Source organism: Armigeres subalbatus, chromosome 1 (assembly GCF_024139115.2).
Source record: "Armigeres subalbatus isolate Guangzhou_Male chromosome 1, GZ_Asu_2, whole genome shotgun sequence".
In the NCBI taxonomy this organism is placed as follows: domain Eukaryota; kingdom Metazoa; phylum Arthropoda; class Insecta; order Diptera; family Culicidae; genus Armigeres; species Armigeres subalbatus.
The window spans coordinates 98,798,669-98,870,757 of record NC_085139.1 but is presented as its reverse complement, the minus strand read 5'-3'; positions in this window follow the sequence as shown (position 1 = coordinate 98,870,757).

Genomic DNA, 72,089 nt, shown 5'->3' with positions numbered 1-72,089 from the left:
AAAAATCTTGAAGTTTGATACCCATATTGATAGGGTTCTGAACGTTTTTCAAATTGGCCACTTCCCCCGGGGCACCTGAAACCTACCACAGAGTGGTCAGGGCAACTGATCATCCCGAATATGCTTCCTGAAGCATCTTCATGAAAAATCTTAAAGTTTGATACCCATATTGATAGGGTTCTGAACGTTTTTCAAATTGGCCACTTCCCCCGGGGCACCTGGAACCTACTACAGAGTGGTCAGGGCAACTGATCGTCCTGAATATGCTTCCTGAAGCATCTCCATGAAAAATCTTGAAGTTTGATACCCATATTGATATGATTCTGAAGCTTTATCAAATTGGCCACTTCCCGCGGGGCACCTGGAACCTACCACAGAGTGGTCAGAGCAACTGATCATCTCGAATATGCTTCCTGAAGCATCTCCATGAAAAATCTTGAAGTTTGATACCCATATTGATAGGGTTCTGAACGTTTTTCAAATAGGCCACTTCCCCCGGGGCACCTGGAACCTACTACAGAGTGGTCAGGGCAATTGATCGTCCTGCATATGCTCCCTGAAGCATCTCCATGAGAAATCCTGAAGTTTGATACCCATATTGATAGGGTTCTGAACGTTTTTCAAATTCGCAACTTCCCCCGGGGAACCTACTACAGAAAGGTCAGGGCAACTGATCGTCCTGCATATGCTTCCTGAAGCATCTCCATGAAAAATCTTGAAATTTGATACCAATATTGATATGGTACCGGATAATATATACGTGATTGGAAGGATATACATAATTGACCATAGTATCCGGAACCATGTTTACTGAAATGGCCATATCTCGGATGTTTTTCAACGGATCTTAGCGCAACCACCCGCATTCAATTTTCAATAAGATCTAGTTTCTAGGAAAATAGTGTTTATCGATGTAACTTCAAACCACACAAAAATACGAGCGGCAGAAAAAATGTATTTTTGACATGGCCTTCGAAAATCCAGAACATCTCCGCTGTCCGGTGGCCAGTATTCGTGACCGTGTATGTTCCTAAATCTTGACTAAATTTGCCGTAGAATGCTTCCGGTTTTGTCCAATTTCATCAATTTTTCAAAAAGTCATGAGGATTTGAATTTGGGCCAAATTTTGCCTATCTCAATCATTTTGCCTAACCCCTGTATGTTCTGTAAACCGATACTTCAGAAACACGGTGATCCCTTCAATATCGAGTAAGGGGCAGTTTCCTGTATGTAGAAATGGTCCTCGAAAATGTCGTTTGACCGAAAGTCTCTAAACCGAACAGGTCATATGGCTGAAGACGCCGTTCAGTCTAAATTGTCGTCTGGATAAAAAGGCTACTGTGAAAAGTTATAAGTGATAAATGGAAAGAGAACCGTCCTTCATTTAACTTCGCACTTCTCAGGGTTCACAGTGAGTAGTGAGAAGTGACCAACGAGGAGTGAGAAAGGAGGCGTCTCAATTTTCATTCCGCACTTCTCATTATTCTCAGTGAAAATTGTGAATTTAGCCCTTAAAGGCTCACAGCGATTTTTTTAGAAATCGTCGGCAAAATTTTTGGACGTAAATAACCATTGAAATCATTAACATTAAACGTATATTCACATATTTATCACTCATTACTTCTCAATTCACACTTCCCACTTCGCACATCTCACTTTTTTCAGAGAGAAGTGAGACGTCTCGATTCTCACTTCTCACTGCGCATTTCTCACTTCTCATTGTGAAAAGTGAGTGGTGCAAATAAAAAGACATCTCATTCGCACTGCTAACTTTTCACAGTGAGGAGTGAGAAGTGAAAAGTGATACGTAACATTCTCAGTCATCATTTCTTACTTTTCACGTCTCACATCGCACTTCTCACATTTCATAGTGAGAAGTTAGAAATGAGGAGTGGAAAGTGAGAAATAAAACGTCTCACTTTTCATTCATCATATCTCACTTCTCAATGAGTGCGGGATGAAAAGTGAGTAATGATAAGTGGGAAATAAGAAAGGATGAGTGTTGAATTCGAAGTTTAACGTATCACTTTTCACCTCATTTCTAACTTCTCATTGTGAAAAAAGCGAGATAAAAAGTGAGACGCTTTCTTGCACTCCTTATTTCTTAATTCTCATCTCTCACCTTTCGCAGCAAAAAGTGAGAAATGAAACACGAAGAGTGAGAAGTGAGACGAATCAATTTTCACATCTCACTTCTCATTATTCACTTTTCACTTCTCACAGTTGAAAATGAGAAGAGCGATGTGAAGCGCCTTACTTCTCACTGTGAAACGTGAGAAAAGTGAAGTGTGCAGTGAAACGCCTCGCTTCTTGCTCCTCATTTCTTCCTTCTTGCTTTTCGCATTTAAGCCACATAGCGTTTTTGCCCCTTTCGGGGGGCCTTCTTTGGCCGTGTGGCAAGAAGCGCGGGTACAAAGGAAGACCATGCTTAAGGTGGCTGGGTTCGATTCCAATTCCGGTCTAGGACATTTTTGGGTAGGAAATCGACTTCCGACTTCCGAAATCTCGACTTCCCTGGGTATGAAAGTATCGTCGTGTTAGCCTCATGAGATCTTCTTCTTCTTATCTTCTTATTTGGCATTACATCCCCACACTGGGACAAAGCCGCCTCGCAGCTTAGTGTTCATTAAGCACTTCCACAGTTATTAACTGCGAGGTTTCTAAGCCAGTTTACCAGTTTTGCATTCGTATATCATGAGGCTAACACGATGATACTTTTATGCCCAGGGAAGTCGAAACAATTTCCAATCCGAAAATTGCCTAGACCGGCACCGGGAATCGAATCCAGCCACCCTCAGCATGGTCTTGCTTTGTAGCCGCGCGTCTTACCGCACGGCTAAGGAGGGCCCCTCATGAGATACGAATGAAAAAATAGTAACTTGGCTTAGGGACCTCGCAGCTAATAACCGTGGATGCCCTGAATGAGCACTACGCTATGAGTTACCACTGTTCGGCAAAACGGTGTTTTCAGAAATTTCGGCCACAAGACTTTTGGCCACATGGTTTTCGGCCTAAAGATCTGTTCAGCCAAGTGGCATTCGGCCATGTTGTCACAGTGCACAGAAGAGTAACTAGAACAAATTCGTGGACAAAACCCAAAAAAAATTTTTCAACGTTTATATATTCTTATATATTTTTTTAGATACTTAGAAATATTCAGCATACTATGGCTATTTCAGAAGTGACACAAAATTTTGTAAAAAAATATAATTAGGGCTCAAAAATGAGGTATTGAATTGGATTTTATTTACTTTATTTGTGGAGTATTTGGAAAATCTGATTTTTACACAACATAAATGTTATCAACAAGCTATTATTAGTACACAATGAGTAGATTATAGTGGTATGTCTCCATTTTGTTCATGTTTATGGTCAAATTATAAATTTTATGTTTCAGGTGACGACCACTTGAAAATCACTTTTTTTTCTATTTTTTATGTCTTTCATCAGAGGAAAAGTTAATCTATACGGCAAGATCCGGCAAAGATAAATCACTTGGGTGTAGCTTCAAGATATGGACTAAGCATTCCACGTGAAAACTCGTCCGCAAACGTCCGCAAAAAGGATTCTGAGCTATTTGAATAAAATGTGATTTTTCATCATTTTAAAACAAATTTTTACCATTTGCTCGTAAATTACCACATATAACGAATCCAGAAGAAAAAAATATTATTTTCATTACACCACCTTGTAGATCAACAAACAATGTGATGTAAGTTTGGGATATTCTGGGTCATCTAAACTGTTCTTGAGTTCAGAACTTGCGGAACTTTTGTGGTTACATCTTCTTCTTCTTCTTCTTCTTCTTATTGGCATTACATCCCCACACTGGGACAGAGCCGCCTCGCAGCTTAGTGTTCATTAAGCACTACCACAGTTATTAACTGCGAGGTTTCTAAGCCAAGTTACCATTTTTGCATTCGTATATCATGAGGCTAACACGATGATACTTTTATGCCCAGGGAAGTCGAGACAATTTCCAATCCGAAAATTGCCTAGACCGGCACCGGGAATCGAACCCAACCACCCTCAGCATGGTCTTGCTTTGTAGCCGCGTTTGTGGTTACATATATTTTATTTATATTCACAGCATCTCCTGGACCAACCAACCAACATGGACGAACCCAGACCAACTATCATTGTAAAATAGTTATGCGATATTTCAAATCAACCAAGCTGTCCTTGATTTCAGGACTTGAGTTCTACAGCTGCTAAAGTAACCTTTTCTGTCACACTCATTACATCTCTCGGAAGACCAACAAACACCGCAAGACAGCTTTGATATAATTTGAGTTATCCAAACTACTTTTGAGTTTAGAGCTTGCGATCTACAGTCATGACAGTAGCTTTTTTGTCACTTAAAGCTCCGATATATCCGATCTAGCGGCGTTTATTAATTGTAATGAATTTTCATATGTGTATTGACCTTCAAGGCGAATAAAGGAAGTTTAAACGAAAAAAAAACTTTATAGTAGCTGTACATCTAAAGTCCTGAACTCAAGTATAGTTTGGACACCCTAGGGCGTCCAAGGGATATTTAAAAGTAGATTGTTTACCGCAGTACCTCTATAGGTACGTTTGAATGATAATCTTATTTTGGATGTACTAATGTGCTAATGTACTGAATATTTTCTGTTTCCGAACTCTGCTATGTTCAGGACGTTCTAGGTTGTTGTAAGGCTTCAAACGCCCATACCTGATATTATTCCCTGATAGGGGAGCTAAGGAGAAAATAGTGTTCAAGCAAAAAACAGTTTTCATTTGGGATCTTGGGCATGGGTTAAAATAAGTTAGATGTTTTTTTCCTATGTAAATGTTGGAAAATCCATTTAAGGATAGATCTTTAACTACGGGTTTCTTGCTACTTTGTGAAATATAGCCATTTTAGAATCGTTCACGTAGCGGCAGCAAGAGATTTTGATTTTACATAAACGCGAGGTTTTATTTGAAAACATATGTATTTTAAGGTTTTTATCTGGTTTTACACTGTTAGGTGGATAGATTTAGCCAAAAAATTGCATTTTCCTGCATAATTGGCAATTATTACTTCATCCTAGGAATATCAGGCCCAAAAAAACGCAAAAAATAGTTTTGGCCAAGAATTGGCTAATTTACTCCTATGTGCAGTGTCTAGCTAGTTCGTCTAACGAAGTAAAATATTTTAAACTTTTTATTTTAAATTTTTTTTTCTGCTTTTTATTAATCGTCGCAGCACTTTCACATTTATCAACTGACACAATATCGACTGGCGTTTATTCCGTCTGCTATGAATACTCCGCATTTATTTAAGAAGATAGACACAGATGTAATGATCTGATTGCTGACAAAGAGTTCTCCGGAGACTTACGGCATCCTGTGAGCCATTTCATGGGTGAAAAACGAATGTTAACAACACTGTTACTGAAGCAAAAGCTTGTGTAAATTTAGTGTTGATTATCAATTGGTTCTGAATTCTTGGGTTATAATAATATTTTATTACTTCTTTATTCGCGTCCTTAGTTTTTAAGCTCCTAACTACGCCAATGCCACTAGAATGTAACCCGAACTCTGCGATCGAACACTTTACGAGTGAGAGATCAGGCCCCGGTAGTACTCTAAAAGTGCACAATTACTCTCTTACGGTCCGGCATTTTTAGTGCTATTATTCCGGATACCGCTAAAATTGCCATCTATCTGTAATCCCCCGCTTAGAATACAACCCCACGCCCCCTTCCCGATTAACCTCCTTAGCCCTTTAGTTTAGTTAGCATCATGATTGCGCTTAGAAGAGTGGGTCGCGGCATGTGGCGCCGGTCGGGTGCAGGTGGCGCAGGTGCCGGACGGGGGTGATTCAAATCAAATCAGGTTTCGACTGTGCCGCCAACCGCCGCGCGCCGCGCCGGTTGGTAAATTGTGTGAGCAAAATGGAAATTGTAGAAATAGTGAACCGCAAAATAAAAACTACATCGCGGCAGCAGGTAATGGAATAGACAATCACGCCAAGGTTAATTTCCATATTGTGCAACGATGACGACGAGCGGCGGTGGCGACCCGACTGGACGTTTGGATCAATCCGATGCGAAGGGGGAGATTAGGGATCGGGAAAGGAGGGGGATTGTTCGGGAATCGTTTTGAACTAGTAGTCCTTGGAATGGCTTGACGTTCATGGTTATTAAATAAGGGTGGCTGTACAAGTTATTACCAAGACAATTAGTATTAGTCACTCCTAAAATAATTGAAATACGTTTAGGGGAAGGGCACCGGTTTTGGCCAACTTAGTGCCTAATTTGGCCAACCCTGAAAAATACATATTTTTCCAAAATAATCGATCAGTTGAAAGCAGCGTTGTACCGTGAGGGATATATCTCTTGTTGGAACTAATAAAACCCTCCCGAATTGCTTTATTTTTGGAGTTATTCGTGAAATTGGCCAAATTAGGAACATGGCCAAAACCGGTACAGTTCCCCTATTGGATTTATTAGCTTCTACTGGAAAAAATTCGTTTGAAAAGAGCAAAAATAATGTTTGCAACTAAAATTTGATGTTTTTATCACTCGTAGAGAGTATTTATCCAACGTACAACTTGTGCCGAAAAAATCATCTTTCAACAACTAGTTGCACACATTACTATTAAAGATGTAACTTATACCAGAAACATTGCGAAATGTGAATATGGGTTTCGCATATTTTGGTTCGATCTGAGCTGTAGATCGATTGAGCATCAAACTTGATCAACTGCCCGACAAGCCTCATAACCGCACACCACCATCATCATCATTATCATTAGTCAAAAGCACAGCGACTTCCAAGCCCCACATTTGAATTGCAGAACCGTTCTTGAAGGAGCCAATGGCATGGTGTACTCCCGATGGTCATTATGCAAACAAGGTACAAGTCCGGTGCGTAAGAGCATCGGTAATCCTTCTGCAACCGACCAGCCAGCCAGCAGCAGCAGCGGCAGCATCATCACCGAGTGGGCAGCGACGCGCGGAAATGGATCCGCGCATAAAAATGAACGCAAATAGTTGCAACGAAAACGCATAAAAAATGGGCCCTCCGCGAAAAGATGTTGGAATGTGGTGTAAAAAGGGGAATTTATAATGAATTAATCCGATGGTGTCTTTCAGAGATGGTGAGTGTTCTCATTTTTTGTGCGGTTAATGTTGATGGAAGGTGTTGTTGGATGAAGAATGGAACTTGCAAGCGATGGTTAATGTGCAATGAATGAATGAGCCCGTACATCAAATGTGCAACAATGTTGATTGTAGATTTTTCGAAAGAAATTAATCGAGGGAGAACATAATAGATGTATTTAAATGCATCTAACAACATGTGGGTTATTATTGGGTTGGTAGTGAATCAGAATTAGAATGCATAAATGTTTAATAGTTGGTGGATTTGTTTTTAATGTTGACTATTCAAACTTCATGAACGCATGAGTCGCCAATAAGAAACTATAATGTAGCATGTCATGAAACACTTCAAATTGATCACAAATCGTAAATTGTATGTTCTTCAATCTAGTTATTAAAAACAAATTTTTGGCGTTTTCTTAAATATCTTTTTTTTTTAATTCAAAGCTATTGCTATAATATGCCAAATAAGTTTGTAGAATATTGTTGAGCTCAAAATATTGTCGATGCAAAGTTATTTACTGTATTTAAATTTTATAAGGTAAAATGACCAATTTTCTAAAAAATAATTTTATTTTATTCGTTTTAATAGATGAAGCCGTTGTGTCTTTTACAAAGTTTTTCTGACAACTTTCCCGAAGACCCAATTATAAAACAAAGTTTCTATTTCACTTTTAGGTGAATTCTCGCTTAACTTTTCAAAAGGACCTAAGTAACATTTTTTTCATGACTTAATTTGAATACTGCAATCAATAGCTTTCATGTTGTTCTATTGATTGCGCTATTCAATTCGTCTCTTTTCTTCTCACGAATATTTTACTCAGTTTCTGCCAAAAGCGGGACTACTCATAGCTATGAATAGTCCCGATTTTGATGGAAACTGAGTAAGATTTTCGTGGGAAAAAAAGAGACGGTAATACATTTTTACTCAGTCACTGTATAATTGAAAGAGCGTATGTCGAAATCTATTTTTCTAATTTCGCAATTATCAATTTTGACTATTAAGAAGCAAGTTTTATTGTCAATCTGAGTGCTTTTGACAGTTATAAAACCATAATTTAAGTGCAATCAACATTTGAATGGGACAATATCTTTAGGGCTGTTCCATCTGTGGAAAAATTAGTGGGACGCAATTTTGAGTAGGTTAGGCTTACATTGTGAGTGTTCGTAACATGGATCAGAACAATATGTATAACTTTGGCTAACAAGACATTAATGCTGTAAATCCAAATTGTAGCCGCGTATCTTACCGCACGGCTGAAGAGGGCCCTAAAGATTAAGCCTCGTTGATAGTTGTCAGAACCCCATAGAACGAATGTGTTTCTTAAGAAGTAATTACTTTCAATACCACAAATATCTTTATAAAACTATCCCACATAGGAATGCCAAGAAAACATCTAATAAAAAAAATCGAGCAATGAGTAATGTTTTAAATATAAACGCGAGTAGACGTAGGATTTGTATGAACGTAACATATTTACATTAACTTTTGAATATATGGAGTTTGATTATGGGTCTTGATATTGGAAACGACAACTTTCCTTTTGCATATAATTATTAGCAACGAACTTTATTTTGCCTAAAATTGATTTATTTTTTTTTTAGTTCTCGAGTTTAACGGAAATTTTTGCTTCACTTGTATGGGAGCTTCTCTTTTCCAGAAGAGGGAGCGGTTTCGAACCACCACAGAAACATATATTTCCTTCTAAAACCTCAACATGCAAGATTTGGTTCCATTTGCTTTATGAATTCTTGAGTTATGACGAAGTTGGTGTTTGTATGGGAGCCCCCCTTTCCAAAGGAGGGAGAGGTCTCGAACCATCTTAAGAACCTTACCCGGCCCCAAAAACTTCTACAAAGAAATTTTCACGCCGATCGGTTCAGTAGTTTTCGAGTCTATAAGGGTCAGACAGACAGAAATTTATTTTTATGTATGTAGAATAGTTTTTTCACATTTTCTAGAAATAAAACTAATAATTAAATACATATATATACATACAATATTGTCGGCGTAGAACCAACGTAGAATTCGGAAGTCGGGACGGAAGTTTTATCTGTCAAACTTATTGATGCGTTCTTTAACGCATGTTTAGGCGAATCTAGCGCACTACTTCCGAAATTGGGGAAGTTGCCTGTATCTGGAGAAAAATCCAACTTAGGTATAAAAAGCGTTCTAACTTTGTTCCGGATAGACAATAGAATTGCTTCGTTTCTAACTATTACGCCCTTATTTACTCAAGCAAATGTACACGGAGCCGCAAAACAACTCACTTTATGGTTTCTTTCACTCAAATCCGCCCTTGCGTGGAAAAAGCCAAAAATAGGTAAAATGCGAAAAAATCCAGTGAGTACTTTGCCTTTACTCTCGTGTTGAATTTTCACCCACTATGAAGTTTCACGAACTCATATTTATGTTATTTTTACTCACCCGAGACTATGGTGAAAACAACCCAAATTTGGTTTTCTTCGACGGAACAGCACACGTTGAGTCGATGCAGCTCTCTTTGTTTATAATAACATTCATGAGAGGGAGTGAAAAATCTATTTACTTTTGAGTTAAAAATTGGACTTCGTACTCAATGTTGAGTTCTTTAAACTTTTTTCAGGTTCTTTATTCTTTCAGTGTAGGGCTTGTTTGGAACGCGATTTTGTATGGGAATGACAGATAAATTTTGTTCCAATTCTGACAGTGTCGCCAGTCTTAATTACATACACTCTGCATGTGACAACATGTGCATGGGCCACAGCTGATTTTCACAGCACGCATGGTAAAATCAAACGGGTTTGTTATCTGCTGAAAATCGTCGTTGCGTATGCTTAAAATAACCCTCGGAATTGTAGTTTCGACTGCAATATTTTTTTGCGTGTAGGTTATGACTTCTGCTATCAGTTAATAGTAATGGAATATAAAAGGCTTAAAAGGAAAAAGGTCTGATTTCAACCTCCTTGCAAACACTTACAACACAATAGCAAAATGCCTCCAAAAAACTATGTCCAAAATGACAACCAATCAGAAATCGGAGGATATCAACATACATACCCAAATAACCATATGCATTATAAAATTGCTTTAATACAGCATTATATTCATTTATATTGCAAGCTTTTGAAGTTAACTAGCTCTTCATGCTGCGAAATGGTGAGTTGACATCCGGGAAGGGCGCCTAACATAGCTCTGGTCCTCACAAGTTCCAATACTCACGCTTCCACGGGTCTTCCGATGACAATTGACCGCCAGCTAAGGGTTTTGTACATATTGAAATTGTTTGATATACCAAGTACCAAGTAACAACATATTATATGGCGACCGTGACAGGACATCTTTGACATCTGATCAGATCACAGAGATGTGACAGATTGTAATATGTTGTTACTTGGTACTTGGTATATCAGGAAAGCAGTGAAGTGATATACAATAACTAGCCAGTTTGACTGTTGCTATTGAACTATATTTCAGATTTGAGATTTGTACAATTGAAACTTAAACTCTACACAATTGTCATATTTCTACACTACATTATAATTATGGAAGGTGCGTGTATGTACATAACGAATTCCATCTTAACCAATCACTTTCGAGTTGGCTATCCATGCGACATATGTTTTGAAAACAACATATGCCTTTTCTACTCGGGTGGCATATTGATGACTGCTCATAACATAGAATGTATGTCAAGAAAGAATGAGAACACGTAGCTTGTATTGGATGGTAATTTGAGCTTTTGTTTAATAGTGCCCAAAACATATTATGGTTTAAGTAAGGAAAACATGTGCATGTAATAAACTCAAAGGAGGTTTGCTAAGAAAGTAGGTCTGTTAATAAATTTGACTACGCATGCACTTGAGTGTAATGTTGCTAAGGCAGTTGGGTCCAATTGCAATTTATGACTTGTTAAATGAAATGTACATGTGAGGTCTGATCCAAACATGTTGAAATTGTTTCAGATGAATTTCGAGATGAATAAATTAATAAACAAGATTGAGTATGCTACAGTAGTGCAGCTTGGGTACTTTTGTCCTTCTGACATCAGCTAGAGTGAGAGGGTGCGTCCTGTGGGGTCTGCCTAGGATGTGGTGGGGTTCGACAGTGGGCTCTGTTGAACTTCTATAAAAAGCTGCATGTGTCCCCAAGAAGGCCCTATCAAAGCGACCGTGTGCCGCTCAAAGCGCACTAGCCTAGTCCTGGTGTTGCGTGGGACATTAAACAAATTTGACCCGACTGATCGAGGTGGCAGCGTGGAAGACCAATGGTCCGCCATCAAGAATGCCTTCATCGCCACCAGCGAGAACAATCTGGGTGAACTACGCACCCAGAGAAAACAATGGATCACCGATGAGACCTGGAGGAAGATAGAGGAGCCAAGAGAAGCCAAAGCTGCGATAGAGCGATCGAAAACCAGAGGAGCCAAAGTCCTAGCCCGCCAACGATACGCGGCTCTTGAGAAGAAAGTAAAACGCTGATGTCGACGGGAAAAGCGAGCGTGGGCAGACTCTCTGGCCGACGAAGGAGAGAGAGCCGCCGCAACCGGGGACATTCGCCTCCTCTACGATATCTCACGACGCTTAAGCGGGGCGAAGATGAATTCAACGATACCTGTGAAAGAGACGAATGATCAGTTATTGACCGACCCAACTGACCAGCTGAAACGCTGGCTCGAGCACTTCGAACAACTTTTTCAAGTGCCAGCCAGGTCATCACCAACTCGGCATGATCTGCTTAGGATCCGACGTATAACACGCGTCAATACCGAAGCTCCATCACTGCTAGAGATTCAAACAGCCATCCAAAGCATGAAATCGAATAAAGCCCCAGGGGTCGACCGCATATCAGCCGAGATGCTCAAAGCTGACCCCATGACATCCGCTTAACTACTGCATCGTTTATTTCGTAATATCTGGGACACCGCAACTTTCCCGGTCGACTGGATGCAAGGTATCTTACTGAAGGTGCCCAAAAAGGGTGACCGACTGTATGCGATAGCTGGCGAGGCATTATGTTGCTGTGTACCGTTCTCAAAGTTCTGTGCAAAATTATCCTAGCCCGGATTCAGGAGAAGATCGATGCGACTCTCCGGCGGCAGCAAGCCGGATTCCGTGTCGGAAGATCCTGTGTGGACCATATTGTCACGCTCCGCATCATTCTGGAGCAGGTCAACGAATTCCAAGAGTCCCTTTACTTGGTATTCATTGACTACGAAAAAGCTTTCGACCGTCTCAATCACGAGAATATGTGGGGCGCCCTGAGACGCAAGGGAGTTCCTGAGAAAATCATCGGCCTCATCGAAGCACAGTACGAGGCCTTTTCGTGTATAGTGCTGCACAACGGGGTCCTGTCCGACCCTATCCGGGTCGTAGCTGGTGTGAGACAAGGATGTATTCTATCACCGTTACTGTTCCTCATCGTAATCGATGAGATTCTGGTAGATGCGATTGACCGTGAACCAAACCGCGGGCTCTTATGGCAGCCTGTAACCATGGAGCACCTAAACGACTTAGAATTGGCGGATGATGTTGCACTCCTCGCGCAACGGCGCTCTGATATGCAGAGTAAGTTCAACGACCTTGCCGAGCGCTCCTCCTCGGCAGGTTTAGTCATCAACGTCAACAAAACCAAATCGTTGGATGTAAACACGGTGACTCCTTCCAGTTTCGCAGTAGCCGGGCAACCAGTGGAGAATGTTGAAAGTTTCCAATATCTTGGTAGCCAAATGGCGTCAGACGGCGGTACCAAGATCGACATAGGCGCACGGATCAAGAAAGCAAGGGCTGCCTTTGCGAGTTTAAGAAATATCCGGAAAACAGGCAGATAAGTGAACGCACCAAAATACGAATTTTCAACTCTAACGTGAAATCTGTGCTGTTATACGCTAGCGAAACATGGTGTGTATCAGTGGAGAACACTCAACGGCTGCAGGTGTTCATTGACAGATGCCTGCGGTATATAATTCGGGCCTGGTGGCCTCACAACTGGATCTCAAACAACGAGCTCCATCGTCGTTGTTACCAGAGGCCGATAGCAACAGAAATTCGGGATCGGAAGTGGGGCTGGGTCGGCCGCACTCTACGTAGGGGCGGAAACGAAATCTGTAAACAAGCATTAGACTGGATAAGAAAATTATTTTGAGCTTTTTAGTGGAATGTTTTCACCTGTCATAAGACGAGTTTAAACAATCCCATTGAATTCCACCACTTAATTGTATCCTGACAGATACGTATTTCGACCTCAACAGTAAGGCCGTCTTCAGTGTCTCGTACTTGACTCGACTACTTGACTACTCCCTACTTGACTCGACTACGAGACACTGAAGACGGCCTTACTGTTGAGGTCGAAATACGTATCTGTCAGGATACAATTAAGTGGTGGAATTCAATGGGATTGTTCAAACTCGTCTTATGACAGGTGATTAGACTGGAATCCAGCGGGACATCGCAGCAGAGGCAGACCCAGAGGCTCATGGCGGCGAAGCCTCAATAAAGAAATAAAAGAAGTCGACCGAAATCTAACCTGGCAACAGGTTAAAGCGATAGCCGGGCAACGCTCAGGATGGAGATCTTTCAAGTCGGTCCTTTGCACCACCGGAGGTGTACAGGATCCATAAGTAAGTAAAAAGCTCTTCATGCTAATATAATGCTAATTTAATGCCGCAAAAGGCAAAATAGTACGCCAATGTAATGGTGTAATGAAAAACTTGTATATGGCATAACTAATGCTATTGCAATGCAGCAATATATGCCCGTCAAATGTGACAGCCCATTTATAGCACTGCTAATGATGTAGAAAGCATATGTTAGGTACATTTCGATTTCAATCGCTATTTTCAGCATAAAAGGTTTTGATCCTTAGAACTGATATAAAAAAGCAATTCAAAATAATTTTCAATGTGAAATTGGTTTTTACCATTTTATTATTTATACTTAACGTCTGGCATGTGGTTAAGACTTAATCTATCTTAATGAAAATTTACTTTAATGGGTCTCGAACTGAGGTGTTTCGTTGAACATCGGTGGAGTGCGCCTTTGCGGATGTGTATGAATCCGGTGAGAAGTGACCAATTTAACTCAATTCATTTGAATACTCCCTTAGATCAACAATATTGCCAGAATGCAATGTGAAGTCTTATATAATTAATTACCGCCATCGGGGGTGACAATAGGTCTGGGGGTGAGAATGAGTCATCGCTCTCACCGGCAGCCTGGAGGTCGTAGAGCAAAACCATTCAAAAAGGTCTCTTATATTTTAGTCTTCTTGCCCTCAGATACATTCAATCCATTCTACAAGCATTCTAAGTAGTTGAAACAGTGACCCATTCTCACCCCCATTTGACCCATTATCACCCCGACGACGGTAAGTTCAAAAGGAAGGTTAAGTTTTTTCTATGGAATTCAAAATGTCCATGTATGTTTTTAAGGTGTAATTATGTAATAATGGAGCCTATACAATTATTAGTAACTTTAACCTACAAATCCTTCGATCAATTTATTCATGAATTTTAAACTCATTGTTTATAATCATTTTTCAAATCAAAAATTTACTGAGTTATTTTACTGCAAAACTGGCAACCTTGCACTAGAAACCGATAGGCAAAATTAGAGGCCTGAATAAGAGAAACGCGGATAGAAACTATGACTCTGCCAACACTGCATTCAATCTTCTTCATCAAAGAACAACACATGATAAGGAAGAAATGGTTTATGTAGATAAAGTATCACAATCCTCTATTTTATGTGTGCACATCACATAACAATAGAATCCAATGAACAATGGAATTTCATTTCATAATCTATAAATGACTTGCATATATTATTGTAAACTAATGTAAAATACATTCAATTTTGTTTATTTAGAAATGGCATAAAATCGGATTTGGCCATTTTCAGTATTTGAGCCAACATTTTGGCTGCTTGACAGCTCGATTGGCTGCTGTTTTTTGACGGTTCGATTGGCGGCACATACCTTTCCGCGTTTCTCTTATTCAGGCCTCTAGGCAAAATGTCATGAAATGTCAATGTCAAAACAAAACAAATAAGTTGTAATTTTGATAGCCGTCCAACCTCGATTTCAACTCGCATTCTGTTTTCGGCTATTTTTTGAATATTTGTGTATTATTTAAATCAATTCTATGTTTTTGGTAAGTATTTGCAAGCCAATCTTAATATTTGTAGTAAAAAAACATTTGTATTATAGGTGGAATTATGACCGGAAACAATTATTCGATTGTGCAGACAATCGAAAACGATGATATTCTGCTGTCTGTGCTACCTTCACTCTGGGTCAAGAAAAACGGATGGAAAACGGAGGCGATGGGAAGAGGCTACGATTTATGTTATTGGCCACAAGGTGTTTCTGGTTACCGGCTCTTGGGTCCAAAAATACCGGCAGGTACTAAAGTGCTAAGCGCCTACCGTTGCCGAGGTCATGCTACTTTTGTCGAAATGTTACGCTGATCCGTACGCTGCATTGTTGATACGTCGAAATGTTGCGTCAAGTTGAAACGTTTCTCCGCACATGCGACAAAAAAATTGCAACACTTACAACACGACAGAACAACATTTGCTGCAGAAAAATAACTTAAAATGTTTTTCTTAACGAAAATCAGAAACATGCTTAATTTTGAAATCAGTGGTGAAAAAGTACAAACAGACGCACGTTTTAAACTATTTTTTGTTCGAAAAAACTTTTTAAAGTGCATTTTCTGCTAAGCGGTGTAATGTGCAATATTTTCAACAATGATGTTACACCGTTTTGTAAAAAAATGATTTACATTTTAAATAACACATTTTCATGTAGTTTTGAAGATATTCACATTTTTAAATGAATTTGATGCCATATGCTGTTGAAAACGGGTTTGTTTTGAAGTTTCTGATGACGAGTCATATCTGAACATTTTTCCGAAACGCGAAGTTTACGCTGAGCCATTGAGGGAAATTGCAACGTCATCACATTCACAGCAGGGTGGAGCAACTTTTCATGGCATCGATTCGACAATAAACGAAACAAATTTGCATCAGCTTGTGTTATCGTTGCACAATAAAACAGACGAAAATGCCAAGCAGATTGAGAACATCAAGCAAAGTCAAAACAGGTACGCAGCATTGCTTTCACAAATGAACGCCTAACTTGATATAATTGCCACCCATAAAACACGCCAAGAGGTACCTGTTCAACAGGAAAGTTTCGATACAAAAGCCAATCCTTTGGCCCCTATTAAAAGTTTAGCTGACATGGAATCTCTCGAAAAACGGTCGGATAATGGATCTTTCATACAGTCCGTCGTACAGTCGTACAGTCCGTCGATTCATGGCAAGCAACGATTTGTTGGTGATGGTGCAACAGTATGCTTGCAGATCATCGACTATTTTTTCGATCGTGAATTCCTGTTGAGTTGTTCGTGGAGTGGAATTAGCCGCAATAAGAAGGGAAATGAAAACATCATCTCCAAGATACCGTTCCATAAGTATGACGGAATAATCACATTGTTCCACAAGGTTGTGCTTTTTTCGGATCCCTCGTTTTCCAAGGTGCAGTGCGAGCAGTTTCTACATCGGTGCCTGAGAAATACAAAACAACGCTTTGAAGAAATAAAGGGCACTAGGGCCTCTGTAGCAAGGAAACGAGGCAAGCAGTCTGAGCGTCATCGAGTGCAACATGTGGAAGAAGTCAACGGAGAAGTACTTGTCGAAGAATATCTGATGGACTCGGAGTCATTACAACACGCATCCCTAAATTATCAAACAGACCAAGCGAAGCGAAATTGAGGAAGCGGGAGTCATCGACGAATACATGTTTGATGCTAATAAGATCATTATTCGTTATGTTACATAAAAACAAATGTAAACAATTCCGGAAATCGTTGAATATATTTTTAATAAATTAGAAGCAGTACAGTTTATTTTTCTTTCATAGTTGATCGTTCTCTGGTTATGCAGTAGAGGTATATAAGCTGTTTCATTAAAAACAACGATTGCGACCATTTTACATAAAATTTGATCAAATGTATATGATTGTATTGGCATGAGCTTATATTCATTTGACGCTTTGAATGCGTTTATGCAAGGGGAATCTAATGGATATTCAAAGCGATTTTCAAAGCAATCTAGCTGTGATCCACGAATTTCTTCCTTGTTTGCACATTGCATAGCTACTATCGTTTTATCCCTGGTAGGAAACCATCTATCAGCAAATTTAGACAAAGACAAAGTGAATTCGCTTGACAACCGTACGCAGGAATACTGATTGGAATCATGCTTTAGTGGATTTTTGAATACTGGAAACTGTTCGGTAGCTTTGCTTGCAATGAGGTTGAATGAATGTTTTTCGGTAATGCGATTAATGATTTGTTGTAATGGTAGTTTTCCTGATCTAACTAATTTTTTGCCTTTCTCGTACAACTAAGTTGTACCGAAAGGCTATCATTTCACTCCGCAAACGAACTTTTTATAGAAGCCTCTGAGACTCATAGTATTATATACCAGTCGACTCAGCTCGACTCGACAGCGTTCGATAAAAGGATCGAGTTCGACCACAGAGCATGACCACCGGTATGACCCATGAAGCCGACTCCGATCCCTTGGACCACCTCTTATTTGCGCCTGAACTAGCCATCCTTGAGTCCACGCGCCACCTTCTGTGTAGCTCCGAGACGATTTGGGCGATAGCCGATAAAACGGCATTCCAGCCAACTTCATCTTTACACATCCTCCGAACTAGGTTGTCCGGGGTAGTGTCCAGACCACATGTGGCAAGCATGTGGTCACGCATTGCGCGAAAACGTGAGCACACGAACAACACGTGTTCCGCCGTTTCCTCTAAACCTGCGCACACCAAACACTCGGGCGAGGCCGAGCAAGTCAGCTGCGTTACCTGCACTTTGATTTTGCAGCACGCTTGAACGGCGGGCACACGGCGGGGTGCTTGCTGTTCACAGCTTTGCTGGAACAAATCAAACAATTGGGAGGGTTCGTGCAGCATTGTGCCTTAGTCCCTCCAATCCGCAGCGTCGGCAGAGATTGCTTCTGTCAGGGCCTTTGCAGTCCCATTGCTTGTGCCTCGGTTCCAGGCACTTGAAGCAAACTTCGGGTTGCTCGTATATGCCCACAGGGCATACCGACCATCCCACCTTGACGCTCCCTAACTTGACTACCTTGGAGGCGTCCGCTGCAGATAGCCGAACCAATGCTACCTGCGTCCCTGCCGAACGGCTGCGGTGGGCGTCTCCACTTCACACTGTCGCCGCAGTGCCGTGACGAGCTCTTCGACTTCGGTGATCTCGTCCAGGTCTTTAACCCTTAGATTCACCTCCGTAGTGAGTGCCCTCACCTTGACCGTCTCGCCTAAGACTTCCTCCGCCAACTTCTTGTAGGTGGCGCCTTTTTGCGAAACGCCCCGCTTCAGCTCGAGGATCATCTCGCCCATCCGGGTACGTCTTATTCGACGTACGTCGGCGCCGAGTTCACCGAGCTTGACGTCACTCCTCATCGCCTTCAAGACGTCCGAGTACTTAGCCTCGTCCGTTTTGATGACTAGGGCATCGCCTCTGGAGCGATTGGCGCCTACCCTAGACTTCTTACTACCCTCATTCGCCTGGGCCTTCTTTTCGGCCCTTGACGTCTTCGGTTTCCTCTTGTTCATGACCAGGGTCCAGGAGGCGTCATCCCCCTCTATTTCCTTGGTCTGGAGCGGCTGAGAGCTCTCAGCCTGCCGTAACTTCTTACCACCGGTTTTCTTGGGTGGACGGACCTTTCCAGGTCCTTCCTCCCCCGGTTTTGGAGGTACCTGGCCGGGGTACAGCTTCCCAGCCCCACTACCCTTGTTCGGGGTAGTAACCCTCCACGTTTTGGAGCGGCCCCCAGGGAGCTCATCCCCTGGAGACTGTCTCCCCCGTTTTTGTGTCTGCTCCGTTGGAGCAGTCACCCCCGACGTGCCCGCAAATACTTGAGCCTCAGTCTGGGTACGCCCTCGGTCGATTCGATCTTGCCCGAGTCCGCGAATCCTTGGGCCGCAACCTGGGTAGACCTCGACTCCACGGATTTCACGGGTTTACACTTGGTCGTCCCGACCGCCCTCTCCAGCTTGGCGTCCAGCATCGACTTTCGAAGTTTCAGCAAGCTCCTTTTGAGGTCCTTACTGATATTATGCTTCGATGACGCAAAGTCGATGATGGTGTCCAGCTGTTCCGTCGCCACCTCGAAGGCCGAAAGCCCATCGCGTTTGCGGTTCATCGCCTCCACAAGCCATGGGCTATCTATAACCTCTACCGGCGGAGCCTGGGAGATGGTTAAGTGACCCACGCTGGCGCTGCGCACTGAGCTGCCGACTATTGCCTTTGGCCTCCTAGGCGGAGACCTTGTTACCGAATGCGTCAACAATGAGACACCCATGCTTATAACCCTTAACTATTTATTAAAACTCAATATTTGTGAGACTATGCATAAAGTACCCAAACGGCGGAATACATGGCTAAATTGTCAACTACCGGTGTATTCCGTTTCAATCGTGTACGCACTAACGCTGCTGCCACCCCTACCTTCGAGGCGAGTGGAATATTGGAAGTACATCCGGGACGAATCCTTGTACACAGATAGAAAAATCCACTGAAATTTACGCTAAAGATGATGCACATAAATGGAACACCATTATTAGCTTAATTCCACGCGTGATATAGCCTAAATGTATACAATATTTGACGTGAATCGTCAATATTGCTTGCAAGTTGTAAGCAAACTTGTTAGGAAGAGGTCCATTTCCGCGTAGAATAGTGTAAATTACCGCATCTCAAGTTTTACACGCTGTTTACTTTTCATTATTTTATTCTGTGTAGCGGCCGTGCCTACGGCGGTTTAAGTGCATGGTCATAGTGTAGTGGACCCCTAGTGACGGTTCCGAGCCCAGCGCGGTACCTAGGCGGACAGACCTTTGTAGGGAGAGCACAACAATCTTTTAGAGTTTTTTTTAATCTTGTAGAGTTTTTTTTACCCTTGTGCATCAAAGGGCTGTTTTTTATATCACACAATAGTCATTCCTACTAGTGCGAAGTGCAGCTGCAAGGTGATCTTTCCAGCCGACTATCGGGAAGCGGGCTGTATTGACAAAGTCATTACAGTCCCGTTAATTAGTGCCATTTGCTGAAGCCAAAAGCTACTGTGACGACAACCAGCAGCAAGCGTCGTCATCAAAAGCTACCTACTCGGGAGAGTAGGCAGTAAACAGGCTAAGTGAAAAATTCCATTGTTCCGCTGTAGTCGATTCAACCACACTTCAGTGGTGCCGTTTTGTGCTCTGCCTATAGTTGGGCACGGTTGATATCGGTGGATAACAGTGGGACAAAAAGCAAAAAAGTTTGCCTGAAATATTATTATTGAATTTGTTTTTTTTTTGTGTTTGTGTCGTTATTGTTATTATTAGTTAATTATTGCCTTTCTCGTACAACTAAGTTGTACCGAAAGGCTATCATTTCACTCCAAAATCGAACTTTTGATAGAAGTCCCGGAGACCCATAGTGTTATATACCATTCGACTCAGCTCGATGAGCTGAACAAATGTCTGTCTGTCCGTGTGTGCGTGTGTGTGTGCACAAAATGCCATAAAAAACATTAGCCAAATTTTCACATAGAAACTCTTAATCGATTTTCTTGCAACAAGTTGCATCCGACAGAGACTAAAACGCTGTTGATCACTATTGAATTTCATAATAATTGCAAATTGCAAAAAATAGATAATATTAAAATAGTGATGAGACATAGTCACATAGAACAATAATGTGTTATGAAAAATGCCTTGCATCTATGAATATTTTATCCGTGGCTTCCCATTTCATCGTACTATAAAGATGCTCGTGTTGCACGCATTTAGGCGTAAGTATGCTCTTCGTTCAGTTTCATAGTACTATGTACATAGTACTAAATTGTCCGAAAGTCAAAATTCGAACATAGGAAATTCGAGAAACTTTTGGCAGCGCCATCTGTCGTCTACTAGTGTAATTTTTCTATCATAACATTAGACGGTGTAAAACTGTTTTGCCTTTCTTGTACATCATCGAGGTGTAAGCGTAAAGGCTACATTTATTACCTTTTTACGCGAGAAAGGCGCCATCACCGCTAGGTGGATTAATCTCGGTTTTATTAGTATTATTTGCTTACTTTTTTTTCTTTTTGCCTTTCTCGTACAACAAAGTTGTACCAGAAGGCTATAATTTCACTCCAAAAGCCAAATTTTGATAGAAGGCTCGGAGACCCATAGTGTTATATACCAATCGACTCAGCTCGAAAAACTGAGCACATGTCTGACTGTGTGTGTGTGTGTGTGTGTGTGTGTAGCCCCGGGAATTTTTTATTGTTAAACACGTTTCATATAGAAGGACTTGACCGATTCGAGTGCAACTAGTTTCATTCGACGGAGAAACTCTCCTAGTTGGACACTATTGTTTTTGTTTGCTAATAACTCATTCGATTTGAATAATATCTCTATTTTTCTTTTAACAAATACGCTGTTTACATGCACACTTAAGTCATTAATCAATTTAGCCATGACGCAATCCATTACTCTCATAATAATTGCTTAAAAATTACTCAATTATTGAGTAATTTATAAGCAGCGTGATAGAGTTGCATCAAATATTTTAACCGCCAAGATGTAGGCAATTAGCACAGCATTTACAACATTAATTCGAATCCAACATATCGAATCGAGAAAGGCATAATCACCACTTGGGGATAAATTTGGGTTTTTTAAATTATTTTGGGGATTTTGGGTTATATTACATGGACGAAGAAAACGGAGGCGAAACGCCTCCTAAAGACAATGTCGTTCGCACGCGATTCTACCAGGCTTCTTCGCCTGGGCCTTGGGTTGTTTACTTTCGGCAGAAAGTGAAAAGTATTGATTTTTTAGGAATCACTGATTTTCGTCTGATTAATAGGAACAAACTACGTGTAACCGCACCTACATATCAGGATGCAAATGCTATCGCAAAAGACCAACTGTATAATGTAGAATATTTGGTTTATGTGCCCTCGCGGGAGGTCGAAATTGAAGGCGTGATAAACGCAGCGAGCCTGACTTGCAAGGATGTACTTGCAGGAAAAGGTCGTTTAAAGAATGCCCTGCAATCTACTGTGGATATTCTGGATTGCAAGGAGTTGCATTCAGCTGCCATGATAGATGGTAAAAAGTGTATTCCAAGTCAGGTTCACTTCGGGTTACGTTCGCCGGTTCGATACTCCCAAAATATGTAGATATCGAAAATATGTTGTTTCCGGTGCGTCTTTTTGTACCCAGAGTTTTCAATTGTACCAACTGCAAACAGTTGGGGCACACTGCCGAGTTCTGCGACAACAAGCCCCGTTGTGGCAAATGTTTTGAGAAGCATAGGGAGGAGTCATGCTAACAACAAGCTACAAAATGTGCTTATTGTGGTCTGGACCCTCCCCATGGTTTGCAAGAATGCCCAGTGTACAGAAAGCGCAGCCACAAAGTGAAGCGTTCGTTGGTACAGCGCTCCAAGCAGTCGTATGCAGAAATGGTGAAGTCGCAAGACACATCCGCAACTGCCAACGCATCGGCTGCTATTTCAGCTGCCGTTCAAGTTAGTGATTTTTATGATGTCATTTCCATTGACAAATCGGACTCTGACGTAGCCGACATGGATGATTCTGCGGAGGTACACGTACCCGAAAAGAGGAAGAAACCGTCTTCCCCGGGATTGCGCCGTAAGAAAACAAAAATCATCCCTAGAAGCTTGCCGAAATCTGATGGTAATGGGGGATTATTTAAAATTCCGAAGCAGCTTGTCTATACTGCTCCTTTTGACCCATGTTGCAGTAAGACATTCCCGCCATTGCCTAAAACTGATGTTACAAAGAAACATCAGTCAAGGAATATCTCTGAGCAGAAAACTGCTACTCGCACTTCCAAGAAAAGAATCTCGTCCAAGCGAGGATTGATGTCCTTTAAGGACCTTGTGGATCGTATTTTGAACTTATTCAATATTCCGAATTCATTGAGGCCAATCATTGACCTCTTTATTCCAACAGTTGAAAGTTATCTGAAGCAATTGACTGTTTCATGGCCCCTTCTTGCAGGACTTGTATCTTTCAATGGATAATACGGCCATACAAGATACAATCACTGTGCTGCAGTGGAACTGTCATAGTCTGAAACATAAATTGGACGTGTTTAATTCGCAACTCCGATTGCGATATATTTGCACTCTGTGAAACATGGCTTTCTTCTGAAGATGAAATCAACTTCCACGATTTTAACATTATTCGCCAAGATCGGAATGATCATTATGGTGGCGTTCTTTTGGGAATCAAAAAATGTCACACTTTCTACAGAATTCCCATTCCGACTGTTAATGGTTTAGAAATCGTCGCTTGCCAAGTAAATGTAAAGAATAAAGACCTTTGCATAGCTTCAGTGTATATTCCCCCAAATGCCTCACTTAATCGTCGGCATCTTTGGAGTGCAGTCTCTCTTTTATCATCCCCAGTTTTAATACTGGGTGATATGAATGCACATGGTATTGCATGGGGCGAAACTAGAGACGATAACAGAGCGCCTATTTTCTATGATTTGTGCGACGATTTCAACTTGAATATTTTGAACACAGGTGAAGTAACTCGAATAGGACCTCAAGGTCAGGAAAGTCGAATAGATCTGTCTTTATGCTCTAATTCACTATCATTAGATTGCACGTGGAAGGTAATCCAAGATCCCCATGGTAGTGACCACATGCCGATAGTCACCACAATCAAAAATGGCTATCAACGATCAGAGCCAGTTCAGGTTCCTTTCGACCTCACGAAGAACATTGACTGGCAAAAATTTGCATCGGCGGTAAAAATTGGTATTGAATCAACTGATATTCTTCCGCCACTGGATGAGGATCGATTCCTTTTTGAGTTGATTCAAAAAAGCGCACTAGAAGCTCAGAAACGGCGCGTTCCAAGTACATCTGTCATAAGAAGCCCAGCCACTCCTGGATGGGATGATGAATGTACTAAGTCGTATTATGAGAAATCTGATGCCTTCAAGGCTTTTTGTAAACACGGAATGTCTGAGCTATTTGAAGAGTACTTGAGGCTTGAAAGAAAGCTGAAAAATCTTCTCAAGGCTAAAAAACGTAGCTACTGGCGACGTTTTGTCGAGGGACTATCACGAGAAACCTCAATGACAACACTTTGGAAAACGGCCCGCAACATGCGGAACCGCACTTCCACCAACGAGAGTGAAGAATACTCCAATCGATGGATATTCAACTTCGCAAAAAAGGTCTGTCCAGATTCCGTACCAGCAGAACCGCTATTTCGAGAATCAGTCATCGATCCCGGTTCTTTGGATGGGCCATTCTCAATGCTGGAACTTTCTATGTCTCTTCTTTCATCAAATAACTCTGCTCCGGGATGCGATAACATCAAATTCAATCTTCTTAAAAACCTCCCAGATATCGCAAAAGGACGATTACTTGACCTGTACAACTGTTTCATGGAGTACAACATTGTGCCACCAGAATGGAGACAGGTCAAAGTAATAGCTATTCAAAAGCCTGGGAAACCAGCGTCTAATCACAATTCATACCGACCGATTGCCATGCTATCGTGCATGAGGAAATTATTGGAGAAAATGATTCTTTCAAGAATTGATCATTGGGTCGAGCAAAATGCATTACTATCAAATACTCAGTTCGGTTTTCGAAAAGGTAAAGGAACAAATGATTGTCTAGCGTTGCTCTCTTCAGATATACAGCTGGCCTTTGCGCACAAGGAGCAATTGGCTTCAGTATTCTTGGATATTAAGGGCGCTTTTGATTCAGTTTCCATTGAAGTACTGTCAGACAATCTGCACAGTAGTGGATTACCCGTTATTTTGAATAATTTCTTGTACAATTTGTTGTCAGAAAAACAAATGAACTTTACACTCGGCACTCTGACAACTTCCAGAAATAGCTACATGGGCCTTCCTCAAGGGTCATGTTTAAGTCCCTTGCTTTATAATTTCTATGTTAAAGATATTGACAATTGTTTGGAAGGACAATGCATGCTCAGACAACTTGCAGATGATGCCGTGATCTCTTTAAGAGGTTCATGTGCAGAAGTCCTGCAAGGACCATTGCAAAGTTCCCTAAATAATCTGACTGTTTGGGCCAGCCATTTAGGGATCGAGTTCTCTCCGCAAAAAACTCAACTGGTTGTGTTTACTAAGAAGCGGTATCCTGCTCAACTGAAACTCAAGCTGTTGAATGATGACATCAATCAATCTTTATCTTATAAATACCTTGGAGTCTGATTTGATTCCAAATGTACCTGGAAAACCCATATTGATTATTTGATAGAGAAATGCCGGAAAAGGACTCATTTTCTACGTTCTATCTCCGGAACGTGGTGGGGCGCTCACCCGGAAGATCTCATCAAACTATATAGAACGACTATTCTCTCTGTTTTAGAGTATGGCTCTTTCTGCTTCCTCTCAGCAGCTGATTGCCACCTGATCAAATTGGAACGAATTCAATATCGTTGTTTGCGTATTGCTCTTGGCTGTATGCATTCAACGCATAACATGAGCCTGGAGGTGCTTGCTGGAGTCACTCCTTTAAAGCACCGCTACTGGGAGCTCTCACTTAGAATACTGATCAAATGTGGGACAAGTAACACACTTGTCTTAGAAAATTTCGATAATATGCTTGAACTGATTCGTCAGTCAAGATTCCTGAGGGTCTACCTCAACTACATATCGACAGATCTTTGTCTTCCATGTTATTATCCACCACGAGTTAACTTCATCAACGACAGTTCCTCCATTGAATACGATCTGTCCATGAAACATGCAATTCAAGGAATACCAGATCATCTTCGAAATCTTTCCATTCCCCTATTTTTCAGACAAATATGAACATGTCAATTGCAACAACAGATATTTCACTGATGGTTCTCGCATCAACGGATCCACTGGCTTCGGTGTCTTCAATGTGAATTCAACCACCTTCCGAAAACTTCAGGAACCGTGTTCGGTTTATGTTGCTGAGCTGGCAGCAATTAACTTCGCTTTGGGGATAATTTCCGATCAGCCCGTAGACCATTATGTCATCTTCTCGGATAGTCTTAGTTCTATCGAGGCACTCCGGTCGATGAAACCTGTTAAGCACGCATCTTACTTTCTTACAAACATAAGAGAGCAGATGCGTGATTTGGTCGAAAGATCATTCAAGATTACCTTTGTATGGGTCCCATCCCATTGCCTAATCTATGGCAATGAGAAGGCGGACTTGCTAGCAAAGGTGGGCGCACAGGAAGGTGAAGTTTATGACAGACAAATCTCGAACAACGAGTTTTTCCCATTAGTTCGTCAGAGTACTCTTCAAAATTGGCAAACGATTTGGTCACACAATGAACTTGGACGGTGGCTATTTTCCATAGTTCCTAAAGTTTCTGCGCGAGCGTGGTTCAGAGGTGAGGACTTGAGCCGAGGCTTCATTCGCACGATGTCGAGGCTTATGTCCAATCACTATTCACTAAACGCACATCTCTATAGAATAAACTTGGTCGATAGCAACCTATGTAGGTGTGGAGCCGGTTACGATGACATCGATCACGTAGTTTGGTATTGCTCGGAAAACGACGCCTCCAGAGAGCAACTATTGGATACCCTTGTGGCCCGAGGTAAACAACCCTACAGGGAAGTAAGAAGTGTTTTGGGGGATCGCGATGTGGTACATATGCAGGCTATCTATGCATTTCTTTGCTCGTCTGACATCAAAGACTAATATTTCTTTTTTTTTCGTTCCAATTTTTTTTCTTGTCTGTCTTATATCGTTCCGTGTACCATGAAGCTCTGGCCGTCCGGAAGATGCTCCCTGATAAACCACAACTCGAACACGACGCTACGATACAACGTTTTTGACGTCAAATACCCGGATGAGCAGCTGTAATACCCCAAACCAAAATCCCAACCCTGTCCATCCTGAAATTACGCAATCTAACCTTGAGTCGCCACGAGTATCTTGGTCAATGTCCCTTTCCCCTTACTAACTGTTAATAATAATGATATAGTTTGTAAATATCATAAAGAGTCTCGGCTCCGTTAAGTGTTATACACGCCTGAGCCTGTCAAATAAATGCAATAGATAAAAAAAAAAGAAACCCACCTCTTGGGAAGGGGTTGTCGCCTACACTACTACCACTAGTTGAAGAATTGACTTGGTTTTCCATTTTGGTCCCACGAGTTGCTCGGGAAAAGAGGCCCCTCACGCCAGAGCCCAGCATGACGCGGTAAGGGACAATTACTGTGGAGGGTGCCTAGGTACCCCACAGGCTCCGTTAAAGGCCTAGCTTATTATTTCACCCCCCTGGCCATGCATCCCCTCGGCACGGGTCGGTGGTTCCGTGTGTATGTTTGTGTGTGTATGTGAGTGCACAAAAGCTAATAAAAACATTAGACAACTTTTCGCTTAGTAATCTTTAACCGATTTTCTCGCAACAAGTTTTATTCGACGGGGGACAAATCCTTGTTGATCGACCTTTGCGTTTAAAAGTTATGAAGAAAATGGTACATCGAACCATATAAGCCCCATATAAGGTTGGTATCTTGACTAAATGCGAGAAAGGCAGTATCACTACTCGGTGAATTAAAATGGTTTTTTTTAAAGGTAGGGAATAGGCGTGATGAAGCTGTACTGTGCCACCGAAAAGTGAATCCTATAGCTGACCACGACCCATACAATTACAGTTATGCTACGCTTGCGTGTAAGCGTAAGGCTTTGAGACGATTAGACAACTTAGAGACCATTTCTTCACCTTCGCTTAACTCTTAGGCGGGGCTTACTTATACGATTAAACTAGGATACTCGTCTGAGAGGAGGTGACCTTTAGTAATAGAGACAATGAACTGACATTCAAATCGCAACATAATCTACAATGAGTATAGAATTGGAATGAATAACGTAGGAAACATTAGATAACTAAGACAGACAGAGTAATAAGCAAATTAAACGTGATAAGCGAAATTACATAGTGCGAAACATTCGACGTAACTATGACTAGATTGACAATAGATCCATAGACATAAATATCGACCATAAGACTTCCTAAGCCTATCAACAATTCGAAGCTTGAGAAATGTTTGAAAACTCATTACTTGTTGAATGTGATTTGGAGGCGATTTCGATGCTGTTAAGGACCAACAGGCCGATAGTGACAGTATTCGGCATTTTCCTGAAATGAGCTTTAAAACATGTAGTATATAAAAATTTAAGTTGAGAATTTTTGATGATGGCTGGGTGCACGATTCTGAACTGTGGCCCGGTAAATAGACTAAATAGATTCCAACATAAATTTTACACGAGTCATATTTATCAAAATCTAGTGCGTTATTATTGTACCTATCAAAATACATTTCTATTCGAGTAGTCTCTCCTTGTCATCATATCTACAATAAGACTGACTATCGCGAAAGATGTTGAACTAATTTATTTTTGAACCAACTTTTTAAGCTTCATTTGTTTGATGGAAACTGCAAATTTAGAAAAAAAAAAATGACTGGCTAGTTTGCATTAACATTGTACTACACTACTAAAAATCCACACATATTTATTGGCAAAAATCCATAGATTTAACTTATGATGTATATCAGCGCACACATAAACATTCTCCACGCGAACTACTAATAAAATATATATCCAAATAAACTTTATGTGTGGTCTCAAATTAGCAATTATTTAATTTATGTGTGGTTCTATATCGATTATATTAGGGTGGAGCTATTGCAAAAATCTATAACGGCGACACATATATCTTATACAGATATTTTTGGCAGTGTAGGGATAGTAGTGATGATTGCTCGATGAAATTATGAAAACGAAGATTGTTGATATGATAATGGTGATGCTGTATGGTTATGCAAGTGTTAGTGGCACGGTATTGGTAATGTTGACATAGTGACAGAAGAAGCTAGGAAGAAAATAGAGTTGATTTAAACGGGCTGAGAACATGTTCGCAGTGAGTATGAAGAAGGAAATGCAATATTGAGTTGAGAAGCTAAAAGTGGGTGTTCGCTCACGAACTCGAATAAGCAATGACTCCTTCAGGGTGAAGGCTGCTTTGTTGATGGCCGGATCCTTCCGTTGAAGAATCGCCGGGACACGAACGGTAGCTCGACTGGAACGGGGGGGGCAAATTAACTCATTAGCCTTGTAAAAGGCTGTTTGGCTTCGGCTGGTGGAGTGAAAGGCGTCGCTTCTTAAAACTAATGTTTATTCTCCTGTTGTGTCTGATACAATGATTGAAAACTGACTGAATGAACTCACAGAGGGACATGGTTTTTATAGGAGAAAAGTATGCAAAATTATGGCGTTCTTCGTCGTGCTTGCATGGTTGGCTGCCCTTTGGGCGTGGTCTAGCTGGATGGCTGGCATCTCGCAAACATGTTGTAACGTGTCTGCTGCTTGTAGGTTCGAATAACGATGTGGTGTGCAAGGAAGGGGTTTTTGTTAGTTGGAAAATGGGAGCCGGGATACTCGCGGTGGCTCGAGGTTATCGGAAGGGTAAATACAATCAAAACGCTTCGCGTTGGCGCGAACATACTCCCCGCCAGCAAAGGTGCCGGTAGTTCTAGGGCATGATAACATGGAAGCGAATAAAACCTGGTAAGAAATTTCGGAAGATTCACATTGCCATACCAGGGTCAAGTCTATCCATCGATGACCGAACAGCAAAGAAACTAGACCAAACTTAGACCTGGGCTAACACATTAGAAATGGCAAATTGTATGTATCTACTTGAATCAACCTAACTATGATAAAGCATCGAATACACTTGGTTAGTTGCACGAATCTTGCGACAGTACTCACAGTACTCACTCAAATCGGCACAAAGCTATTTTTCTATAATTTAAAACTTAGATAATATTGAAATATGCATTCTTGGGTGGACTGTATAGTTGTAGCGGTTCAATCAAACATTATTCATTTTGAGTTTTAAATGATATAAATTAATGCTTGCGTCACATTTCTCTAATAAGCACATGACTAGTAATACATCGGAGATTTAAGTTATTTAAGGGAAACAATATACTGTCAACTTGAATGATCATCGATCGCAGAAAAAATCCTTAACTTCAAAAAAGTCAATAATTTGATAGATTTAGAAATAAAATGAAATTTATTAAGGAATAACGCCAGAGCCATTTTTCGGAAAAATGAACAGTATGATCTTACGGCGCTAGCATAATTACAAAAGGGCTCATACCAAAAGTAGGGGTAAGAAAAAATCCAACCATATTATAGAAACTACACGGAAGTCAATGTAACAGAGATATCCAACATTAATCAAATGCAAATCACCAGGTGGACAGGGAAACTAATGAGCCGGGAAAGGAAATGCACACACCACAAATCGTTCTCGCTCACCTTTGGGTTCAGCTCGCGTTGTACGTCCTTCTTCGGATAGCACGATGTATGAACCTGTGGATGGTCTCGCTGGTTTGACATCAGGAATCTCGACTGCTCGTCAGGTGCTTTCTTTGGCCATAAAACTGTGATGTTCCAACCGATGACAGTTTGGATGGATGGCGGTGGATACGCTTGAAGTTGCACTGAACTTGAAATAAGCATGATTGTCCTTTGAGTAGGAACTGCTCTAATCTTCCGGTATACTCCGATGAAGGTCCAGATGAACAATCTTGTTGGATGAATTGGGGCCTTTCTCAGAAAATGCTTGATCGTTTGGTCGCCTGTTGATTGATGTGCAGAAGGTATCGGATTCGACTTCTTTGCTGGATGGATCCCTATCAGCAGGGAATGACTCTCTCTCGATAATGGTCGCTGTTCGAGTACTGGACACGAGAAGTTTTTTGTTGACTGATGCTTTTGTTCCGGAACCATTCTGGAAGCATTCTGAATCTTCTTCAACTTAGGATGGACTACGGATAGCAACCGCAGTATCTTCAAAACTGGGAGAGCAGCTGCGGTTGGGATGTGTTTAAGCACTGGGTGAAATGCTGTGACACAAGGTTTCAGTACTGAACTGTTTTCAGCTGATGTCAGCCGCAGCTTGATCGCTGGAGGAATTCCGGTTGACTTCTGGAGCTGCCTGACTGCTGGAGTGACTTTGGCCAGTGCCACTATTGGATCTTCTACGTTTAACTCCTTTTCGCTAGAACTGCAGCTTTGCAGACTCAGCTTCAAACACTTTGCAAACTCGGCTTCGAACACAAGGGATGGACTGGACTTGACTGAACTTGGCTTCACTTTCTCGATAACAGATGACTCTTTCCTGGAGATGGCGTCGGACGTTTCACTCGGTGGATCAATGGTTTGACAGTCGACACTTTTGGTTGGTTTCTCGTTGAAACGGGCGTTCTCATGGCTCACTTCACACGTTTGGCACGTATTAGATAGGTTCTTTTCGATGGTTACATTTGTTGCCTCATCACTTTTGGAATGTACTTTGACTTCGAGTGGCTTGGGTAAAACGGGCTTGATGATATTGACTCGACCATCTTCCGATTTGGCCTTGGATGGCACACACTTTTGAAACATTTTCGCATCCTTATCGCCTGATAGCTGTATGGCTCGGATGAGACTAGGGACTGGGAATAATAGATGCTCGGGTGCACTCTCTACCATCGACGGCGTGCGTGGGTTCTCCACGACGTCTGGAATTGGAACGGAATGTTCCATCACGACTGGACTTGGAACAGGATGCTTCAGTAGGATTCTATTTGCAACCGGATGTTCTAACTCACACGACTTTGCTACGGTTTCGTTCAACTGGTTAATGGGTCTCATCAACAGCGGACTGTTCCAATCCATTGAGTCTTCTGCAGCGAAATAGTCGAACGGTGGTATTCCGCTGCGAAATTTGCTACCGACAGGCAGTTTAGGGCAGGAAACCAATAACTATTCGACGAGGACACAGGTGTCGGTGTGGATATAATCAAAACGGAAATAGTCTACATCCAATGTATCGTATTTTTCCGGTGCGAAAACAGCGGAATGCAATCTGCTGTACTCATTGTAGAGGAACTGCAGCTCGTTCTCGAACATCTTGACTCTCGACCAATTTGGTTGTGTTGCGCCTTCTCGTCTTATTCGCATCTGTAGTTGAATCACTTTTTCCTCAATTTTGTCGCGTTGGAGAATTAGCCCTGGAAGGCCTGCCATTTTAAAAACAGGTTTTCACACGCGCGCGACTTACTTTCGTATTGAATAAACGGCTGCGTACTTTTTTCTTGTCACTTGTTCACTTTCGTCACTTTACAACGCTTCCTTTCCACCATGAAGCCACAGAAAACTATTTCAATTAACTCTGGGGTCGAGCTACCGGGGCGGAAACGATAGCAATCGTCCGGACGACGCAATTGCTGACTGCTATCGACTATAGCAGCGGGAACGGGTTTTCTCAATCGGCTGATTGAGGACACACCCAGCTGCGGGTGCAGCTCTCGGGGCACTGGATCCTCTGATCCGGTTCGGTTGGACCAATGTTCGCTCACGAACTCGTATAAGCAATGACTCCTTCAGGGTGAAGGCTGCTTTGTTGATGGCCGGATCCTTCCGTTGAAGAATCGCCGGGACACGAACGGTAGCTCGACTGGAACGGGGGGGGGGGGGGGGCAATTTAACTCATTAGCCTTGTAAAAGGCTGTTTGGCTTCAGCTGGTGGAGTGAAAGGCGTCGCTTTTTAAAACTAATGTTTATTCTCCTGTTGTGTCTGATACAATGATTAAAACTGACTGAATGAACTCACAGAGGGACATGGTTTTTATAGGAGAAAAGTATGCAAAATTATGGCGTTCTTCGTCGTGCTTGCATGGTTGGCTACCTTTTGGGCGTGGTCTAGCTGGATGGCTGGCATCTCGCAAACATGTTGTAACTTGTCTACTGCTTGTAGGTTCGAATAACGATGTGGTGTGCAAGGAAGGGGTTTTTGTTAGTTGGAAAATGGGAGCCGGGATACTCGCGGTGGCTCGAGGTTATCGGAAGGGTAAATACAATCAAAACGCTCCGCGTTGGCGCGAACAGTGGGATTTATTTTAAAATGATACTAGAAATAAAGTTAAATATTCGGTCCATGTCCAATTAATGCTAGTGGAAGTGTCGGTTATTATATGATATATATCAGCGCTGTTTTGTAGATCGATTCATTGTGTGTGTGTGTATTCATGACTGTAAATAAGATATTTTGATGACAATTGTGACAATAGTAATTATGATAGTAATGGTGGCGAAAACGATAATAAGTGATGCTACTTGAAGGGATTATTTTATAGTAAACTATTTGGATCAGGCCTTAACAGTGACCATTTGAGCAACGTAGCTTAGGAACGTCTAATTATTATTTATTTATTCAGACCAAGGCCGAAGTGGCCTGTGCGGTATCTAAGAGTCTTCTCCATTCGGCTCGGTCCATGGCTACACGTCGCCAACCACGCAGTCTACGGAGGGTCCGCAAGTCATCTTCCACCTGATCGATCCACCTGGCTCGCTACGCACCTCGCCTTCTTGTGCCCGTTGGATCGTTGTCGAGAACCATTTTCACCGGGTTACTGTCCGACATTCTGGCTACGTGCCCGGCCCACCGCAGTCGTCCGATTTTCGCAGAGTGAACGATGGATGGTTCTCCCAGCAGCTCATGCAACTCGTGGCTCATTCGCCTCCTCCACGTACCGTCCGTCATCTGCACCCCACCATAGATGGTACACAGTACTTTCCTATCGAAAACTCCAAGTGCACGTTGGTCCTCCACGAGCATCGTCCAGGTCTCGTGTCCGTAGGGAACTACCGGTCTAGTAAGCGTTTTGTAGATTGTCAGTTTGGTACGGCAGCGAAATCTATTCGATCGGAGCGTCTTGCGGAGTCCAAAGTACGTACGATTTCCAGCCACTACGCGTCTCCGAATTTCTCTGCTGGTATCATTTTCGGCAGTCACCAGTGAGTTCAAGTACACAAATTCTTCAACCACCTCAATTTCGTTACCACCGATGCAGGCTCGCGGTGGGTGGCTCACATTGTCTTCTCTTGAACCTCTTCCTATCATGTACTTCGTCTTCGACGTGTTGATGACTAGTTCGATCCGCTTAGCTTCCCTCTTCAGTCTGATATAGGGTTCCTCCATCTTCTCAAAGTTACGTGCCATAATATCTATGGCGTCGGCGAAGCCAAATAGCTGGACGGACTTGAAATTGTACCACTCGTGTTAATCCCTGCTCTTCGTATTACCCCTTCCAAAGAGATGTTGAATAGCAGACACGAAAGACCATCACCTTGCTGTAACCCTTTGCTCGTTTCGAAGGGACTCGAGAATGACCCTGAAACTCGAACTACGCACATCACCCGATCCATCGTCGCTTTGATCGACCGTGTCAGTTTATACGGAAATCCGTGTTTTTGCATCAGCTGCCATGGCTGGTCTCGATCGATTGTATCATATGCGGCTTTGAAGTCGACGAATAGATGATGCGTGGGAACGTTGTATTCGCGGAATTTCTACAGTACTTGGCGAATGGCGAACACCGGGTCCGTGGTGGAGCGTTCGCCCATAAAACCCGCCTGGTACTGCCCCACGAATTCGCTTACAATTGGTCCTAGTCGACGGCATAAAAATTGGGAGAGTACCCTGTAGGCGGCGTTCAGCAATGTGATTGCGCGGTAGTTGCTACAATCCAGCTTATCGCCTTTTTTGTAGATGGGACACACCATCCACTCCTGCGGCAAAACTTCCTCCTCCCAAATCTTGGAAATGACTCAATGCAGCTCTCTCTCAGTGCCTCACCACCGTGTTTAAATAGCTCTCCTGGTAGTTGGTCTACCCCTGAAACGTTCCGTTCTGTTTAGTTTAAGCTAACGGCTTAAGCGCCACCTTTAGAGAAAGGACCGTTATCTCTGTAGAAATATCCCGGCATGAGACTGCCTCCTCAGGGCAGGCCAACAGTATTTATTGCAGAACTAATATTCCACTTCGACCCAAACGTTTTTGTTGAAGCACACCGCGTTGAAAATTAATACGCTCCAAAACCAAATGGCAGTAAAACAATCCGAATAAAAATTCAAGCAACTTCGATTTAAATTTAAAACATCAACGACCGATATCGGGTAGAGCTTTCCCAAACTCGAAGTAATTTATTTATTCCATAATTTATTAAGTCGGTCTCTAAGCGATAGTCGTTGAATTTAAAAAGTTTTACAAAATTCTATTTCGATTCACTGTTTCGATTCTAATTTATTAGCCTAGGCAACCCTAGCGGCTATGTGACGTCACGTCTAATTAGCGAAGCTTTTTAATTAGTACAGAGTAACCTAAATTGATTCACTCGCCCTACATATACATCAAACCTGCATCCGTCTAGGCGATGCTCCAACGGCGGTTGGGTATAGGCGTCGTTCTAGCGTCGACAATTCTTCGACGAGCTTTTTCTTGCGTCCGACAATCCAAATCCGAAATACCCGCGTTCAAAATCTGCAACTCGTGTGTGAGCTTTTTCTTCGGGGTATATGCGTCCCCGGGCTTCGGTGGAGTGAGAGCTTTATGTAGCGTCGCTCTAGGCTCACAGCTTGACGGAACGAGTCACGTGGTGAATAAGTATGACCACCACCGTTGAACGGATTCCAATTGGACCAACGCACTATGGGGGATCCCCATACAAGCGAGCGGTCAAAAATAAAATTGGACTTTTAAAGTGATTTTCCACTTAGTTTTAGCTGTGTATGGTCGAAATAGCATGAATATACAATTTCCAACCCCCCCCCCCTTTGGGGATCGTCTATGAATTACGTAATTATTTTTTTCATAGGTTCGATTAACGTGACAAAGCAAACCTATTTGGGAAGTTGAAATTTCGTGCGTTTTCTTAAGGAGAAGGAAGGGGCTGTACAAAACTAAGTTCAGCAATTTATGGACATTATGGCGGCGATCATGTTAAATGACATTAATTTCATGACATTCCGTGATATTTTTTGTTCTCACTCTCATGCCTCACAATTTGTATTTAGAACAATTTGTTTGACAAAGTACTAGGATCTGAAGGATCATAAAGCATTAAATGTTAATCAAATAATCAGAATTGAAAATAACTTTTGAAAAAGGGTATTAGCAAATTAGAAATCGCAATCCCATGACATTTTACGTGTACAAGTTATTCAAAAATGAGATTAATATATTCTCAAAAAATGTGGACATTCATTGTGGAATGTAAGAATGCTCCATTCTTCCGAAAAGCAAAATTCTTTTAATTTAAATAACAACACTATTTGAATTACTTTTGATTTGTTTTCATGATTTCTACAAGTTATATACAGCATCATTCTTTTCTGTGTCAAGGTTTAAGTCTTCAATGATATTTTCTTCAATTCCATCAACGATGGAAGATGAGATAAATTCATCTAAAGTATTAGAAGATAAAGAACTTTTGAAAATCTTCAAATATTACAAAATTACGCATGGCATAAGAATAACTAAGTGAAAAATTTTTTTCCAACGTCTCCTCGTTATCCAAATCGAGCTTAAAATGGATCTGATTCATGTAAGGCACGAAGGAAAATGTCAACATTTGCCTCTCTTGATCATTTTCTTGCATTATGAGTTCTAAATTTCTTCAACTGTTTATATTGACTTTCCGCTGGTTGTTCAGCCAGTGAACCTCAAAGTGTAGATGAGTGAATAAATATTTCCCTACCATTAGCCAGACATTCATGAACACTAGCAGGAATTTCATACGCTCCGTTCTAACTAAGATATTGTTCGTCTTTACTTTTGCAATAAACATGTCGGGAATTATTGATTCCAGGAGATTTATAAATATTTACATATTATGAAATCTCATATTTAGTTCTCCATCAGTAGCTAATGAATAGCTCAGAAAATTAGGTTTAGAGAATGACTCAAACCACTCAAGCCCCAAACGCATTTCAGCGGAATGGCGACGGAAACGGTAAAATTTGACAGGAAATATATGAGCGAACTGTTAAATCCTTCCGTTACCGTTGTGCTGCATTGCATTGGGGGTTTTATTCATTTACTCCTTTGAAAAGTTAATTAAATGAGCTCAAATGGTTATAAATAAAGTCGAAGTTATTACCAATAAATGTATTTTGACCATACCCTTTGAGCGCATAGTTCAGTCTGACCCATTTTCAATAGGGAAACGATGGGACTAGATTTCCCGTCGAATGAAACTTGTTGCGAGAAAATCGGACACAAATAAGTGTCTAAATGGCGATTGCGTTCTTTGCGCACATACATACAGACGCGCATGCACACACATACAGACATCACCTCAATTCTTCGCGCTGAGTTAGTTGATATATACCACTAGGGGTCTCCGGGCCTTCTATCAAACATTCGTTTTGGAATGAGCATTAACCTTGGAGTACGAGAGAGGCAAAACACGGTAAAAAACAAATGAAAAAATCAGAGTGACTTAACTCTGTTAATTGCAAATACTGGCAAGAAATTCTTTCGGGACATTTTAGTCGAAGCTTTGTCCTTGATGTGTATCATAAAAGAACCTGGGGATTCCTGAGGAAAAAAAGTTCTTCACTATCAAAGTTGAAAATAGCGTCGTTTTTGGAAAAAATATTGCTTCCGCATTTTTCAATTTTTTCACAGTTTACCCATTAGTTTTTGCACACCATTTTAAAGCTTATACAATAACCTTTGTAATTATGTATTAACATTGAAGAAAAACATGTAAAAAATATTTTAAAAAATAGTTGAAAACAAAATATTTTTTCGGAAAATTTGCTGAATTTATTACCCATTTCTGACTTTGCCACCTTATATCTTTGGAACTAGTGCACCTAGAGACTTCAAATTCAGAATTTCTCTTAATTAGAGTATTGACAATGGAGAGAAAATATTTTAAAATAATTCGGAAGACATGACATTTTCGATTAATGACCGCCCGAAATCCTATAGTGCAACGAGTGTGGAAAATGCCACCCACAATTAGAACTTGTCCGTCGGAGAATAGACTGGTCCAAATCGCCACCGCGTGGCTCGTATGATGACGACTCAGCGCCAATTCACGCTTGGATTATCGGAAAAACCGGACCAACCCGGATAAACCGCCCACGTTGTTGGGCCTGACTATGCCTAAACAACGTATTATAAACTTTACTTCACTTTTATCCACCGAAAACACACTAAAGCTTACCTGACTAATATGTCCTTCCAATTTCCGATTAATTTATTTCAATTTTTATTCTAACGAACTTTTCAAATTCAGCTATTAAAAGATATTTATCATTATTTATGCTAAAGTTAATGAAAATCGCGGAAACTTACTTCGAATTTAGTTAAATCAAATCAAGAAACTTTTTTTCAAAATGGCGTTGAAGAATAAACTTTCACTTGGAAAATATAGTGTTTTCACTAGTACGAACTCCACCAGAAAGAAAACACGAACGCAAATCGAAATGGCTCGAACCTAAAATTTAGACGCAATTACTACCCAATGGTGTACAATGGGCTCTATACCTCTTTTACCATTGGTCAGTTCTGGAGAGTGAGAGATTTTCTAAATTTTCTTTTGATTTCCATTTTCAAATAGTTCGGCTAATCGAAGGTCAGTGGAAATTTACTACTGCGCAATTGACAAATTTCACTGCAGTCGCCTTTAATTAGGTGACTGATCAGGTTTTGAAAGTTTGCTTAAAAATTCATACCGAAATATTTCGTCATAGAGTACGTGACATTCAGAGGGCAGCACAAGTCTAATATAAATAAGCTTATGATCGGTTATTGATAAATCCGAAATCAATTACACTGCAAAATATGTTGTTGAATTTTAGTTACTTTAGTTTAGTATTGACGGAACCGATTGAAATCTTACATTCGCTTATACTGGTTTTAAAAATTTTGAAAATTAAAATTTTTCAAAATTTTTACTCAAAACAGAGAACAGTTAACACAATATAAATATTTAGCTACTTTTAACACAAACAAACTCAACATAAAGTCAATGACGACTATGTGGTTCTACTTCGAATTACATCATTCTGTGTTCATCCAACTTCATTTCCTATACACTTCTATACTCATTCAAACCTACTCTATTTCGAAATTACTCCAAAATTATTTGGACATATCCTTATGATTAATACCGAATTGTTATTGCCAATGAACGACAATTGATTTTCAAACTCCAAAAATATTTGGAAAGTAGTTTACTTAACGTAGTCCGAATTTAAACCATCCTAAATTTAACCGAATAACTCCAAAAATATTTGACAACATTTTTCCGATCGAAATTTACTCCAGAGATGTCTGAATGAATCGTATTTAAATTATCTAATCAAAAATCTAAACTACGCAATCATACTAACTCAAAAACGAAACTAACGCCAAACTTCCAATTTGAAATCCACATAGCTTTACAAAGCTCTAAGACAAATACAGATTTTCACGATCGGGTACGAAATGTGTTGTTCGAAGAGAACTGATAAAGATTTGATTAAAACGGATGAAACTAATCGGTTGTGATAGTGCCTATTATTCAGTAATGTTCAAATTAAAAGATATGATGGTATTGGGAGCTATTGTATTCTACACTTTTGATTCTATTGCGGAACGTGGAGTGGTGAACTTTATATCGCAGTTGAAGTGGTCTATTGCAGGTGAGTGGACATGCTTTATCATTTCCTCAGCCAAACTAAACGAATAATTTATATTTCCAGGAATACAATTACGACACAGACGACCGAGTTAAAACAATGCCGTATGCATAGATAAGCTATGCAATGTAACGATATGACCTATGAGTATGCGATTTGTCAGTGCTGAATGAGTGTATTTGTGGTCCAAGCTCTCAACAGTTCAGGCATTTCATCTGTTGAACTAATGCAATTACACATGAGCACTGATCATCAGTTGCCTCCGATATTCTTATTGGAATTTCGGTTTCATGTGCGAACTATTGCCTACGAATTTACTTTAGCTTGATCGATACCGAGCTGATGTGATCAACGATCGAGGAAACTTGCAGACGTCTCGAATCGTGATACGACCGTTGCACCGCTGACGTGTGTTTGAAGATTCCGTTTGGTCAAATGTTTATGTACTATCCCAGGAATAATACGTTCCTAGCTCAGTTTTTTTGTAACTGTTTTGTCAACAACGTGAGGAAATCAAAGAACATCTCGAACGTTGGACGGCCTTTAGCACCTCAATACGAGTCTTTTGATCGGCATCGATTTTTGTTTATGCGCACCAGGCATGTGCGCCGTCATAGCTGAAGTTTGTTGTTTTGCCTGGCGACGTATTAGGCTCGTTTTAAGAAAGAGCCATGAAATGTCCCAGATATTCGTCGACCGTTTATATCTTCCAATAAATACGTGTTTGTTCCGAGTGTTTCGCGAATACGTGCCTGTGAGAATTTTGTGCCAAATTTTCCAACAAAATCCTTTGATTTGTTCGACAAATTTACATGTTTCCGATAAACCATTTCACCTTTTTGGAATTGATGTCTGGTATTAGCACGAAGATTATAAGAACGAGAGTATTTTTCGTAAGCCGTTTGCAGGTTTTTGCGAACAATTTCGAACAGCTTTTTCATGTTTTCACTCATTTGTGGTGGCTGATAATCTCCTCCATCCCCAAGATCACGCATATGCTGATATTCATCTCCATGACTGATCATATTTCGTCCAAAATTCACAAAGTACGGTGAATAACCAGTACTATTGTGGACACTGCTTCTTATCGCCATTGCAATAATATGGATCGACTCGTCCCAGTCCCTATGGTTTGTTTGCTTGTGCAGAGCACATCTGATTGCAGTTACTATTACCCGATTTACGCGTTCTGTGGGGTTCGGACTCGGGTGATAAATAGCTAGGTTCCAATGTGAAACCCCATATTTCTCGAGTAACTTTTGAAATCCTCCGGACTTAAAAACTTGTGCATTATCCGATATACACACTGAGGGTGCTCCGAAGAGTGTAAATACGTTAGTCTCCAGAAACGCACAAACGGCAGGTGCAGTTGCATTACGAAGGCACTGTATCAGGACAAACTTCGAAAAGAAGTCACATACGACTAATATCCAGACGTTCCCTTTCTTGGATCGCGGATACGGTCCTAAGAAATCGAGTGATATCATTTCCCATGGTCGACTGCAGAGTTTGGGTTTCCCACAAACCGGTCGAACATTTACGTTCGGTGTTTTGGACTCCTTACAGATCTCACATGACGAACATAATCTTTTGATATCGGTTGACATCCTTGGCCAATAGAATCTTTCACGAACTTTCTGAAGTGTTTTCTGGTATCCTAAATGGGCCTGATCATGAATTTCTTGGGTAACCTTAATTCGATCGCATAGCGGTACTACACGCTTCCATTTAGATGCTGGATCTTCTGCCGTCGTAGAGTTGGTGACGTATTTATACACCTGATCGTCAGATACTTTAAAATCTGAATAGCGTTCAGGAAACTTTTCGACCTGAGATCTCAAACCGGCGATATAGGGATCCGGGAGATCAACAGTTACCTGATTTACACTCCTAGATAGACAGTCGGCAGGTATATTTTCCGTTCCCTTCTTATATTGCAGCTTGATGTCGTATTTCGACAGTTTAAGGGCCCACCTCGCGATACGAGGAGATTTTGACTCTATGGACATAGTTTGTAGGAAAGTCAAACTCATGGCGTCCGTCTGCACAACGAATTGGCTTCCTTCCACAAAGTGCTTAAAATTCTCGATGCTAAGAAGCACTGCCAAGCACTCCCTTTCTGTGGCGCTATATCTCTTTTGTGTGCTTGACAATTTCTTAGAGAAATATGCAATCGTCTTGCGTTCTCCTTCCTGTACTTGTACTAACACAGCCCCTATAGCAAGGTCTGAACTGTCAGTCTCGATCACGAACGGTAAATTGAAATCAGGATTCGCTAATATCGGTGCGGAAACCAGAGAGTTTTTCAGTTTTTCAAACGCTAAATTCGCTTCTTCCGTCCAATGAAATTTCTTCCTATCTTTCTTTAAAAGATTTGTTATTGGAGTCGTTATTTCAGAATAATTACTTATGAATTTCTGATAAAATCCGGCGAGACCTAACAGCCTTCTCACATCCTTAACTGTCTGAGGTTGTGCGTAGTCAAGGACAGGCTGTATTTTGGATGCATCCATTGATAAGCCGTGCTCCGAAAGAACATATCCGAGATACCGAATCCGTTTCTGACAAAATTTTGATTTTTGCAGGTTGATAGTTAATCCAGCTTGCTGTAAACGTCGTGCCACGATTTTAATGAGCTGACAGTGGTGCTCAAATGACATTGAAATGATAATGATGTCATCAAGATAAACATAAACGAATGGTTCTAAATCGTGACCTAAAACTTTCGACATCAATCTGGCCATAGTAGCAGGCGCGTTTGTGAGCCCGAACGGCATCACCCCGAACCGGTACAAACCTTTATTGGTTCGAAAAGCGGTCTTATTTTTGGAGGTTTCATCTAAACTAACCTGGTAGTACGACTCCGACAAATCTATAGCTGTAAAGTACTTGGATTTCTGGATTCGCTGTAATATCCCAAGCATGTTTGGAAACGGAAAATCATCGCGTTTTGTACAGGAATTTAGTCTCCTGGAATCTAAACAAATTCTCCACTTGCCATTAGCTTTCTTCACTGGAAGCAAGGGATTAATGAAGTCCACAGGTCCAGAACATTCTTCGATGACTCCCAGATTCAACATTCTCTGAATTTCGCCATCAATAATGCTTTCTACATTCGGTGACCATCGGTAATTTGGTATCTTCCGAGGCTGTGCTCCAGGAAGTAGCTCAATATTATGTTTGAGGACATTGGTTCTTCCTAGGTGCCCTTCCGCTGTGGCTGGTAGGACCCTAATGGCTTCAAATAGCTCTTGCCTTTCCTGCGTCGATAAATCATGTTCGGTAACTAAATCTGCTGGACTATGTATAGTTTGTTCTGGGAGTTCGATGGTTGGCATTTCTAAGCTGTCATCTACTTCTGGGGTTTGGGAAATGGAATCGGGAGCGGCTACAGGAAGTATTTCAAAGCAGACCTGTCTATAAACTTCCTCTACTAGTAATGCATCAATCGCTTCTTCTTCTCCATCGGAAGTCGGAAAGTCTTGTTCATCATCTTTTTCGGGAATCATGAGTCTAAAGCGGAAAGCATTCAGAAAGTCCATACCAAGTATCAAGACTTTTGACACTTCCGGCACGATTATAGTCGGAATCACTTGAGTTTGATCTTGATAAGTGAACGGCACATTAACATACCCAGAGCAATTATACTCGGTACTATCCGCGGTCCGAATCTTTACGTTACATTTCTGAATCAGAAGCCCCAATTTATCAATCAATGCCAGTGAGCTAATTATAGACACACCTGCTCCGGTATCTGCTAAACCTTCAATCTCCTCGCCTAAGATTCGTACTTGCAGATGCGGACATCTTTGGAACTTTGTGTTGATGCTGTAATTCTGATTGAAATATTTGAAGTTTGGATTGGGAACATCTACCTTATCTTCTAGAGAATCGTTCCCGGAATTCTCCGATCCTAATCGTTTTTTGGCTCGACTGGTTCTCTTGTTCGCAGATTGTGCTTCTGTGGGCACTGATACGCTGTAGTGTCCGGATTCCCACAAATGTGACAGAAAATCCTCTTCCGTTGTTCACAATCTCGCCACATATGTCCAACTTTGCGACAATTCCAACACAAACTGGCTTCCAATGAACCTTTTTCCGTTTCTTTAGTTGACTGCTGAGAATTAACCGTTGCTTTCCAAGTCTTGTTTCGTTGAATTGCCATCACATCTGCTTCTTCAAAATCGGTCGCATCTTCGAAGATCTCCTCATCCACCTTTATTTGATTCAGTGTATGTGGTCTGCTAGAGGCACGGGAATTGAATAAATTCCCCTCGAGAGCATCAAACCTATAGCATAGCTGGGCTAAATGCTCTATTGAGTAAACTGGTTCCAGTGCTAGTCTCCGTTTGTATGACATTTTCATGTTCTCCACAATGATGTCAAACTTTTCTTCATCGGACATCTTTCTTATCATTCGTTGAGACATCGCTTCAAGATCTGTTAAAAAGGCGCTAAACAATTCATTGGGCTTTTGTTTTCGATTGCGCATCTCTTCCTTGAGATAGCGATCTCTATTGGGGTTATCATAGCGCATTTTGAGGTATGTCAGAAGTGTTTCCCAGGTATCCATTTTACTGTCGTACGCCGTAAACCACACGTACGCATCATCTTTAAAAAGCAGATGAGCGTGCATGCGCAATTCACTGTTGGTAATCTGATATGAGCGGCTCAATATCTCCAACTGACGTAGGAAATCAACAACTGGTACTGGATTGGAGTCTCCAGAGAACTTCGGCCACTTTTCAATGATATTGCACGTCTGATGTGGAAGTCTCGTACGATGCTGATTGTTTGGATATGTACCAACGGCTTGGAGGTTGTAAGGCATCCTAGGAATAGGATATTCATCAGCATGTAACGGCTGAGAAGCCGGTGCCTTATGAAGATTTGGTAACTCTCCATACCTTAACGGCGTTCCTACCCTCGTTTGTCCCATAGGTCTGACGCAATCTCGTGGATCCCTCATCAGTTGTAAAGGAGGGTCCAAGCTAAGCCTAGGTAAACGATGGTGTGAATCCATTTGATTCACATGAGTCAATCTCGGATTATTTTCCTGTGGAATTTGAAGACTTCTGAATTGATCAGCGAGCGTTCGGACTACTGGCTGATTTACCACGGGAGCAAACGCAGCTCTACCAGGTGTCTGATTCAGGTACGTTTTAATAAACTCTTCTATTTGAGACTTATGCACGTAATCATTATCATTGCCTTTCATTTCAGCTGGATTCACTACAACAGCAGGTGCCAACGGCGAGATACTATAAGTCGGCATATTCAGTACTGATCCAGAAGAAACATTACGCGCTGGCCAACCTGGAATTTCGTTCCAAGGACTTATGCTTGTATGTTGACAAGCATCAAATTGTCGATACTGCTTGACTTCGGTCCCGATTGCTCCACATGACTGGTTCGGCTCCAAATTGACCTGTGGCTCCATATGTGGCACCTTATTTCCAGGATCACTAGGCTGATTTTCTTGTCCAGGTGGAATCTGCGATGGACGTCGAATCTGCATCTGTACTGAGGTTCGATATTGAGGAGTCTCCACCCCAACGTTTTCATTTATCATGATAGCTCCATCTGTCCTCGGTGGCGTGACTTCAAGCGTAGCTGCTCTTACTGGTTGTAGCGGATTAGCAAGGCTACCACACCATCCACTCATCGGTGGGAATGTTTGACGACGTTCTTCTTTCCTCTCAACATTCTTCGGTTCCGGGGAAAACCTTATCAAGCTGTTGCCAGCCGGCTGCTTCTTGGGAATGGCTCCAAGGCGATACGGATTTGGCACTACCTCATGTGCTGATTCAGTGAGCAACTGTGGTGTAACAATCGTCCTCCGGTCTTCTACGGGTGGCTCAATCTGCGACGCTCCTAGACCCAATCCTTCAGGAACCAGCGTCATTACAGGAACTTCCTTGCCGATATCATCCAAGTCAACATTAAAATAAGCCTTCGCCATACGTGTCACAGCATCTAGTAAAGCTGCTTTCCTGTTGAGTTGATCCTGACTGATCGTCCCGTACCGGCGCAGTCTCTTGTGCAAATGCACCAAGCGTGACCAACTTCCGGACTCAAAACCTGTTTGGAGCTGGCTCTCTATCTGTTGCAGCTTCAAAGGGACCACATCCAACTCATCTTCTAACGAATGCACTGATTCACGTACTTCCGGCACTTCAACCTCTCGGAAAACTTTTCTCAACGTTCTGCGACGAGTATCGAGGGTTCCTTCGACCGAGCAATTACGAATACAAAGTTCATAATTCAATTCCTCTTCATCAAGAGCATTCGCGTTAATATTATAATACGACATTGTGAAATTTTACGAAAGGACTTCAAATCGCGGAATCGTTTATAGCACGAGCTGCTATCGCCCACGATTGACAGTATTTTAATCAAGAAATGCAAAAAAAAAACAAATTGAAATTCAATTAGAATGAACACAGAATTAATGAAACCTTAACCAAATTAATCGAAAAAAAATAAAATTGTATTAAATTTAATTCACTTTAGATTTTTAAGCACTAAACGAGTCAGATTTTTCAATTCAAGCTAGACTGACTTAACCTTACACCTACCAAACTTAAGACTAAACCCAATTTATTCTAAGCCTATCTAATCAATTCAAAATTATAACTGAAATTCAAAAATCGTAATAAGTTTAGCGCTCAATTCAAAAAGCAAACAAAATTATGTGAAAAATCCTTATTTCTCTCGGGCTTAACCCAAGCATTAAATTCTCAATTCTTATACTCACAAATTTGAAATTCGAAACTAATTACTGTTCTCGGCCCCACGTTGGGCGCCAAATGAAACGTTCCGTTCTGTTTAGTTTAAGCTAACGGCTTAAGCGCCACCTTTAGAGAAAGGACCGTTATCTCTGTAGAAATATCCCGGCATGAGACTGCCTCCTCAGGGCAGGCCAACAGTATTTATTGCAGAACTAATATTCTTTTTTTTTTTTTTTTTTTTTTTTTTTTAGTTTGTTACATTTTCGCCAACGCTAATAAAAATAAAAATTTTGAAATAAAAATTTCAAAATTTTTATTGAGAGCTGAGTTTTTTTTTTATAATTTACAATTTAAAAACAAATTAAGTAATTTATTCTGCAAACGAACAAAATAACGAACATTAACAAACATTTTATTCGATGCTATACCAAATTGAGCTTTCCCATTCCTAATTATCCAAACGCAATCATACCTATTTAAACTATACCGAATTACCTCAAAAAGATTTGAGAAACTTATAGAGAACCGAAATCCGAATTTACCTCAGAAATGTCTGAGTATCTATTTTCAATTATTACATAAGAATCCAAATTTGCCTCAGAAATATCTGAGCATATTTTTCTCCTATTTACCAACATTCTTCAGAGCAATGGTCTGAAACTATACGATTTGAGTACTAACTACCTTATTCTAAGCGAAAAAAAAAACAAAAATCATACGTATCCATTCATTCCTCAAAATGCTATAGCAACAACACGAATTACAAACGGTTCGACAATTATCTATTAGTTTCAGTACCGGGAACATACACGAAAGTATTACCCGATTTGATGGACGAATACGAATTTCATTACCTACTCGATCAAACAAATCAACGACGAACGTGAACTGTGTTGTATTGGCATGTGGTAAGATTTGGGTTTTCATCAAAACTACGGATTTAAACTATGCTCAAATGACGGAATCTACTTTTAAGATGACTAGTTATGCAAAAGTGATGGTTTAAAAGTTCATGCGACTATTGATCAATGGTTAAAGTGCTAGAAATTTATTTTGATTACCCGGGCTTTTGTGCTAAGATGAACAATTGGGGGGTATGGTCAAGGTCAACGCGTATCATCGTTGGCCTGTTGCGGTTGCGAACTAAAAGCAACACAGCTCGACACACAATATAACAAAAATTCTAATTGGATTCTATTTTTAGGTTTGTTATGATTTGGCTATAATGAATTGGTCTACGATATGAGAAAACTGGATATCTCGAACATCGTATTGGAGTGTTTATTACCTCGAAGAGTATTTTGTTGGAGATTCTTGTTTATGTGCACATTAGAATGCACCGTCATAGCTTAGTGGTTTGAAACGTTCCGTTCTGTTTAGTTTAAGCTAACGGCTTAAGCGCCACCTTTAGAGAAAGGACCGTTATCTCTGTAGAAATATCCCGGCATGAGACTGCCTCCTCAGGGCAGGCCAACAGTATTTATTGCAGAACTAATATTCCACTTCGACCCAAACGTTTAACCGAACCCAATATTTTGTTGAAGCACACCGCGTTGAAAATTAATACGCTCCAAAACCAAATGGCAGTAAAACAATCCGAATAAAAAATTCAAGCAACTTCGATTTAAATTTAAAAACATCAACGACCGATATCGGGTAGAGCTTTCCCAAACTCGAAGTAATTTATTTATTCCATAATTTATTAAGTCGGTCTCTAAGCGATAGTCGTTGAATTTAAAAAGTTTTACAAAATTCTATTTCGATTCACTGTTTCGATTCTAATTTATTAGCCTAGGCAACCCTAGCGGCTATGTGACGTCACGTCTAATTAGCGAAGCTTTTAATTAGTACAGAGTAACCTAAATTGATTCACTCGCCCTACATATACATCAAACCTGCATCCGTCTAGGCGATGCTCCAACGGCGGTTGGGTATAGGCGTCGTTCTAGCGTCGACAATTCTTCGACGAGCTTTTTCTTGCGTCCGACAATCCAAATCCGAATTACCCGCGTTCAAAATCTGCAACTCGTGTGTGAGCTTTTTCTTCGGGGTATATGCGTCCCCGGGCTTCGGTGGAGTGAGAGCTTTATGTAGCGTCGCTCTAGGCTCACAGCTTGACGGAACGAGTCACGTGGTGAATAAGTATGACCACCACCGTTGAACGGATTCCAATTGGACCAACGAGTGTGGAAAATGTCTCCCACAATTAGAAATTGTCCGTTGGGGAATAGACTGGTCCAAATAGCAATCGCGTAGCTCGGATGATGACGAGTCAGCGCCAATTCACGCTCGAATAATCGGAAATACCGGACCAACCCGGATAAACCGCCCACGTTGTTGGGCCTGACTTTGCCTAAACAACGTATTATAAACTTTACTTCACTTTTATCCACCGAAAACACACTAAAGCTTACCTGACTAATATGTCCTTCCAATTTCCGATTAATTTATTTCAATTTTTATTCTAACGAACTTTTCAAATTCAGCTATTAAAAGATATTTATCATTATTTATGCTAAAGTTAATGAAAATCGCGGAAACTTACTTCGAATTTAGTTAAATCAAATCACGAAACTTTTTTTCAAAATGGCGTTGAAGAATAAACTTTCACTTGGAAAATATAGTGTTTTCACTAGCACGAACTCCACCAGAAAGAAAACACGAACGCGAATCGAAATGGCTCGAACCTAAAATTTAGACGCAATTACTACCCAATGGTGTACAATGGGCTCTATACCTCTTTTACCATTGGTCAGTTCTGGAGAGTGAGAGATTTTCTAAATTTTCTTTTGATTTCCATTTTCAAATAGTTCGGCTAATCGAAGGTCAGTGGAAATTTACTACTGCGCAATTGACAAATTTCACTGCAGTCGCCTTTAATTAGGTGACTGATCAGGTTTTTGAAAGTTTGCTTAAAAAATTCATACCGAAATATTTCGTCATAGAGTACGTGACATTCAGAGGGCAGCACAAGTCTAATATAAATAAGCTTATGATCGGTTATTGATAAATCCGAAATCAATTACACTGCAAAATATGTTGTTGAATTTTAGTTATTTTAGTTTAGTATTGACGGAACCGATTGAAATCTTACACCCCAGGGGCTTTGTTGTTCTTCAGCCGGCCAATCTCCTCCTGGATTTCTTGGAGATCCGGAGCCGGTAAAATTAAGTACCGCGCGCTTTGTCCCAGGTCCATCACCATACCGCCATCTTCGTCTGCCACATCGCCGTTCAGGTGTTCTTCGTAGTGCTGCCGCCACCTTTGGATCACCCCACGCTCGTTCGTAAGAAGGTTCCCATTTATATCCTTACACATATCAGGCTGTGGCCATTACCTTACGTTAACGGTTTAACTTCTCATAGTACTTTCGTGTGTTATTAGCGCGGTATATCTACTCCGTCTTTTCACGGTTTCGATCTTCCTGCTGGCGCTTTTTCCTTCTATTCTGCGCCCGTTTATATCGTGCCTCGTTCTCCCTCGTGCGGTGTTGCAGCAATCTCGCCCATGCTGCATTCTTCTCTTCCACTAACTGCTCACGTTCGCCGTTTTTTCGTCAATTTTCCGTCATCAGATTCAGTTTTCTTCTCTTCGCAACAATTCGCTTTCGGCTTGTCGGCAGACATGTGCGTATTTAGGAACGATCTTTCCTTCGGTCGATTTCTATCCTCCCTGACAATTCTTTGCGAAACGTTTGTAAACAATGTTACCCCGCTTGCAGCAGAAGAAATCCTTGCCATGTAGTCGCTGAACACATTTAGATCTACCACTGCAAATTGTTCTTGGTAGAGAGCCCAACTAAACTTCGTTTTTCGTTTCGACCTTCGTTTTTCGTTTCGACGTTTTTCGACCCCCTCTCCCACCATGTAAGATTTTTTTCATACAAATGAATTTTTATTTATATGGAGCGTAAGATATTGACCGACCCTTCCTTCCCCCATAAGTGCTTACGTAATATGTGTACGGCCCCTAAGTGCCTGTTCCGGACGGCCATACAGTTGCTGCAAAGTGGGCATGACTTGAGGCACTGTCGACGGGTGCAGCAAGAAACTGCTGACGGCTTCCTTAGCACTACCTCGCAGACTCCTTTGAAGGCGCAGAAGGTTTTCAGAGTTGGTGTACCCGCAGGTATCCGTAGAGTGCTGGTAGCTGCTTATAAACAGCGGCCAATCAATCGGATCTCCAGAGAAAGTCGGTAACTCCCTTGTGACAACCTGTCTAGCAGCTAACTGTTGAGATGATGGCCCAAGTTGGGTTGCCACAAGCGACTGAGCGAACTGATTCGGTTGAATTCCTGGTATAGAGCGTGATATATGTATTTGAAATAGGAGGAATGGTAGCTGACATGTTCCTTATTCCAACACCCTCAGGCACACCACATTGCGCCACGAAACCCTGTAGATCATGGTGCACACCATCATTAGCCGAAGTCAGTAGGAGGGGTGGAGGAAACGAAGAAACACTTTCTTTATTGAATGAATTAGAGGGTTCTAACCATGATGCCGGTGGAGGAGGTAATGGAGGAGAGATACCGCCATCTGTAGACCGATCTTGATTGCGGTTAATAAGCCGTTGCACCTCGTCGTGTAAGTCCCAATACTCTGTAACTGCTTCTTTCTGCAGACGTTCCGCCTCATACTCGCGCTGGCGACCCGTCGCTATCTGGGATTGTAGTTGCTTCTCTGTTCCACGCAGACACTGAATTTCGTTCTCCAATTCTGCCAGTTGAAGTTGAACCGATGTGAGTTCCATGTTAGTTCGGTTGAGTTGATCCCGCAAATCTTCCTCCGAAGTGCGTCTACGATTCTTCTCTTCCATGAGCAGTTTCTCTAGGGTTTCAACCTGGGCGTGCAGTGCTGCTCATTCACGCCCAAGTAACATTTTAAGTTTTATAATGCTCTTAACCATTATAACCTTAATTTACTCTACAAGAGTGTTATAAAACTAGTATAAAGCCAAAATGTTACTTGGGCGATCTCGTTGATTGAGTTCAGTACATAAACCTGTTTCCGAATCACATACTAGCTTCAACTCAGTGGTGTACTGCCGTTGTAAACTATTGATCCTGTTTACAAGCTCGATTTCGCGCTTCCTCCTGATGTTGATATCCACCTGGTGCTTTGCCACTAACTCCTGGATGGATCCATGTTCCGTTTCCGCTTGTTGTTGAAGGGAGTTCTGCTTACGGAGCTCGCTTGTCTCGATACTCCAACGTTTGTAGCAATGGGCTCCAATGCGATTAATTTTAGGCACTGCACCAACTCTTGGAGCGATTTCTTCAACCTTTAGAAGATCGGCGTAGGGCTGAAGATTAACGAATGGCAAATCATTTAAATCCTTGTTTTTAGCTTGCTTTTCCTCGTCTCCTCCGACGGCACCTTCAAGGGAATCTTCAGACTCGATGCTGATGCTTTCCAAGGTCATTGGGATAGACTTCACCTCTGATCCCGCAGCTACTCTACCATCATCTACGATTTGAAAAATGATGGATGGAACCCACAGAGGAGTTGAGGAAGTATGTACTACCTGCTGAATTGCGGAGAGCGCATTTTCTGACAGATCAGCATTCACAGATGACGACACAGGTATCTGTCCTACGATTACCTGACCGGAACTCTCGGTTGCCTTCGTCTGCCGTACCCAATCTTCAGTGCGTTTCGCACTCAGACCGCATCGTGCTTTCGTGCTGTGCGGTTCTTTCTCTCTTTGCGGAAGGAAGTTTTTAATACTACCCGAAGCTATTTTAATTTCAACGGTGCTTCTTAGCGCTATTTGTACCCACTGATCCCGTTACGATCTTTGCAAGGACCCGTGCCTTCGTTTTACGTTGGACCCGTTTGCGGAAGTAAAATTCCGACAGGCGGTGGTAATCCTGCAGGGACACCGTTCTGGGAAAAAACCTCTTAGAAGGTCACGTCTCCACCCTCAGCAATGAGTATTAACAAAAACAAGAGGAAGGGGGAGTCTCTGAATTCTCCACTTCCTTCAAAGAAACAAGGTTTCAAGACCGTCCTGCCCAAGCGCGGAAAAAATAGAAGGAAGCTGGAGAATTCAGATATTCCTTCTAACTCTAATATCGGAAATAATTCTTCTCCAATCGAACTGAGCAATCAGTTCGATTTGATTAATGATGATATTGAGCAAATCGAATCTACCTCTAGCCCAGGTGATTCGATTCATGCGAAGAAACAAAGGATTCCGCCAATTGTGGTATCTGTTGCCGAGTTTTCTGGCTTTCGGAATGAAATCTTGAGTAACCTTCAGGGGATCAAGGTTTCATTTCAGATTGCTAGGAAGGGTGACTGCCGCGTTTTGCCGGGATCCTTTGACGATCGCAAACGTCTTCTTCACTATTTTACTGAGAAGCGCCATAAATTCTTCACATACGACGACAAAACTGAGCGATTGTTCAAAGTCGTCTTGAAAGGTCTCCCCAGTGATGACAAATCACTGGATGAGATTAAAATTGAAATTTCTCAATTACTTGGATTTTCACCAGTCCAAGTAATTAAGATGAAAAAGAAATCCCATTCTGGTACTTCCCAGAGGGGCATTTCTCAAGAATTTTATTTAGTTCATTTTAACAAAAGGGAACTAAATAATATGAAAAGTTTGGAAAAGGCCTGTATTATGTCTCATGTCCGTGTTACATGGGAACATTTCCGGAGGCCTGGGGAAATTTCCAAAACCCAACCCAGTGCCGTAAGTGACAAAAGTGGGGTCATGGAACCAAACATTGTCACATGGATGCTAAATGCATGATTTGTGGTGGAACCTCTCACGCCAAGGACGCATGTCCTGTGAGAGAAGATTCCAATAAATTTAAATGAGCAAATTGTGGGGCAATCATTAATCCAATTTCTGGGAATGCCCTTCACGCAAAAAGTTTTGAATTCCCGTGCAAAATTGATGACGGAAATTCCAATCGGATCCCAGATTCGACGGGTAGAAATTTTCAAACGCTCAAATTTCGAAACCGGTTACCGGTCGAGCAATTCATACCCACCACAATTCACAAACAAATTTTGCCGCTCGTCAACGGGTAGCAAGCACTTCAGTAAATTCCAATTTTCGAATGTACCTACGTATGCAAACATCGCTGCTGGTAGACAAAATTTCTCTTCTCAAAATGAGGTTTATACCCATGTCCAAACGGAAAATAACGGTCATGTTGCCGATTCAGGTAGCATGACTGCTTCCTGATTTTGATTTTTAACTGAACAATTGCATCACATGATTGATGCAATGTTCAAAGCAAATACCATTCCTGAAGCTGTTCAGGTTGGTATAAAGTACACACAAAAATTGTTATCGGACTCCGTTTCAATGGATCCAAATAATTGTGTGAAAGTTCTAAATTGGAATGCCCGCTCTCTAAAGGGTAAGGAAGATGAATTATTCAACTTCCTTTCAGTTCATAATGTGCATATTGCCATTATAACTGAAACGTATTTAAAACCAGGACTCTCCATTAAAAGAGATCCAAACTATTTTATCTACAGAAATGATCGTCTTGACAGCGCCTGTGGTGGGGTCGCCATCGTCATTAATAGACGTATCAAACATAAATTATTTTCTTCGTTTGAAACCAAAGTTTTTGAAACCTTGGGAGTTTCTGTTGAAACAAATTTTGGACAATTTTCCTTCATTGCAGCCACTTGCCTTTTCAATGCAATGGGCAGCAAAAGAATTTGTTGAAAGCTGATCTTCAAATTCTGACTCGCAACAAATCAAAATTCTTCGTAATTGGTGACTTCAATGCCAAACACCGTTCATGGAATAATGCTCAAAGCAATTCCAACGGCAAAATTATTTGAAGATTGTTCTGCGGGATATTATACTATTCAATATCCCAATGGCCCTACTTGTTTTTCTTCCAGTCGAAATCCTTCTACAATTGATTTAGTTTTAACGGATTCAAGTCAGCTGTGTGGCCAATTGGTAACTCATGCTGACTTTGACTCTGATCACCTTCCTGTGACATTTGAAATCTCACAAGAAGCCATTTATAATCCAATCAGCTCTACTTTTAATTATCATAGAGCTGATTGGGAATTATAAAACGTATATCGATAGGAATTTTGATGTTGATTTTCCTCTCGATACCAAAAGTGATATTTATAATGGTCTCGTATCTGTATCAAATTTAATTGTCGAAGCCAGAGGCATTGCAATTCCTAAATGTGAAATTAAATTCAACTAGGTACATCATTATTGACGATCTTCAGCTACTGATCCGTCTTAAAAATGTAAGAAGAAGGCAATACCAAAGAACTCGCGATCCCGCGTTGAAAGTTATTTGGCGAGATTTGCAAAATGAAATTAAAAACGTTTCGCTATTCTGAGAAATACCAACTTTGAGAATAATGTCTCGAAGTTGGATCCCAGTTCGAAACCCTTTTGAAATTAACAAAATTCTTAAAAACCTCAAAAGCCAATTCCAGCGCTTAAAGAGGGAAATAAAATTTTATTAACAAATGGCGAAAAGGCTCAAAAACTTGCTCAGCAGTTCGAGAGTGCCCATAATTTTAGTCTAGGTCTCACTAGTCCAATTGAGGATCAGGTTACACGGAGCTTCGAAGACATTCTCAATCAAGAGAATGTTTTGACCCTTCGTTGGGAACCAATTTGGATGAAGTGAGATCTATTACTAGAAAATTTAAAAATATGAAAGCCCTGGGTGATGATGGTATTTTCTACATACTTATCAAAAAACTTCCTGAGAGCTCTTTATCCTTTTTGGTTAATTTATTTAACAAATGTTTTCAATTGGCATACTTTCCAGATAAATGGAAAAACGCCAAAGTTGTTCCAATTTTGAAGCCGGACAAAAATCCAGCTGAGGCTTCTAGTTATCGCCCAATCAGTTTGCTTTCTTCAATAAGCAAACTGTTTGAAAAGATTATTTTAAATAGAATGATGGTTCATATTAATGACAATTCTATTTTTGCTGATGAGCAATTTGGTTTTCGCCATGGGCATTCAACCACTCATCAGTTATTAAGAGTTACGAACTTAATTCGGCTCAACAAATCTGAAGGATATTCGACTGGAGTTGCTCTTCTTGATATAGAGAAAGCATTTGACAGTGTTTGGCATGAAGGTTTGATTGTAAAATTGATGAATTTTAGTTTTCCTCTGTACATTATTAAACTGATCCAAAATTATTTATCAGATCGCTCACTGCAGGTAAACTATCAGAATTCTAAATCTGATAGATTACCTGTAAGAGCTGGTGTTCCCCAAGGCAGCATACTGGGGCCCATTTTGTATAACATTTTTACTTCTGACTTACCTGATTTACCACCAGGGTGTCAAAAATCTTTGTTTGCAGATGACACAGGTCTATCAGCCAAAGGTCGAAGTCTTCGTGTCATTTGTAGTAGATTGCAAAAAGTTTGGATATTTTCTCCACTTACTTGCAAAATGGAAAATTTCCGAATGCTTCCAAAACTCAGCTTATAATTTTCCCACATAAGCCGAGAGCTTCTTATTTGAAACCTTCTAGCAGACATATTGTCACTATGAATGGGGTTCCAATTAATTGGTCTAGCGAAGCTAAATATTTAGGACTTCTGCTAGATCAAAAATTAACTTTAAAAATCACATTGAAGGCCTTCAAGCCAAATGTAACAAATATATTAAGTGTCTATATCCACTTATAAACAGAAAATCAAAACTTTGTCTTAAGAACAAACTTTTGATTTACAAACAAATTTTAGACCTGCCATGTTGTATGCTGTGCCAATATGGACTTGTTGCTGCAATACCCAGAAGAAAGCACTTCAGAGGATTCAAAATAAAATTCTGAAAAAAAAACTGAAGTTACCTCCATGGAATAGAACCAATGAAATTCATAGAATAACTAATATTGAGACATTGCAACAAATGTCCAACAAAATAATTTCAATTTTAGATAAAAATCGTTGCAATCTTCTATTGCAACGGTTAACTCCTTGTACCCTTAGTATAAAATAGGTTAAGATTAGTTTAAGTTGAAAACATTGTAATTCCTACATGGTTCAATTCAACCAGAGGAAAAATTCTAACTGCCAGAGGCAATTGAAATGTATTAATAATAACTAAAAATATAACATAGCAAATAAGGATGATAGTGTTAAGAAAACACGGAACACCTAGTCTAAGAGATGAATGCATGTATTAGATAATTAGCAAATAGAATTAGTTAAAAAAAAAAAAAAAAAAAAAAAAAAAAAAAAAAAGTGTGTTTCGCACTCCTCTGACTATTTCGCATACTGTTCCCTTCATCACTGTCCTTCTGATTTAGCGTGCGATAAACTGCTTACCTTGTTCCAGCTTCTCCCGAAGTTCCTTCTCATTTAAAGCTCGTTCCCTTGCTATCCGCTCTCGATTCAGGTCTTCAAGTAACTTCTGCTCCTCTTCTAGACGTTGCAATTCATGTTCTACTCTGGATCTACGAGCACTCGACGAATTTGAAGCCCCATTAATCTGACTACGTGCTGGTTTAGATACACCGGGCAATACAGATACATACCGCGCAAACGTAGCTAACCGAGCGTACCGTGGACGTGTTCACGTTTGCACACGTAATATGGTACCAATGCTCACAATTTTGGCACTGAATCATATATCGCTCCGCGTTATTCGGCTGATCGCAGCCAGCACAGTCGTACAACTCACCTCCGTCTTCATCCACCCTAGATGGGATGAACGAATCCTCCGATGATTTAGTAGATGCCTTGTCGTCATCACCCGGATTGAGGTTAGCATTCACCTGCTGAGCCTAACCCCATGAAACAAGCACTAGTTCTTGAAGCCACCGTTTGTTGGTGTGGCGCTAGTGCTGTTCTTGATGTTTAAAGCTCCGTTCATATTGTACCGTACATTTCGCGCGGGTATTTAATTATGTATCGCAAAATGATTTTCGATCTGAAAATTTTAAATTTCAATAACTTAAGTTATATTGTTCTGTTTTCGTCATTTATCCAGCATTTTACATGTGGTAATAGCTGCCACAATATAATTATCATCAAAATCAGCCGAAATTATCACCGAAAAAAAACAAAACAATTTCGATAGCCGCCACAATTTAACATGTTCTGGTAAGGTGCAATCTATTTGACGTTTATCTTGTATCGTTTGTCATCGCAGCGATCATTATCATCCTAATGAATTTATCATTATTGGCGAATAAAGGTTGCACGAAGAAGAAGAAGTCGAAGGATAATATTTGATTTTTACGGGGAAAACATACGGAAAGTTTTTTTTTAAACTTTTCTCAAAATTTTTAGTAGCAATTTAATTAAAAACGGTTAGCAGTACATGGCTAGACATTCCTTCTAGTGTATAATAAACGCAATTTATATTTCAAATTTTATTTTGTGATATCACACTTGATACACAGTATGAGAAAAGTCCAACCCCGTACTGGTTTCCATTTTTAATCAAATTACTTCTAGACATTCCACTAAAAGAGCTTAAAATAAGCGGGCATTAGCGCTCGTAAGATGCTGTACATGACCACATTAAGGCCACTCCTGACGGAGTCCAATTTTCAAAGTACTCGCGTTTTCAAGGGCACACCATTCGATACGGAAGCAACGCACAACTGTCATTTTTATTTTTTCAGCTTTGCTGCGTCGCAGCATGCGTGAAAAAATAAAAATGACAGTTGTGCGTTGCTTCCGTATCGAATGGTGTGCCCTTGCAAACGCGAGTACTTTCAAAATTGGATTCCGTCAGGAGTGACCTTAACTGGGTTAAGCAAATTTTGAGAGGAATTAAATAAATACATTGTAATTCTGTCAATTATCATCCGATTTTGACAATTGCCCTGAACAATGCCTGAACCGGAAATTTTATATTGTTTCACAGTATGTTTACAAGGTCCTAAGGTCCTTCGAGAAATAAGTTTATCAGAATCCGAAAGAAAATAAACATCAAGGTCCATCTCATTTACCGAAAAATTAGGGTAACCAACTTGATTTGGAGTCCTACATATTTTGGACCCTCCTGTCGACATTTTCTTGATATCTGAACTAAACTCAATGCCGCTGCTGAATCCCGCATGGTCTTTATGCAAATAAGATTGCTGCAAATGTGTTTTGAAATTTGAATTAAATGTTAATGAAATCAATTTTTTCGAGAATGCAAGCGTTACAATGCGTTACGCTTCAAAGCATACATCATTTAATATCTCAGAACAAACACAATCAGTTCATGTTGACATTGCAAATTTAAATCGCAGCAATCTTCTCATTGATGCATGTCAATCGAAAGATAAAACTTTGGATTAGCTCAAATGACCTGTGCAAATTGAAAATTCATTTTTGAACAGTCTAAAAGGAGGTGTCCAAAATGTGTACATTTGGGGGTCCAAAATATGTTGCACTGTCCAAAACGAAGAATATTTTCATTTCAGATAGGTGAAAATCTCAGCGATTTATAAACATCCAATGCCCATTTCAAACTTCCTTTCCATAAATAAGACTTTCATATATGAAATTATGTGATTTCGGCTTGTATCACACGTCTCATTTGAAAGATATAAGCGGATATTGGGTAGCACTTCCTTTAGGGGTCCAAAATGGAACTTTTACCCTAAACTTGAAAGTGCCAGTTCGAAGATTAAAAAAATACCCAGTCTTAAAAAAGGCTGGTGCACCAAAACCATTAAAACGTAAATCTATCAAAAGTAATCTTGGTCTGCAAGCAGGGTTATTCGATAAATTGTTGAGAGATATCCAAAGTAATATTTTAAATTTAGGAACGTTCTTGAAGACCAAAGTTTACTCTACAAGAGTATTATAAAACCAGTATAAAACCAAAATGTTACAAGGGATGAGACAACACACCCACTTTTTAGTGACGAACTCAATTCATCTATTGGATCTACTCTTGGATTAACTCTTTGGTTACAAACTCTAGCTCACTATAATGTGGGCGTCGAAACTAAGGTAAATTAATCTACTTAGTCATTGTACGACAGGTGTTTTATGAAACACTATTGAAACCTTTTTTCTTTACATTTGATTTGATCCAACTGGAACTGGATGTCGCATTGTGGATAAAAATTTGCATTAAACTGAACCATTTTAGCTGACGAGTAGTAGTGATTCACATTGCTCTGCTGCATTTAATTTTAATATGAATCTGAAACATGCATTCTCCCAGCAGCTGACCTAGATTAATTTAAGTTCAGATTCAAAAGCTCAAAACTGTTGCACAGCTTTGTTCTATTTTCTGCAAATTGAATCACGAGATTCAAATTTTGTATGTGTTGGCGATTGAACGCGTAATTTTAAATACGGAATTCGGATCAATGTACTTTGCAATTACGCCGCATTTCTGAGCAGCAAAATAAATAATTATTTTATTTATTCATACAAACTCCTGGAGATACACGCGTTTTTGTTTTATTTTGCTTCAGATTCCAACGAGAATAGTGTTCTATTGTTTGGAGGAAAAATAAATCACTGCTGATCAATCAGTTAACTGGTTTGCAGTCTTATTTTTTTCTACTAGAAAAAAATTGGTTTTTTAACAATGCATTAACGATGCATTAGAAATTAAATGCCCACTCTTTATCACAATGCCAAATATTTGTCAAATTCCCTCAGACATATATCAAACTGTTTAGATATCGACATGGGTATCAGGCAGACTTGACAAATTTGTTATTATTAATAATTTGGTATTTGTTATTGTGACAAATACAGTGCTGATATTATCAATTTCCCACCTTATCGGCCGCGACGATTTGAAATCGTCGCAAAACAAATTGACGCCAAAATCGTCGCCAGCAGAAATGGCCATAAGATCTGTCAAATCAACTGTGAACAAAATTTTATATGTACTTAAAAATCACATTATTTCCCAAAATTGAGCCCTGTTTTTGATGCAGATTGACATTATTTACTAATAAAACTAACATAATTTTAGAATAAAGATTTTTTTTAAAGATTTTTTTTTCGTCGCTAACGATTTTGATAGTGCCTAAAAAATGGTCGGCGCGTTTTGTTACCAAGGAAACAGACAATAACTTTTGCGCTATAGCTAAACATGTGTATCTGAAATGAACGAATCAGCTATAGAGATAATTGCAATAAATTTATGAAACATATTTTAGATGGTGCGCTTTTTCTTTTAAAAACAGCCTAAAATCGAGCCCAAAATAAAAAAATACTTTTTATTTATTTTTTATTCGAATTAAATCTTTCCTCGAGCGATTTTGTCGCATGCGTCACTGTGTTCCGTGCTTAAAGCTACACCTTGACAGCTAGCACCAAGTTTAGCACCAAGTTTTCGGCTTCAATCATATTGTATGCAGATGACAGCCTTTTCAGGGGGCTGGCTGAGCCCTCGTTTGCGACCGGGTTTGCCGCACATTCGACAGATAATTCATCGTATCTGGGATGAAATCTTTAAGGATGTTGCGATATGCTTAGTGGGAGTTCTCTTAGCAAATCAACCAACTTTAACTTAGTTGTGATCAGCTTAAAGCTAAAAAGTAATTTTATTCTAAAACAGGTTCAGTAAATCAATTTAGCAAGTTCACTTACATTTCAGTCTCCTCATAAAGTTTCAATACCTAATTCACAACAATATCTCTTATTTGATTTCTTCAACTGTAAATAGTTTCAAGTTCAGTCTAACTCAATCTTATAAAATTATACAAATTCTCCTTTATTATACATACAATAAATTTACTAAAACTTTTGATGCAGCTCACTTTACTTATATCTGTTATCACTGTCTATTTATATTTTCATTTTTGCTCGATGATAATAGTTTGACGGTCACACTTCTCGGATCGTCCATTCTCAGATCGTTTCGCTCGGTCGCTACCAACTTTGGTAACTGATAACTGGTACAAGGGGCTCCTTCAACTACTTATTGATGGCGTTGGCTTGCGTGGGAGAGCTATCAGATTTGTCAAATTGTTGTTTGAATCTTTGTTTACAAAAGCAGATAAGTCTTTTTGAAAATTTTCAATCACACAAATCTACAGAGATTACTATTGGTATGTAAAAATCTTGCAATTCTGTATATGGGAATGTTTTATACTCGTTATAATTGGTTATTATAGAAAGTTGTAGAGGGAAAGACGGCTTTGGCAGGTTTTGTTCTATTATTGTCAGGGGGGTTTTTGTCGACCAAATTTTATGAAATTTGGCCACAATATTCTTTGATATGCAAAGAATATTTAGGCCAAATTTGAGCATAGTCAGTCATAAAAAACCATCTGCCAATAATAGAACAAAACCTGCCAAAGCCGTCATTCCCCCTACCTAAGAAAATTAAAAGTTTTTTTTTTTCAAAACTAGCTCGGAAATCAGCACACTTTCCAACAACAGAAATACAACAATCAATCAATGTATAGGACTTGCATGATCTATCAGTATGAAACATTACTTAACTGTCTCAAACAGATAGTAATTGATTCGAATAGGGGACACCATTTCTGAAGAAGCAGCATTTGTCTGCGAATAATCCACCGGTCAAGTTGCCTTTCGGGCTTGAAACAATACAACAAACACAATTCAACATCAGATCAAGAGTTGGACAGATTTGCTTGTCATCAGCCATTGAGACTGTTTCCTCCTGTTAAACGAATTAAACCGGTGAGCGATTCGGAGGAAGCTTCAAGATAAGATAAGATGATGCATTCCTTCAAATTCAATGGAAAGGATAACACTCTGCTCACCTTCATCACATCACACGGGGCAGCATACGTTCCACTTTGAAAACTGGAAGTGGCAACATCCGGACGGGATGGGATGGTGATGGCACCATCGACATGCTGACACTGAAAGCCGTCAAGTCAGCAGCAACCTACATGTGTGCGATAGGGTGCCATAATGAAATTAAAGTACACATGAAATTAATTTAGGATACTGCTAATGCTTGCCGAACCGATGAAAGGAATCACGGCAACGGACGGGCAACGTGGAAATCGAGTTATGGCAATTACAAAGTTCGTCACCCTCTCCGAAGAAGTTTCGATCGTCAAACGCAAGGGACCTGACCAGGAACAATACGTTGCTCGGTGAGGGGTAGCAGAGTCAACCGTCGTCGTCGTCCTTGTCACCGAAAGATGGGCAGCTTAGCCTAGAGAGCCTTTTGAATGACATTAACCTTTATTAAGCGACACCCTTTTGCTCAGCTGGCTCTGCTGCTACCGTCACCACCCCGTCATGCCATCGACCACTTTAATGCTTTCATTAGTGAACCTTGAGGCGATTGGCGTAAGGAAGCTTGTTTTACGGTTAAGGGTGGTTACGGTGTGGTCCTACTGGATCGTTTCTTCAAACAAGCACCAACACGCACTCGATGGTGCATAGTGTCAGAAAGAAGGATGAAATATTAAATAAAATAAAATGAAGAAGAAATCAATAATGATGAAGGGGAGCAGAGCCTCAGATCGGGTCATTTTAGTAGGAAAACCATTCTTCATTCGATTGCAGATTTCAATTTACAATGATCCAAGTTTCAGCACTTTTTGGCCACTGTGCGTCATCAGGATCGACCCACCGAGTCCACTTCGCCAATGCAACAGCAGACCAGCAATGCAACGAACGCACTTATCGCTAATGGGGGAAGATATATCTACGCAATATTTTTTCCCAGTGCGGCAACAAACTACGCACCCTTTTCCGAGTCCCTGCTTGGAAGTCATAATACGGACTTCCTGTGCGAAGCGCGGTGCAATGCGTTGCGATGTGGTGCGTTCCGGCTGCTCCGAGAAGGCTATTCATTACATGAACTTCCCGTGGCCCATAACGCACCTTCACACATACGCACGGGCCCATATGCAGGCACTGACTGGTGAAGGTTGCGAAAAAAAAAATGCGCCATTCTCGATGAACAGTGCGAGGCATTACTTTTACTGCGATGTCAATGACCCTTGCAATGGAAAGCGTCAGTGAAGTAACGAGGAGTCACTAAAAATCAGTAATTTGTCAGCGGTTCCTATCAGCACTTCCTACATTTTTAACCCCTTTGGAACCATATGGATTCATGGAGAAATCTTCAGATTTATGTCTCCTACGGAACGGTTCGTAGTTTTGGCTTAAAATCGCTAAGGACCTCTTGGCTTTGTAATAATTCGTAACGAACTTTTTATTCGATATATAGCCCCTTTTCAAAACCACTTCCTAGTTACAGCCTATAGTTATTACGTTCGTTCCTTAGTGACGGCATTGTAAAGACATATCGATTCAGTATAAACGTGATTAACGAAAAAATAAAATAAAATTCTCCCCATCCCGCCAAGCAATCCAAGTAGGCATATCGTCATAATAGCTTCAACGACGGTCCCAGCTTTCTATCGTTGGCTCTGCAAGATCGTTCCATAATTGCGTAACTGTTGCATGGCATCTCCTCTCGGCCTCAACCCTTCATCCAGCATCGCAAAAAAAGCTGCAGATTTCTCCTCGACGACGACGGAACGGTTCGGTCTCATCACATCCGGCGCACCGGCAGCGCAAGATTCTCATTAAACTGCGACACCTCCTGAATGTATGCAATGGCGGGCAGGTTTGGATCGGTTTCAATGCCAAATTGAGCGCGCGTTGCTGGCTGCTGGTGGTTTGGATTGGATGCAAATTAATGGCGCAAATTCCTCATTAAAAGTGTGTTCCCTGCCGCTACTCTCTCGGGCTGTTGCTGTTTTAAATTCGGAGCAAAGAAATGGTAGTCTACGAATTGGAACATGTAGCCATTTGACACTGTTTTTGAAAGGCACGTTTTGAATGAAGTGAAACAAGCTCTTATTCATTTTTTGAATGCTGCCTTTCATTTAACAACTTGTCGACAACCAAAGGCTGGGTTGTTTCTCCTTCATTAGTTAATGTGATATGTTTGAATTGGAAACCTACCAAACAAAAAGCCAAACAAATAAGTTTCCCAATTTCGGTTTCTTATTCTGTTGTTATGTTTTTATTTTCGGATCTCTGTCTTTTGACTTTTGTTTTTTAGCTATGGACTTTGTCTTCTAACCTCTGAGACTTCTGATTTATGAGACTTCTGGCTTCTAACTTATGAGACTTCTGACCTCTGAGGCTTTAGGCTTCTAAGTTTTAAAACTTCTGACTCCTGAGTTTTCTGATTTCTTATTTCTGACTTCTGAGATTTCTTATTTTTTAAACTTCGGAAACTTCTGACTTCTAAGTTTTCTTTTTTCTTATATTTAACTCCTGAGACTTCTGCAACTTCTATCTTCTGAGACTTTTGCTTTCTAAGAATTCCGACTTCTGAGACTTCTGACTAATGATGTCTAAGACTTCAGAATTTTGTGAATTTTGGCTTCTGGGACTTCTGTCTTCTGAGTATTCTGACTTCTGGGACTTTTAACTACAGAGACTACTAAGATTTCTAATTTTCGAGACTCCTGGCAACTGGGACTTCTGACTTATAAAACTTTGGACATCTGACTTTTTAGGCTTCTGACTTCTGAATTTCTTTGTTTCTGGTTGCTTATTTCTGACTTCTGAGATTTCTGACATCTGAGACGTCTGGCTACTTTTGACTACTGGGGCTTCTGACTACAGACACGTCTAAGATTTCTAACTTCTGTGATTTCTGACTTAAGAGATTTCTGACTTCTGTGATTTTTGGGTTCTGACTTCTGAGATTTCTTAGTTCTCTGATTTCTGACTGATTTCTTCTGATTTCTTTTTTTTTCTGAGACATCTAACTTCGGAAACTTCCGACAACTGAGACTTATGAAACTGCTGTCTCCTGAGATATCCGACTTCTGAGACTTATGGCTTCTTAGACTTCTGTCTTTTGATATTTCTGACTTTTGAGAACCCTGCATTCTGAAACTTCTGATTTCTCATGCTTCTGACTTCTGAGATTTCTGCATTCTGATTTCTTATATTTGTTTTCTAATTTTGGATGTCGGATTTAGTATTTTGGAATTCAGTAGGGGGAAAGACGGCTTTGGCAGGTTTTGTTCTATTATTGTCAGGGGGTTTTTGTCGACCAAATGAAATTTAAACCAATTTATGAAATTTGGCCACAATATTCTTTGATATGCAAAGATTGTTTAGGCCAAATTTGAGCATAGTCAGTCATAAAAAACTCCCTGCCAATAATAGAACAAAACCTGCCAAAGCCATCATTCCCCCTATTTCATATTTTTTGACGTAAGGCTACGTCTGTGTTTTCTATTTTGGAGTACACTTCGCATTTGCGAATATCGGCGACCGTCACGAAAATATGATATACTTTGAAAGTTAATATCTCATCCGTTTCTCGATGTAAGGACGAAGAGTCAACACTTCCTTGTATTGTTTTGAAAATATTGATTTGCAACTATTTATCGATAATTAACAAAATGTTCGGAAATAAATAGAACAACCAATCCCGTACATGCATCTCAAGCACGGGAACGGATATTGAAAAGACCATCGAGTTAGGGAAGTATCGAGATAGAGAACACATTCATATGTTTCTTCCAAAATTTCAAACACACGCACTTCTCCATCCTTACTTCTCCCTTCTCACTTTTTACTTCAAATTTCTCACTCCTCTATTTCACTTCTTGCACCTCACTTCTCTATTCTAATTTTTAACATTTTTTGAGGTTTTGGCTTTTCAGTCTGTGGATATTTTAGAACAAACGTTTAAGATCTGTCTAAACGTTTCGGCAAATTGTTGTTGCCTTCATCAGGGGAAAAATCATGAATGTAGTTCTACGTCTAACATCTTTGCTAAGGAGAGTATCTCTTTAAAGTTGGTAGATGGTTCGTGTAATATATTTCATAAATTGAACTTTTCATATTCTAGAATTAGTTTTGTTTTGCAATATTATGGAAGGAGTTACTTTTTCATTGCAAAATCCCACAGACTCAAAAGCCAAAACCTCAAAAATACTCATACATTAGCAGTCGAACTCTCAATCTACCTCATTTTTACCTTTCGCTTCTCCCTTCTTAAATTTTTCACTTCTAACTTCTGACCTCTTACCTTTCACACCTCACTTCTCAATTCTTACTTCTCACATTATTTTCTTCTCACTTCTCACTTTTCACAATTTACTTTTCACACTTTGGTTTTCTTTTCTCACTTTTCATTTTTCACATCTCACTTCGAGTTCGTTACTCCTCACTTCTCACATTTAACTTCTCACTTCTAACTTCCCACCCCAAGTAACATTGTAAGTTATTTAACGATCTTGGCGACCAAAATTTACTCTTCAAGAGTGTTATAAAACCAACATGTTACTAGCAACTTCTTACTTCTTATTTCTCATTTTTGACTTCTTATTTTTCACTTCTCCTTTTCCACTTGAACTTCTCACTTTTCACTTCTCATTTTTCACTGTTCACTGCAAAGTTCTCACTCCTCAAATTTCTTACTTCTAACTTCTCACTTGTCACTTTTCAGTTCTCAATTCTTATTTCTAACTTCTCACTTCTCACTTCTCACTTCTCCATTCTTACTTCGTACTTTCCACATTTTACTTTTCTTTTATATCTTTTTATTTCTAACTTCTCACTTCGAATTTGTCACTCTCACTCCTTACTTCTCACTTCTTACTTCTCATTTCTGACTTTTCACTTCCAGTTTTCTATTATGAGATGTACGAAATGTCCCATTGTTTACTACTCACCGCACATTTCCTACTACTCATTACTCGCAATATAAGTTTTTGGCATTCGGCCAAATGGCCCGACATCGTATATATTGTGCATGTGAACTGATTCTGACAACATCGAGTTAGCGAGGTGAAAATGCTTTGGGATGTTACTTAGACTTAGGAGAATATCGAGTAAAGAAGATATCAACTTACGGAGGTAACACAGTATGCAAAGTTCAAGGGACTTTAAATTTCATCGAGTAAGAGAAAACATCGAGTTAGAGAAAGTCCACTGCATCAAAATCAAACAACTTGCGGGTTTGGTTTGTTTCTTTTCTCTTGTTTCTTGTTTCTTGTTTCTTGTTTCTCGTTTCTTGTTTCTTGTTTATTTCGTGTCGAATTCTATCTGGATTCGTGTCGAATCCTTTCGGGATTCGTGTCGAATCCTGTCGGGATTCGTGTCGAATCCTGTCGGGATTCGTGTCGAATCCTGTCGGGATTCGTGTCGAATCCTGTCGGGATTCGTGTCGAATCCTGTCGGGATTCGTGTCGAATCCTGTCGGGATTCGTGTCGAATCCTTTCGGGATTCGTGTCGAATCCTGTCGGGATTCGTGTCGAATCCTGTCGGGATTCGTGTCGAATCCTGTCGGGATTCGTGTCGAATCCTGTCGGGATTCGTGTCGAATCCTGTCGGGATTCGTGTCGAATCCTGTCGGGATTCGTGTCGAATCCTGTCGGGATTCGTGTCGAATCCTGTCGGGATTCGTGTCGAATCCTGTCGGGATTCGTGTCGAATCCTTTCGGGATTCGTGTCGAATCCTTTCGGGATTCGTGTCGAATCCTTTCGGGATTCGTGTCGAATCCTTTCGGGATTCGTGTCGAATCCTTTCGGGATTCGTGTCGAATCCTTTCGGGATTCGTGTCGAATCCTTTCGGGATTCGTGTCGAATCCTTTCGGGACTCGTGTCGAATCCTTCCGGGATTCGTGTCGAACTCTTCCGGGATTCGTGTCGAATCCTTTCGGGATTCGTGTCGAATCCTTTCGGGATTCGTGTCGAATCCTTTCGGGATTCGTGTCGAATCCTTTCGGGATTCGTGTCGAATCCTTTCGGGATTCGTGTCGAATCCTTTCCGGATTCGTGTCGAATCCTTTCGGGATTCGTGTCGAATCCTTTCGGGATTCGTGTCGAATCCTTTCGGGATTCGTGTCGAATCCTTTCGGGATTCGTGTCGAATCCTTTCGGGATTCGTGTCGAATCCTTTCGGGATTCGTGTCGAATCCTTTCGGGATTCGTGTCGAATCCTTTCGGGATTCGTGTCGAATCCCTCAGGGATTCGTGTCGGATCCGTTCGGGATTCGTGTCAGATCCTTTCGGGATTCGTGTCAGATCCTTTCGGGATTCGTGTCGAATCCTTTCGGGATTCGTGTCGAATCCTTTTCGGGATTCGTGTCGAATCCTTTCCGGGATTCGTGTCGAATCCTTTCGGGATTCGTGTCGAATCCTTTCGGGATTCGTGTCGAATCCTTTTCGATTCGTGTCAGATCCTTTCGGGATTCGTGTCAGATCCTTTCGGGATTCGTGTCGAATCCTTTCGGGATTCGTGTCAGATCCTTTCCGGGATTCGTGTCGAATCCTTTCGGGATTCGTGTCGAATCCTTTCGGGATTCGTGTCAGATCCTTTCGGGATTCGTGTCAGATCCTTTCGGGATTCGTGTCAGATCCTTTCCGGGATTCGTGTCGAATCCTTTCCGGGATTCGTGTCAGATCCTTTCGGGATTCGTGTCGAATCCTTTCCGGGATTCGTGTCAGATCCTTTCCGGGATTCGTGTCGAATCCTTTCGGGATTCGTGTCGAATCCTTTCGGGATTCGTGTCGAATCCTTTCGGGATTAGTTCCGAATCCCTTCCGGATGCGCGCCGAATCCTTTCGGGATTCGCGTCTGACCCCTTCTGGTTTCGTGTCGAATCCTTTCCGGGATTCGTGTCGAATCCTTTCGGGATTCGTGTCGAATCCTTTCGGGATTCGTGTCGATTCGTGTCGAATCCTTGCGGGATTCGTGTCGAATCCTTTCGGGATTCGTGTCGAATCCTTTCGGGATTCGTGTCGAATCCTTTCGGGATTCGTGTCGAATCCTTTCGGGATTCGTGTCGAATCCTTTCGGGATTCGTGTCGAATCCTTTCGGGATTCGTGTCGAATCCTTTCGGGATTCGTGTCGAATCCTTTCGGGATTCGTGTCAGATCCTTTCGGGATTCGTGTCGAGATCCTTTCGGGATTCGTGTCGAATCCTTTCGGGATTCGTGTCGAATCCTTTCGATTCGTGTCGAATCCTTTCCGGGATTCGTGTCGAATCCTTTCCGGGATTCGTGTCGAATCCTTTCGGGATTCGTGTCGAATCCTTTCGGGATTCGTGTCGAATCCTTTCGGGATTCGTGTCGAATCCTTTCGGGATTCGTGTCGAATCCTTTCTGGATTCGTTTTGAATCCTTTCCGGTTTCGTTTCGAATCCTTTCCGGATTCGTTTCGAATCCTTTCCGGATTCGTTTCGAATCCTTTCCGGATTCGTTTCGAATCCTTTCCGGATTCGTTTCGAATCCTTTCCGGATTCGTTTCGAATCCTTTCCGGATTCGTTTCGAATCCTTTCCGGATTCGTTTCGAATCCTTTCCGGATTCGTTTCGAATCCTTTCGGGACTCGTGTCGAATCCTTTCGGGATTCGTGTCGAATCCTTTCGGGATTCGTGTCGAACCCTTTCGGAATTCGTTTCAAATCATCTCAGGATTCGTTTTCGAATCGTCACAGGATTCGCTTTCGAATCGTCACAGGATTCGTTTCGAATCCTCACAGGATTCATTTCGAATCCTCACAGGATTCATTTCGAATCCTCACAGGTTTCGTTTCGAATTCTCACAGGATTCGTTTCGAATGGTCACAGGATTCGTTTTGAATCCTTCCAGGATTCGTTTTGAATCCTTCCAGGATTCGTTTTGAATCCTTCCAGGATTCGTTTTGAATCCTTCCAGGATTCGTTTTGAATCCTTCCAGGATTCGTTTTGAATCCTTCCAGGATTCGTTTTGAATCCTTCCAATATTCTTTTAGGGATTCGCGTTGAATCGTTTTGAATCCTCCCAGGATTCGTTTTGAATCCTTCCAGGATTCGTTTTGAAGCCTTCCAGGAATCGTTTTGATTCCTTCCATGATTCGTTTTGAATCCTTCCAGGATTTCTGATTTACTGATTTTCTGATTTTCTGATTTTCTGATTTTCTGATTTTCTGACTTTCTGATTTTCTGATTTTCTAATTTTCTGATTTTCTGATTTTCTGATTTTCTGATTTTCTGATTTTCTGATTTTCTGATTTTCTGATTTTCTGATTTTCTGATTTTCTGATTTTCTGATTTTCTGATTTTCTGATTTTCTGATTTTCTGATTTTCTGATTTTCTGATTTTCTGATTTTCTGATTTTCTGATTTTCTGATTTTCTGATTTTCTGATTTTCTGATTTTCTGATTTTCTGATTTTCTGATTTTCTGATTTTCTGATTTTCTGATTTTCTGATTTTCTGATTTTATGATTTTTTGATTTTCCGATTTTCTGATTTTCTGATTTTCTGATTTTCTGATTTTCTGATTATCTGATTTTCTGATTTTCTTATTTTCTGATTTTCTGGTTTTCTGATTTTCTGATTTTCTGATTTCCTGATTTCCTGTTTTTCTGATTTTCTGATTTTCTGATTTTTTGATTGTCTGATTTTCTGATTTTCTGATTTTCTGATTTTCTGATTTTCTGATTTTCTGATTTTCTGATTTTCTGATTTTCTGATTTTCTGATTTTCTGATTTTCTGATTTTCTGATTTTCTGATTTTCTGATTTTCTGATTTTCTGATTTTCTGATTTTCTGATTTTCTGATTTTCTGATTTTCTGATTTTCTGATTTTCCGATTTTCCGATTTTCTGATTTTCTTATTTCTGATTTCTGACTTACGACTTCTAAGATTTCTGATTTCTGAAACTCCTGACCTCTGATATTTCTGACCTCTGATATTTTTGTCTTCCTGTCCTTCGTCCTTCTGAAATATCTGATTCCTGATTGTTTGATGAAGTTTGCTGATATTTACCAAAGATTCGCATTTCGGAATGAAATAGATTACTAATTATTCAAACAACAAATCAATAGGCGATTTATGTTTATAAAGTTAGAGTTACGCTAGCGCTTAATGAAAAAGCGCCACAATTCATGAAATGAAAAATTCAACCACGCCATAACAACCTTCATACAAACGTGAAACGGCCTTTCAGCCGCAATCCAAACCAAGCAGTCCTAACATTCCGGGCCCACCCAGAATGTGGAACAAAATCGACTGAACATGACGGAGCAAAATCTGTTTTTTAACCACCCTAATTTTTAGTTTGACAGCTGTCCTTAAGTCAAGTTGAACTTCAAAAATATTTCGCCTATCTCAACCTTTCAGTCAAACCTTTGTATGTTTCTAATTAGGTAAATGTATTATGAGTACCTTACATTGTCATGCTTTTACCTGCATGCTTTGCCTAAAACTCCAGAAAAGCTGATTTAATCAAACAGAAAACCATTCCAAAGAAGGCTTACATAAAAATGTACATTCATTGGCCTCAACGTTTCGTTCGCGTGAACCGTGTGGCTATTTGTCAAACGAGTTACACGTAATTCCGTTCGGATGTCGCCTTCCGTCGGACCATGTGGGCTTCCATTGCAATACGGTTTTTAAGCCACCTGTCTCGATAACCAACACGAATCCTTTTCGCCCACTTCCGCTAGCGCGGTTGGATTCGTGACAATTTCAGTGCGACAAAAAAAATCTTTCTCCAGGTTCGTGGCTGCATTCGCTTGCGGCCGTGCTGGTTACAGTGACATCGAGTTTTTTGTTCCGCGGACGTTCAAATTGTCTCCACCGTTGATCTCTCGGAATTTTAATGAAGCATGTGTCACGGATCCTACCAACAGCGGCGGAAGACAGGGAGCGCGTGCTTGTAATTGTCGGATTCGAAACGGATTTCCATTGGATTTTTCAACCGGTTACAAAGTAGGCACTGCC